Source organism: Colobus angolensis, unplaced genomic scaffold, assembly GCF_000951035.1.
Source record: "Colobus angolensis palliatus isolate OR3802 unplaced genomic scaffold, Cang.pa_1.0 Scaffold10, whole genome shotgun sequence".
NCBI lineage: Eukaryota > Metazoa > Chordata > Mammalia > Primates > Cercopithecidae > Colobus > Colobus angolensis.
In genome coordinates, this window is record NW_012110919.1 from 4,552,420 (window position 1) to 4,624,508 (window position 72,089).

General features: G+C 40.4%; 1 protein-coding gene across 5 annotated transcripts; it reads left to right on the forward strand.

The window, feature by feature from the left end:
* Positions 1 to 17,596: 17,596 nt before the first annotated feature.
* Positions 17,597 to 53,528, forward strand: MRPL42 (mitochondrial ribosomal protein L42). 5 transcript variants are annotated; one of them, XM_011933829.1, is made up of 7 exons: positions 17,597 to 17,661; positions 19,944 to 20,107; positions 21,116 to 21,136; positions 26,101 to 26,164; positions 28,794 to 28,878; positions 37,252 to 37,415; positions 52,033 to 53,528. In XM_011933829.1, the coding sequence occupies exons 2-7, from the start codon at positions 20,038 to 20,040 to the stop codon at positions 52,076 to 52,078; spliced, it is 450 nt and encodes a 149-aa protein (XP_011789219.1). In that variant the 5' UTR covers positions 17,597 to 17,661; positions 19,944 to 20,037; the 3' UTR covers positions 52,079 to 53,528. The 5 variants fall into 5 exon arrangements, with proteins under 5 accessions (XP_011789219.1, XP_011789226.1, XP_011789239.1 ...); XM_011933843.1 differs by lacking the exon at positions 21,116 to 21,136 and adding an exon at positions 18,049 to 18,052 and having other exon boundaries at positions 17,647 to 17,661; XM_011933836.1 differs by lacking the exon at positions 21,116 to 21,136.
* The last annotated feature ends 18,561 nt before the right edge of the window (positions 53,529 to 72,089 follow it).

Here is a 72,089-nt window from a genome sequence, read left to right on the forward strand (position 1 = left end):
TTCAATTCACTCCCATCACCTTTCTTCCTCCTTCACCATCACCTGTCTGTCTCAAGTCTGATTGATTTCTCCTATGTTTCTCTATTATGTCACTTGCTATCTGCAAAAAACTGCTCACCTGCTTCTAGTATGATTAGAAATGTTTTTGAAATTGTTGTTTTTCTTCTGAGTACAATGATTTGGGATCCGATATACCCTGGAACAGATGTTTCCACACTTTGGACTGCTTGCTCACCTCAGAGGCTAGTTGAACATACCGGTGAAGGGGCCCTGCCAAGGTCTTCTGAGTTCAAGTCATAGTCCCCATGTCTCTGTGTTTTTAACAAGCTCCCTAAGGACCATTGAAGGATCTAAAGCTTGAGAGTCAATGTCATATTATGTGATCTTTTCAAAAAAAGCAAAACAGTTGCAACAGAAACCTTGACTTATAATTTACTTACTCCTGTTTTTCTAAACTCTTCTGATCCAATACCTGTATCTTTCCTTCTGCCTATTCAAATTCTTTTGGTTCAAGTGTGAGATATTTCAGATTGTTGAAGTTTAAGTTGACCCCAGGTGTTCAGTATTCCAGATTTTTGGGTTTTGGATGTTCAGTATTGTTCACCTCTTTCCACTCCTGAATTATTATTATTTTTTGAGACAGAGTCTCGCTCTGTTGCCCAGGCTGGAGTGCAGTGGTGCAATCTCAGCTCGCTGCAGCCTCTGCCTCCCTGGTTCAAGCAATTCTCCTGCCTCAGCCTCCCGAGTAGCTGGGACTACAGGCACGCACCGCCATGCCCAGCTAATTTTTGTATTTTCAGTAGAGACAGGGTTTCACCATGTTGGCCAAGATGGTCTTGATCTCCTGACCTCGTGATCTGCCTGCCTCGGCCTCCCAAAGTTCTGTGATTACAGGCGTGAGCTACCACACCCGGCTTTCCACTCCTGAAATTATAACCAGTTGAAAAACACAACAGATGGAAATTAAAATATTGCTTTCATTATTAATAAATCTGATTGAAGAATATAGCTCTAAATCAGCAACCAGTTGGGCTTACTCATGTTCCCCCACTAGCCCCATAATTGCAATTATAGCTCCATAGTCACTTAGCACGGCTAGACAACTGCAAGCTCCTTAACCCAAGACAGCAAATGGGAATGCATGAGGCCAGAGGCAGGGACAAAAAAAAAAAAAAAAAAAGAGAGAAAAAACGGGAGGAGAGAAAGATAAAAGGCTGAGCAGACTGAGTTCATCAGTTTTAAATTCACCAATCAGAAAACTTATTCCTCTTGTAATCCCAAAACCACTTGACTTTTTCTTATGCTTCTGCTTACTTTTTGTTGTTGTTGTTGTTGATAGAGATGCTGTTGTAACATCCCTATTAACCACAACAACAAAAAGTAAGCAGAAGCATAAGAAAGATGTTATGTGTTCAAGACCAGGCTAGGCAACATGTTGTTAATAGAGAACAACATGTCAGTTTCTATGACAACTCCCTGAAAGCAACCCCAGATCACAACCTGGGCAATCTCATCATTGCTTTGAATGTCCTATAATGGATCATATGTGCACTCCCACTAACACCATAATTTTCTCATCTGGTTGCCTTTTCACAAGTGATTCTGCACCCCATCTGCTTGATGGTTTCTTGCCCTCCTCCATGAATGTTATATGTAAAATGCTTATTTAAAAACAGAATGCTTGTTCCTTGGTACTGCAAGGAAAAATTAGCATTCAGACAAAAAGTTCTCTCAACAAGGCAGTTTTACTTTCTGCAGAAAGGCTGCTCCTTGCAGACGGAACAATGGCAAGAGCACATCTGAACAAAGGAGGTAAGCAATTTTTATTCCTTACGCAGCTTGTCCTTGCTACTGTGTCCTGTCTCCATTGACTGGGGCCAGACCTCACAGTCTAAACTGCACCCGATTGGCTAACAGCTTAAAAACTTTAAATAGGTAAAAGCAATGGAGAACAGAGTAAAAGAGGAAGTTGCTTACCAAAGGACTTAGAAAAGTAATAATATTCCCAAATAAGGAAGGGGCATAGGCTGCGAGCTGGGATATGCCTGTGAGCATGTCCAGCACAAATATCTTGGTTAAAGTACAAGGACGTAGAATGTACTGTGTGCCTGTGAGCACATAGGATAGGGCTTAACAAACAGTTATCAGCACAAAGCAAGGAGGCTTGAAGGAAGTTAGTCTTTAAAATAAATTATTATTTCTAACACTTATGATTTATTCTTTAACAAGAAGGGAAACTTTGAAGAGGAAGCTTTTTACTTGCTACAATGAAGTTTTCTCCATGTTCTCCAAAACACCTTGTTCATCATGTTCTAACAATGGTCACTTGTAATAATCTGTTTTCCTGTCTCCCTCACCACATTGTGCACCCCTTTAGGGCGGGGAGCACCATATTCTTCTTTGTTATGTGTTCAGCAGTAACATAATGGCTGCACACATTCCCTCCTTCCTGCCTTTGCTCATTTTCTGCCTGTGATGTATTATACTAGATCATCTATAGGAACTTTTTTTTTTTTGAGATAGGGTCTCACCTTGCTGCCCAGACTGGAGCAAAGTGGTGCCATTGTGGTTCACTGCAACCCCGACCTCCTGGGTTCAAGCTATCTTCCCACCTCAGCCTCCTGAGTAGCTGAAACCATAGGCACATACCACCATAACTGGTTAATTTTTGTGTTTTTTTTTTTTTTTTTTTTTGAGCCACCAGCCACCACACCTGGTTTAGGAACTAAATTTAAAAAAAAATTTTTTTTTCAAGATAGGGAGGGGTCTTACTATGTTGCCCAGGCTGGTCTCAAACTCCCAAGCTCAAGCAATCCTCTGGCCTTGACCTCCCAAAGTGCTGGGTTCACAGGCATGAGTCACCACACCTGGCCTAGGAAGTAGTTTTTTTTAATGAACAAGGTAGGCTCTCTGATCTTGAATTTACTTACTTTTTTTTTTTTTGAGATGGAGTTTTGCCCTTGTTGCTCAGGCTGGAGTGTGATAGTGCGATCTTGGCTCACTGCAACCTCCGCCTCCCAGGCTCAAGCAATTCTCCTGCCTTAGCCTCCCAAGTAGCTGGGATTATAGGCATGTACCACCACACCTGGCTAATTTTGTATTTTTAGTAGAGACAGGGTTTCACCATGTTGGTCAGGCTGGTCTCAAACTCCTGACCTCAGGTGATCTACCTGCCTCAGCTTCCCAAAGTGCTGGGATTACAGGTGTGAGCCACTGCACCTGGCTTGAACTTACATTCTAATAGATGAAACAGACATTAAAAAACTAATATAATTTGATGTGACAAGTTGTCAAACTGAGATATAGAAGGTGCAATGAGGAGTATATAGAAGTCACAGAGAAGGCTTCTTCATCCATTCAGTTATTCAATAAACATTTATCCCAGCCTCGGTGGCTCACACCTGTAACCCCAGCACTTTGGGAGGCTGAGGCGGGTGGATCTCCAGAGGTCAGGAGTTCGAGACCAGTCTGACCAACATAGTGAAACCCTGTTTCTACTGAAAATACAAAAATTAGCCAGGCATGGTGGCAGGCGCCTGTAATCCCAGCTACTCAGGAGGCTGAGACAGGAGAATTGCTTGACTCCAGGAGTGGGAAGTTGCAGTAAGCCGAGATCACGCCATTGCACTCTGGCTTAGGTGACAGAGCGAGACTGTCTCAAAAAAACAAAAAATAACAAAAAAACAAACCAAAACATTTAATTGGTTAGTGCCCACTAAGAGCCAGACACCATACTAGACTCTGCAAGTAAAATTATTAGCACAATCAGATGAAGAACTACTCTTATGGGGCTAGGCATGGTGACTCACGCCTGTAATCCCAGCACTTTGGGAGGCCGAGACAGGTGAATTACTTTAAGTCAGGAGTTCAAGACCAGCCTGGCCAACACAGTGAAACCCCATCTCTACTTAAAATACAAAAACGAGTTGGCCATATGCCTGTAATCCCAGCTACTCAGGAGGCTGAAGCATGAGAATCGCTCAAACCCAGGAGGCAGAGGTTGCAGGAAAATAAACTACCCTTATGGGTTTATGGGGGGTGGAAACATAATGTTAATAGAATTGTCACCAAGTAAGTGCAAAATATTATGTTAGGGTTCGTGGTTACAGGCATGGAAACTGACTTAGGCTGACTTAAAACAGAAAAGGAATTCACTGGGAGGACATGGGGAGGTTCACATGATCACAGGAAAGGTTGCAGACTAGGCTCAAGAAACAGACCTGGCATTCCTCCTCCCAAGTTTTCTGTTTTCTTTTTTTTCCTTTTTTTAGAGACAGGGTCTTGCTGTGCCACCCAGGCTGGAGTACAGTGGTAAGATCATAACTCACTGAACCCGCAAACTCCTGGGCTCAAGCAATCCTGCAACCTCAGCTTCAGCCTCCTGAGTAGCTGGGACTACAGATGCACCACCACAGCCGGCTAATTTTTCTTTTTTGTGCCAATAGCACCTCACTATGTTACCCAGGCTAGTATCTAACTCCTGGCCTCAAGCAATCCTCCCACTTGGACCTCGAAAGTGCTGGTGTTACAGGTGTGAACCACCATCCCAGCCACCTCCCCAGTTTTCCACTGGACTCTTCTTCTCTGCCCTCTTCTAGGTATAACTTTCCTAAATCCAGAAGCTTTGGGATTTGCATTTCCATTTCCAACTGGGGTAGGCTATTAGATATGGGAGTCTGAGGTCTAATTGTGCTTTATGCTGATTTTCAAATACTCCATCACTTTTCAGCCCCCTCATCCCTCCTGCCTTCCTAAATATTTGATACCACCAATTCCTGAGCCTTGGTGCAACTTGCATGCTTGACTTTGCTCTACCAAGTCAGGTATTCCTGTTTCTGTTGGCTTCCATTTTTGTTCTCATTGTTGTTTGGGTGTGATTTTTGAGAGATGGGGGCAAAAACATCTTTAAGTTGATGTATTTTGTTGTCTTTGAGGCACAAGATTATTCACAGAATTTTTTTTTTTTTGAGTCGGGGTCTCACTCTGTCACCCAGTGCAGTGGCATAGTCTCAGCTCACTGCAATCTTCACCTCCCATGTTCCCAGATTGAAATGATTCTCCTGCCTCAGCCTCCTGAGTAGCTGGGATTACAGGAATCTGCCACCATGCCAGGCTAATTTTTGTATTTTTTAGTAGAGATGGGGTTTCACCATGTTGGCCAGGCTGGTCTGGAACTCCCAACCTCAAATGATCCACCAGCCTTGCCCTCCCAAAGTGCTGGGATTATAGGCACGAGCCACTGTGCCTGCCCTAATTTTTATATTTTTGGTAGAGATGGGGTTTCACCATGTGGGCCAGGCTGATCTTGAACTTTTGACCTCAGGTGATCTGCCTGCCTCGGCCTCTCAAAGTGCTGAGATTACAGGCGTGAGCCACCATGCCTGGTCATTCACAGATTTAAAAAATTAACATTAAATTGATTGAAGTAACAGTGAAGTATAGTTTTTCCTCAAACTTTCAAGTTTGATTTATAGTTCTTCTTCTTCTTATTTTTTTTAACTTTAAGTTCTGGTATACATATATAGAATGCGCAGGTTTGTTACATAGGAATACATGTGCCATTGTGGTTTGCGGCACCTATCAGCTGGTCCTCTAGGTTTTACACCCCACATGCATTAGGTATTTCCTAATGCTCTCCCTCCCCTTTCCCCCGACCCCCGATAAGCCCCTGTGTGTGATGTTCCCCTCCCTGTGTCCATGTGTTCTCAATGTCCAACTCCCACTTATGAGTGAGAACATGAGGTGTGTGGTTTTCTGTTTCTGTGTTAGTTTGCTGAGAATGATGGCTTCAAGCTTCATCCATGTACCTGCAAAGGACATGAACTCATTCTTTTTTATGGCTGTAATAGTTCTTACTATTCTATTTATAGACTAGCAGCTAAAATAATACTTGAGTAAGTTCAATACATTTAAATATTAATTTTTTTCTTTTTTTTAAGACAGGGTCTCACCATGTTGCCTAGGCTGGTCATGAACTCCTGGGCTCAAGCGATCTTCCTGTGTTAGCCTCCCAATGTGCTGGGATTATAGGCATGAGTCACCATGCCTGGTCATTTAAACATTTAAAATTGTATTCATAAATCTAGCATATATGATTTTCTTTTCCAGCCCTTCAATTTTCTGGCTGCTAAATATTCTCAAGTACTGAAATAATTCTCATAAATTAAAAAAAACTGAATATGGCAACTCACCTATTAAATACTCTAATAATGCTTCCAAACCCAATACAATTTTTTACACCCTCCTACATAGACTTACAAGTCTAAGTTAGCTACCTGAAGATAAATTTTTAAAATTTATTTAAAATTGAATTTAGTTTTAGATTCAAGGAGTACATGTGTATGTCTGCTACATGACTGTATTTCATATTGGTGGGGATGGATTGGGGTTCTAGTGTATCCTTATCCAGATAGTGAACATTGTACCTGATAGGTAATTTTTGAACCCTAGTACCCTGCAACCTTCCTCCCTTGGGTGTCTGTTATTTCCATCTTTATGTCCATGTATGCCATTGTCAAGCTACCACTTATAAGTGAGAACATGGGGTATTTGATTTCCTGTTTCTGAATTAGATCACTTAGAATAATAGTCTCCAGCCCTATCCATGTTGCTGCAAAGGACATGATTTCATTCTTTTTTATGGCTGCATAGTGTTCCACGAGGTATCTATCTATCTATCTATCTATCTATCTATCTATCTATCTATCTCACATTTTCTTTATCCAGCCAACTGTTGATACACACTTAGGTTGGTTTCATGACTTTGCTATTGTGACTAGTGCTGTGATAAACATATGAGTGCAACTGTCCTTTTTAATGTAATGATTTCTAAGGAAATCTTTTTTTTTTTTTAAATTGGGATCACAAATTACAGAAGATACAAAGGACCTGGGAACATGTTAAAGTTTGCCCCAAGGATGCACTCAGCAAAGTCCAGACTGTAAGAATCTCTTCAGGGCAAACAACCTGGTTTATCTGACAAATAAATGCAAGGAAAAAAAAAAAAGGAGAGAGGAATCGAGGAGCAACTTGTAAATTAAAGAAACTTAAAAGTGATATTAAAGAGTTAAAATGCATGGATCTAATTTGGATTCTGATTCAAACAAGCAAAGCAAATTTAAAATACGACATTTATGAACCATCTGGAAAGCTGTATATTCACTGGATATTTGAGAATGTTAAATAATCCATGTCAATTTTTAAAAATTGTATAATTACATATGGTTATGTTAGAAGAAAGGAGTTATTACCTACTAGTGTTTCTTACTGAGGTAGTTATAGATGAAATTACAGGCTATGTGTGATTTGCTTCAAAATAGTATAGGAGAAGGTACAAGGTGGGAGTACAGATGAAATAAAATTGGCCATGAGTTATCATTGTTGAAGCTGAATGAGGTATCTGGTGGTTTACTATACTACTCTTTCTAATTTTGAATATGTCTGAAATTTTCTGTAATAAGTCTTTAAAAATTAGAATCATAGGTCAGGCACAGTGGCTCATACCTGTACTCTCAGCATTTGGGGAGAATAAGGTGGGAGGATGTCTTGAACCCAGGAGTTTGAGACAAGCCTGAGCAACATGGTGAGACCCCCATATATACATTTAAAAAAATAGCTTTGCATGATGGTGCACCTGTGGTTCCAGCTACTTGGGAGGCTGAGATGGGGGGATCACTTGAGTCCAGAATGTCAAGGCTGCAGTGAGCCGTGATGGTACCACTGCCCTCCACCCTGGATGACAGAGTGAGACCCCATCTGAAAAAAAAATCAGAATTACAAAGATAAACTAATAGGCCACAAAGTGAATCTAATATGTTCTAAGGACTTACATATAGAATACATACACACAAATCATATATATAGTAATATATGATGTGTATATATGTGCATACCATATATTATATATGATGTGTACACATATATTCACACACAGACATATATACACACACACATATATATCTGTAGTGAAATAAACCAGATCCACCTAGAGTGCTATTTTCCAGTAGACACGCACAAGCACACACACACACGCATGTCTACATCACAGATTGGCATCTGCAGTGGCAGGGGACAGTCTTGTGTCTTATGAGACTGGGCCTTTAACCCATGGGAGATGGGAAAGATGGAGAGGTCAGGGTAATTATTACTCTGGGTTACTCCTTCAAGGTTACCTCAGGCTGGCTATGCCCTTCATTTAAAGGTTACTGCCCCTCTCAGGGTAGCTGCTGCAGGACTCTCTTTTTCTGGGCTCTGATAACTGCTCCCTCTCTTTGTACCTTCAGGCCTGGAGGGGCATGAAGGAACAGCCAGTTTTACTAAGCCTAAATTCTTCTTCTTCTGCTACCACTGCTGCTACTACTACTACTATTACTGCTACTACTACTACTACTATTACTGCTACTACCTGTGATCCTGTGATTCCCCTACATACCACTCACACTTCTGTGAAAACACCTTCTGTAAACAAACCCTCCTGAAACCATCCCGATTTGAGTAAGTCAACTGTTTCCTTCTGGGACCCTAACAGATATAGCAATCTTTTTGTTTTTATTTTTGTTTAGACAGTCTCCCTCTGTTGCCCAGACTGGAGTGCAATGGCGTGATCTTGGCTCATTGCAACCTCCACCTCCTGGATTCAAGCGATTCTCCTGCTTCAGCCTCCCAAGTAGCTGGGACTATAGGTGCGTGCCACCACACCCAGCTAATTTTTGTATTTGTAGTAGAGATGGGATTTTGCCATGTTGGTCAGGCTGGTCTCCAACTCCTGACCTCGGGTGATCCACCCGCCTCAGCCTCCTAAAGTGCTGAAATTACAGGAATGAGCCACTGTGCCTGGCCATTATTGTTCATTTTAGACCAGATTTATTTTTTCATTTTTAGTTACATTCATTAGATTATTCTTGGTAGTCGAAAGGGAAGGCTTTTATTTTAATGCCTAAAAAATAAGTCATCTCCTTGGTATAGATTTTCACAAAAGTTAATAGACAAGATTTTGTTAAGCATCTATAAGATATGATTATGGTTAGCTTTGATTGAGTGCTTACTACCTGCTAGGTACTTTGTTAAGTTTTTTGCTCACTTTCTGTTATTTATTCCACTCAACAATTCTATAAAGTAGATTACAGGTGTGAACCACCACACCCAGCCAGAAAACATAGTATCCTACTTTTACAAAGGATAAACTGTGACTCAAAAATATTAAGTAATTAAATTACCCCCAAATAACATAATTAAGAAGGAAGGGGAGATTCAAATTTAGGCAGCTAGATTCTCAGACTCCATTTCTTAACCTCTGTACTCTACTGCCTACCTAACATTATGTTGAGCCTCCAGGAGCTATAAAGAAAATGATTAAGATGGTCCTGGCTGGGCACAGTGGCTCATACCTGTAATCCAAGCACTCGGAGAGGCTGAGGTGGGTGGATCACTTGAGGCAAGGAGTTTGAGACCAGCCTGGGCAACATGACGAAACTCAGTCTTTACAAAAAGTACAAAAAATTAGCCAGGGGTGGTGGTTTGTTCCTGTAGTCCCAGCTACTAGGGAGGCTGAGGTGGGAGGATTGCTTAAGCTTAGGAAGCAGAGGTTGCAGTGAGCTGAAATCGCACCAATGCATTCCAGCCTGAGTGACAGCACAGGACCCTGTCTTGAAAATTTAAAAAACAATAATTAAAAAAAATCCTATTAAAAAAAGAAATAAGATGGTCCTACACATGGGGAACCCTTTAAGATCTTAAGGATAGAGAAGACGTTAAGTGTAAAACTCATTTAGAATGTTCATAAGAAAACTCTTGAAGGAAAAGTAGTTTATAACTTGTGATCTGTATTGTACTCAGTGGAATAGAGGACCTTACATTTTTATCATTACTAATCCTTTATAGATATTTTTCTTGAATTATTTCTGATTTGAATTATTTTGATTCTGTCATTTCAGTTAGGATTAGTTTCCACTGTTAGTAAAAGACAAAGTATTAGGTTGCTGCGCAGCAGGCTAATACTTTGTCTTTTACTAACAGAGCAGCAGTTTGTCTTCACAGATTATATGGCAAATTATATTCATTTCCTCAGGAAAGCCTTTCCTGTCCTGAGTACACTAGTCTGATGTTCCTGGTATGTGCTCCATGACATCCCTTTCCTCTGAGACACTCAACACAATTGTCATAAAATAATTAATTCCATCATTATATATTTAATATCTGTCACCCTCTGACTGTGTAATCTGTGAAGACTGCTGCTCTGGTGTCTGGCGAAAATTGGTGCAATTACTTTTGCACTAACTTTTGCCATTACTGTAAATGTCAAAAACCGCAATCACTGTAACAGCAGCTTAAACAAGATAAAAGTTTACTTCTCTCTTTTGTAAAAATCTCAGGAACCTTGTCTAGTCATCAAAAATCCAGACTCTTTCCAGCTGACTGCTCCATCATTCCAAGGTCAAGGCCATCTTGGGATTCTACAATAATGACCATTAAATCCACCCTCCAAGAGGAAGGATGAAGTAGGGAGCAAAGGGTGCATACCAGTTGGCTTTAAGGAAGTCACATGACCACATCTAGGATTGCAAGGGAAGCTGAAAAATGTAAATTTTTTTTTTTTTTTTGAGACAGGCTCTCGGTCTATCACCTGGGCTGGAGTGCAGTGGCACAATTTTGGCTCACTGCCAAACCTCTGCCTTGCAGGTTCAGGCAGTTCTTGTGCCTCAGCCTCCTGAGTAGCTGGAATTACAGGCACGTGCCACCATACCAGGCTAATTTAAAAAAAAAAAAAAAAAAGTCTGAATTTTATAATTTTGAGTAACCACACACCCCTGAATTAGGGGTTCTGTTAATATAGAGGAAGGGGAGAAACATCTGTTAGGGGATAGCTTGCAGTTTCTGCTACAGATTTCTCAGTTTGTAGTGGGAACATTAATCCCTATGATTTTAGGTATAACATTTATCGTAACAAGAAAAAGCAAGCACTTCTTAAAGAGAACACTTAGTGCTTACTAGAAAAACAGGGTCTTGATTTTTGGTTAAGTTTGAAATGATGTGCTCTCCTAGAAAGCTTTATTTGTTATTTATTTTTTTAGGCCAGTCAAGTGAAGCAGCGGAGTGGAGAAGGAATAAAGAAATCTGTAACTGGTTATGATCAATGAGTTGTAAACCCCGTTGCACTTGAACCAGCCAGTTTTTAAGTGTTGGCTGTCAGGAATAACATGAAAATAAATTTGCCGTCAGCCTCATTGCTTTTGCTAGCACCCTATATTCTAGTCACATAGGCCTTATTTATTTATTTATTTATTTATTTAGAGACAGGGTCTTGCTGTGCTTCCCAGGCTGGTCTCGAACTCCTGGTTTTAAGCAATCCTCCTGCCTTACCATGCCCCCACCCCTACCACCAGTTGCTGGGATTACAGGTTGAGCCACCACTCTGTTTCTTTTGTTTCTTAGAAGAATCATACTACTTCCTATTTCAGCGCCTTCACACAGGCTGCTCCCTCCGGCCCTCTTCCTCTACCTAACTTCTCCTCTTCCTTCACATTTCCGCTTAAATTCACTTCCTCAGGAAAGCCTTTCCTGTCCTGAGTACACTAGTCAAATGTTCCTGGTATATGCTCCCTGACATCCCTTTCCTCTGACACACTCAACAAAATTGTCATACAATAATTAATCCCATCAGTATATATTTAGTATCTGTCACCCTCTGACGATATAATCTGTGAAGACAAACTGCTGCTCTGGTGTCTGGTACATATAATAGGTCCTCAATAAATATTTATTAGATAAATAAATGAATTAGAATAAATTAAAAATCTAGGAGTTGCAGGAAAGCACCTAACAATGAATTAACTTTAAAATGAAAACTGTCATCTTGGGAGGCTGAGGAAAGAGAATCGCTTGAGCCCAGGAGTTTGAGTCCAGGCTGGGGAAAACAACAAGATCCCATCTCAGAAAAAAAGATGAGAGTTACATTGTAAGGATTTCTCTCTCTTTCTTTTCCTTTTTTTTGACAGGGTCTCGCTATGTTGCCCAAGCTAGAGTGCAGTGGTGCAATCATGACTCACTGCAGCCTCAACCTTCTGGGCTCAAGTGATCCTCCCACCTCAGCCTCCTGAGTAGGTGGGACTAGAGGCATATGCCACCACACCTGGCTAATTTTTTAAATTTTTTTTGTAGAAATAGGGGCCTCACTATGTCACCCAGGCTGGTCTCGAACTCCTGGGCTCAAGCAATTCTCCTGTCTTGGCCTCCCAAAGTGCTGGGATTACAGGTGTGAGCCACCATGCCCAGACTTCCGGATTTCTTTTTTTTTTTTTTTTTGAGATGGAGTCTCGCCCTGTCACCCAGACTGGAGTGCGATGGCACAATCTCAGCTCACTGCAACCTCCGCCTTCCAGCTTCAAATGATTCTCCTGCCTCAGCCTCCCGAGTATCTCTGATTACAGGCACCCGCCACCATGCCCAGCTAATTTTGTATTTTTAGTAGAGACGAGGTTTCACCACGTTGGCCAGGCTGGTCTTGAACTCCTGACCTCATGATCTGCCTGCTTTGGCCTCCCAAAGTGCTGGGATTACAGGCATAAGCCCCCGCACCTGGCCCCAGACTTCATTTTTAAAAAACAAAATTTTAAGTTTTAGGGTCTCACTATGTGGCCCACCCTGGTCTTAAACTCCTGGGCTCAAGAGATCTTCCTGCCTTGGCTTCTGATAGTGCTGGTATTACAGGCATGAGCCATCATAACCAATGCAAAGATCTTTAATAATCAAAATAACCCTTTAAGTCCTGATGATCTCTAGGAGACTTGTAGTTCTACACTGACAATATTTAGGGTGTTCATAGGAAAAAAATATGTGCATACATGTATATGTATACTTATTTATATATTCATATTAACAGTAATAGGAGAAAACCTAAAAATAATGTGTTCGTGTGAAAGAAAGGGAGACTGAAGGAGAATAAGGCTATCTAGTTCACATCTCAGCTCCACCATTTACTTGCCCTAGAACTTTAGAATAGTACACATAATGTGCTCGATAAATGTTGGCTCTTATCATAATATAGATATAAGAAGACAGCTAGGTTCTGTGGCTCAAGCCTGTAATCCCAATTACTCAGGAGGATGAGGCAGAAGGATTGCTTGAGGCCAGGAGTTTCAGACCAACCTGGGCACTACAGCAAGACCCTGTCTCAAAGAAAAAGAAGAAAAGAAATGTCAAGTGAAAAGTTATACATCAAAATGTTAGCAGTGATTATCTCTTGGGTTTTGTTTTTTAAATGTGCATTCATTTTTTAAAAATCTGTTTTATTTGTTGTTGAGATGGGATCTTGCTGTGTTGCTCAGGCTGGTTTTGAACTCACTGGCTCAGTCAATCCTCCCCGCTCAGTCTCTTGAGTACCTGGGATTGCAGGTGCACTCCACAGCACCTAGTCTCATCTATATTTTGTATTTTGAAATAAGCATGGCTCAGTCTAGCACAGAGGTTAGGTTCATGAGCACTGGTAATAGTAGTTCCTGGGTTCAAAGCACAGTAACTTGTGTGACTTTGAACAAGTTGTTAACCTCTCTGTGCCTCTGTCACTTCTGTTTGTAAAATGACAGTCATAATAATTAAGTGTTTAGAAAGATCTTTTTTTTTTCTTTTTTTTTTGAGACAGAGTTTTACTCTGCTGCCCAGGCTGGAGTGCAGTGGTGTGATCTCAGTTCACTGCAACCTCTACCTCCCAGGTACAAGCGATACTCCTGCCTCAGCCTCCTGAGTAGCTAGAATTACAGGCATGTGCCAACATGCCCAGCTAATTTTTGTATTTTTAGTAGAGACGGGGTTTCACCATGTTGGTCAGGCTGCTCTGAAACTCCTGACCTCGTGATCCGCCTGCCTGGGCCTCCCAAAGTGTTGGGATTACAGGCGTGAGCCACTGCACCTGGCCAGAAAGATCATTCTAATAGTTTGGTTTAAGATTGCTCTGGAATCTTTGCTCTCTGATTGATACAAAGACTGATTTTTTTTTTCTGGGAAGTTACAGAAGAAAAGGCAATCCCCTTTTAAACGGAAGTCATTTGATGCCAATTCCAAAGTCCTAGAATTTTGTCTGTTTTGTCATTTTACTAGCATGAATTCAAAGTATTTGTAGCTGAGCACAGTGGCTCACGCCTATAATTCCAGCACTTTGGAAGGTTGAGGTGGGCGGATCACTTGAGGTGGGCGGATCAGTTTAGGTCAGGAGTTCAAGACCAGTCTGGCCAACATGGTGAAACTCTGTCTCTACTAAAATTCAAAAATTAGCTGGGCATCGTGGCGGGCACCTGTAATCCCAGCTACTCAGGAGGCTGAGGCAGGAGAGTCACTTGTACCCAGGAGGTGGAGGTTGCAGTGAGCCAAGATAACATCACTGCACTCCAGCCTGGGTGACAGAGCGGGACACTGTCTTAAAAAAAATAAATAAATAAAATAAAATAAAGCACTTTTACGTAGGTCAGTATAAGTTATTTGCTGGTATTTCAAGTTTGTATTTTTGGAAATTATACTTTATAAGTTGCTAGCACTGAACTCTTAAGTTAGGAACACTTTGTGACGTGGCCTCTCTTAACTACTCTGACATCATTGTATTTGTTTTCCTTCTACCTTTTTGACTGCCACTCTTGGGAGACCCTTGCTCAAGGTTATCCTCCTCCATCTGATTTCTAAGTGTTGGAATTCCCTGGGGCCAGCTTCCAGGCCCTTTATCTTTTTTTCTATACCTAGTCCAACCTCTACTCTCCAAACACACCTCTTCAAGTACCTGCCTTTTGTTTTTTGTTTTTTGGGGGATGGGTGTCTCACTCTGTTACTCAGGCTGGAGTGCAGTGGCACGACCACAGCCCACTGCAGCCTCAACCTCCAGGGCTCAAATGATCCTCCTACCTCAGCCTCCTTAGTAGCTGGGATCACAGGTGCGCACCATCAGCCTGACTAATTTTGTGGATTTTTTGCAGAGACAAGGCCTCACTCACTATGTTGCCCAGGCTGCTGCCTCGTTTTGTATCTCCACTGGAGTGTCTCAGAGCCATCTCAAACTCAACAACTCCCAAACAGAAGTATGCATTTCCGCCCTCATCAGACTCCCCAAACCTGCTCCTCTCTCAGTCTTCCTTGTCTTATGCATGGCACCATTGTCAAGCTAGTCATCAAAGCATCACCTGAAGTGTCTTCCTCTCTCTCAATCAGTCCATCAGCAAGTTAAGTCATTACTTCCAATTTTAAAATACATCTGGACTCTTTCTCTCTCTCCATCTCCACTGCCACCACCCTCCATCACATGATTTATTGACTGCAGAACTGCACTAGCTTCCTTGCTAGACTTGCCTGCGGTCTTGCCACTCTCCAAACCACTCCTCCCAGGGCAGCCAGAGTAACCTTTTAAAAATAGAAATCAAATTATGTCACTTCTTTTGTGTAAAAATCTCAAGAGACAGGGGCTCACTCTGTCACCCAGGCGGGAGTGCACGGCACGATCATAGCTCACTGCCACCTTGACCTCTTGGGCCAAGCAATCCTCCCACTTCAGCCTCCTACTCCCAGGGTAGCTAGGACTACAGGCGCACAGCACCACCTACTCCATTTAATCTCTACATATGTCCTGTGTCCTAACTCCATGTTAACCCCTCCAAGGCTTATGAAGCCCAACATGACCTGGCTCCAACTCTCCTCATCTCCTGCCACTCTTCTCCACACTGCCCACCCTACTCCAGTATATGGTAAACTATTTCCACCACGTTAAAGTTTTTGTGTAAGTTGTTCCCTCACTTAGCCTAAACTTGTCTGTCCTCTTTCTTCCCCCAAAAATGTTGGTTTCTTTTCCGGTCTCAGCTTTGTGAGACCTTCCTTGGTCCCACTAAGTGAGTCTCCCTATTGGGAGACTCTGCTCACAGCCATCAAGACTTGACATCTGGAATCATCTTTGATCCATTCTTCTTACACTTTACGCAGGGAATGTTCAACCAGTCCAGTTGACTGCTCATTCAAATCTGTTTCTCCTCTCTCTCCCTTCCTATTGCATAGTCCAGAAAGACTTCATGGGTAGCTTTGGAGGATGGACACGATTGGAAAGGACACAGATGGGCCCTCTGTGGGCTTCTACAAGAGCAAAGATTAGCCTCCTGATGTTCCCTGGGAAATGAGGAAACATACTACACAGCCCATATTCAGTTTTCTTTACTATGTGATCTGTGTTCACTTACTTTCAATACTTGTCACTTCAGGAATATGGTTCTTAACTTGTTGAGAGGTTTATCAATTCCCTGGAATACATACTAAAAGCTATAGATTCTTTCTTAGAAAAATATACAAAAGCAAAATTTTGCAAATCATAGGAAAAGGGAATTTCTAGGCAACCACTTCTGCTTTACCAGCCAATCATCTGCTGTCTTGGATACTTGCAACACTATCTAGTCTTTTCATTTGTTCAGCAAACACTTACTGGAGACCTATAATGAGGCCAAGCATAGTCTGAGATGCTGGGTTTGCATATGGTGAAGAACAAGATAGACATATGTCCCTACCTTCACGGAGCTTACATTACCCAGCATAAGAGACATTAAATGAGGCTGGGTGCCCAGCCTGGGCGACAGAGTGAGACTCTGCCTCAAAAAAAAAAAAAAAGAGAGACATTAAACGAGCAAACAAATAATCAATATAAAGTCAGGTAATGGTAAATGTTCTGAAGGAAAATAAAGGGGGGGCGTGGAATAAGGGTGGGTGAGGCTATTTTAATGGTGTGGTCCTTTCTAAGTTGGTATTTGAGAAAGGCCTGTATACAGTAAGGTCAAGAGAAGAGGTGAGAGAAGCGCATTGTTGGCAATGGGAACAGAGAGTGCAAAGGCCCAGGGGACTTTCCTTCCTCCTAAGATGGAAGGCAAGGTCCAAGATTCTGCATATTTACTTCCTCCCATAATAGGTAGCCAGCACAGTTCTGAGGGCACAGTGCCAGGTTCTCCGAGTGAAGGACCTCTTCAGGTTCTGATTCCAAACGTCCAATTCCTAACCTCCACATTTCAGGGCTTCTCTGGAATGTCTCTTCCCCTGAGAAACTTTAACTCATTTACTAAAGGGCAATCTACGATTTCTTTGAATATTAACATAATTTTTTTTAAAAGTACTTGTAGGCTTGCATGGTGGCTCAGGCCTGTAATTTCAGCACTTTGGGAGGTCGAGGTGGGAAGATTGCTTGAGACCAGCGTGGGCAACATAGCAAGATCCCGTCTCTACAAAAATATTTAAAAATTAGCCAGGTGTGGTGGTGTGCGCCTGTAGTACCAGCTACTCAGGACGCTGAGGTGGGAGGATCTCTTGGGCCCAGGAGGTAGAGGCTGCAGTGAGCCGTAATGGAGCCATTGCACTCCAATCTGGGTGACAGAATGAGACTGCCTAACAAAAAAAAAAAAAATGCTTGTTACTTTCTAAGGGTATGTGTGTGGGGCAGTGATTTTGTTTTTCTGGGCACCTTGATAACGTTGCGGCCATGCTGCTACAAATAAAGGTAAGCGTGCATAGCAACGACTCCGCTTTCCCTCTGCGTCCGGCCGGTTTCTCAGGGAGACTACATTTCCCAGAATGCCCCGCGGCCGGGAGGGCGCGCGCGGCGCTGTGTCGTGGGACCCGGATTGAAACAAGATGGCGGGCTCGTGGTGAGAAGCTGTCAAGGTAACCGCTTCCCTCTAGTTCTCCTGTCGAGGACTCCCTCGAAGCTGGGCAGGCCCACAGTGTTTGTCTGCAGGTGTCGAGGTCTCCCGCCTGTCGTTCCCGCCAGGGCGAGGCTGCCTACATCCCCAGCCTTTGTCCTTCTTGCAGAAGGGCCGGCATGTGGCCGCGCGCTTCCTATAGCGCCCCCTTCGTTCCCTGGCGGACGCCCGGGGGTGGCTGATGCAGCTTGTGGCTTCTTTAGGTCGAAGAGTCCGTGAGCTCCTGGTAGCCTGCTCCTCAAACCTCTGACCCGCAGAGGCTATGTAGCTTTTGTTTGGGGGTTGAATTCCGGGCCAAGGGACTTGACCTCTGAAATGATCTTCCTGGGGTGAATAATCTGACTCCCAGCAGGGTGTGCTTGTCTCTGGGTTTCGGACAGAGGGGACCTAATTTCCCCCAAGATGTTTTGTTCGTGGTCAGAGGTCATGGGTTTACGTCCCACGCATGTCACCTATTAAGCAGCGATATACTGGTCAAGTAATCGATTGACCTCTCTGAGCCTTTTTGTTCTTAATCTGTGAAATGGAGATGCCTGCTTCACTGACTTGTGAAAGTCAGAGCACATATTGTATATGAAAGTGGATTGTAAACTAAAAAGCGCACTTATGAGCTCACGGTTAGCAGTGTTAATGTATTGGCAGTGCAAGGTATCAGTGTGAGTGATTTAGCCTAGCAAATAAGAGGGCCTGTGTCCTAATTCCCTTGTATCACTATTGGGGGAAGGGCACGGATAGTTGTTGAAGACTATTAAAAACAAGGTTTAACAATGGTTGTTTGTCATTTATTCACAACAGCCCATGAAGATTGTGGTTTTCCCCATTTTGTCATTACTTGTTTAAAGTTTGACTTGACTTGTTTAAAGTTTCCCAGTTTGGCAGTGACTGACTTTAAAGTCCTTGGAAGCAAGACTTTTAAATTTTATGCTTTAGTTTCTTCATGAATCAGAATAAAGATATCTCACATGATTAATACGAGAGCAAAATGAAATGGTGATGAAAGTACCTTGGAAAGTTAAAGACCTTATACACATATAAGATGGTGAAATTTCATCTGGCACTTGAGGGCATTTATATGAGTTCCTCCAATTGAGTATTTAATAGGCTAAGGATAGGCCTTCCTGTTTGGTATTTCTTTATTATTATATTAATGGCTCAGGGCAGACAGAAATATTTCTTTTTTTTTTTTTTTGAGACAGAGTCTCGCTGTCACCCAAGCTGGAGTGCAGTGGCCGGATCTCAGCTTACCGCAACCTCCGCCTCCTAGGTTCACGCCATTCTCCTGCCTCAGCCTCCCGAGTAGCTGGGACTATAGGCGCCCACCACGTCGCCCGGCTAGTTTTTTGTATTTTTCAGTAGAAACGGGGTTTCACCGTGTTAGCCAGGATGGTCTCGATCTCCTGACCTCGTGATCCGCCCGTCTCGGCCTCCCAAAGTGCTGGGATTACAGGCTTGAGCCACCGCGCCCGGCCCTAGAAATATTTCATTTAATCAGAAACAGGATAGTACTGTAAGTGATGTAGTATCTTGTGTATGGAACCTTAGAGGTTGTACACAGACACACTAGCATTATGAGAATGAATACTCTGTGTACCATTTGTGAATGACTGTTTCAAGAGTAATTACACATTTACTGAGTATTCAGTAAGTAGAAGGAGCTGCACTGGGTGTAGAGGACTACCTGCTCACAAAGGAGACGTTCCTGGTAAGTCCTGCTCTTGCAAAGGAAGCAGGGCATTCCCGATAAGTCCTGCTCTTGCAAACGAAGGGGAAGCCAGCTGCACACAGCAGACCCTGGGGGCTTGTTTATGTGTAAACATCTTGAAAATCCAGAAAGTCAGGGAAAGGTCAGAAAAACAACAATGTGTCTTGTGACTTGGTAACATTCCACAAACGACTGTATAAAATAAAGCGGAGTGTGTCGTTCGGCGCGGCAGCCATGTTTGTCTTGTCTTGTGTTGTCTTGTGTGTTCATTCCTTTGTTTAGGAAACACGCGGACCCCAACACTGGGTGCAGAGAAGTTTGCATCTAGGATAAATAGTAATGGACATAGTTCCAGTGGTTCTGATTTTGTATTTTGACCATGTTGCTCTTCGTCCTGTTGTTAAATCATGTGAATTGCCAAGTTGTTTAAAAGCATTGCTTCAGTTGACTTCCAGGCAGTGATTCTTACCTTGTTCTTGTGGTGTTTAATATAACTTAAGTTTACCATAGGTAGCACTGATTTTTCTTTATCTCTTCAACAGGAGTAGAAGTTGGTATGCCTAGAAGCAGATGTTAAAAGCAGTTTCTCTTCAGAACATCTTTTTTCATACCACTTGATAAGCATCTTGAAACACCATGGCTGTAGCTGCAGTAAAATGGGTGATGTCAAAGAGAACTATCTTGAAACATTTATTTCCAATTCAAAGTAAGTAAAATTTTTTTAATGTTTAAAAAGTTTTAAACTTTTAAGAATGTAGAAAATTTAAAGCATTTAGTTATTGTATACGCCTGTAATTTGCAGGAGTGTTTGCAGTAATGGAAAGTGGGAGAAAACCTAAATGTCAGTCAAAAGGGGAATGGATAGGTCAGATGTGGTGTCTCATGCCTGCAATCCCAGCACTTTGGGAGGCTGAGGTGGGAGGACTGCTTGAGGCCAGGAGTTTGAGACCAGCCTGGGCGACATAGCAAGACCCCCATCTCTAAAAAAAATGTAGATCGGGGAGGGGAATGGATAAATTATGGTACATCTTAACTGTGACTATCATGCAGCTGTTACTGACATGGAAAGATCTACAAATAGAAACAAAAAAAAGCGTGTCAGAACTATATCTATATATATCTATCATATGATCTTATTTGTATGTTTAAAAGATGATCCATCATATGCATATGTGTATATGCATAAATGCAGAGGTAAAAGGTCTGGACCAAACAGTGGCTATCTGTGTAGCCCACTCGGGATTTAGCTGAGGGCAGGAGTAAGGGACTGGTCAAGGGTAACTTTCTCTTGTTCAATTATATGTATTACTTTTTTAGTAGTTCTTAAAATGTATGTATAAAGGGTAAATTCACAGTCCCATATTCCAGAGATAATCATTGTTAATATTTTGGTGGATTCTCATTGTGTTTTTTCTATGAACCTAGCCATTTTAAAAATATGAAATGTAATTTCTGCCTTTTCTAAAGAACTGTATATAATTAATATTTTCTCGAAAGCTTGTTAATACATGTTTGACAGTCAAAGCATGGACCCAAATAAGTAAATAGAATATTAAAGTCTTTTTTCTCAGCCAACTGTGCTTTCTTTTTTCTTTTCCTGTTTGTAAACTCTGTTCTCCCATTTCTAAAGTAGACATGTATAGAGGCTACGGTAGGTTTGCCTTTTTATATTTAACTATGTCAGCCAACTTTTTATTTTTATTTTTTATTTTAGATTCAGGGGGTACATATGCAGGTTTGTTACATGTATATATTACATATACTGAGGTTTGGGCTTCAACTCAACCCATCACCCGAATAGTGAACATAGTACCCAATAGTTAGTTTTTCAACCCTTCCCTCCATCCCTCCCTTCTGTTTTGAGTCGCCAGTGTTTATTGTTCCCATTTTTGTGTCCATATGTACCCAATGTTTACCTCCTACATGTAAGTGAGAACGTGTAGTATTTGGCTGTTTTTGCATTAATTCACTTAGGATAATGGCCTCCAGCTGCATCTATGTTGCTGGAAAGGACGTGATTTTATTTGTTTTAATATCTGGGTAATAATCCATGGTGTACATATATACCACATATTATTTATCCAGTCTGCCATTGATGGGCTTGTTTCCATGTCTTTGCTATTATGAATAGTGCTCTGATAAACATGCAAGTGCAGCTGACTTTTTTTTTTTTTTTTTTGAGATGGAGTTTTGTTCTTGTTGCCCAGGCTGGAGTGCAATGGTGCGATCTCCGGCTCACTGCAACCTCTGCCTCTTGGGTTCAAGCAATTCTCCTGCCTCAACTTCCCAAGCAGCTGGGATTACAGGCCACCACACCCAGCTAATTTTGTATTTTCAGTAGAGACGGGGGTTTCTCCATGTTGGTCAGACTGGTCTCGAACTCCCAACCTCAGGTGATCCACCTGCCTCAGCCTCCCAAAGTGCTGGGATTACAGGCGTGTGAGCCATCGCGCCTGGGATGCAGCTGACTTTGTAAATACAACTCTGCTTGACCTTGACTGTTGTCTCTTCTTTCTTATTTCCTATTTACCACCATTTGTAATTGAAAGTTTGTTTATTGAATTAAGGAGAAGAGAGCTATTTGAAGAATAGAGTAAAAGTAAAGTAATAAATAGGCAATTTGTTATGGTTGAGGCAGGGAAAATACTTTACTCAGTAAACACCTTTGTTGAATAGAATGCTCAAAAGTTTGCCAGATCTTACTCTATTTTATTTTATTTTGTTTTTTGAGACTGAATCTTGCTCCATTGTTCAGGCTGGAGCGCAGAGGCATGATCTTGGCACATGGCAGCCTCTGTTTCCCGGGTTCAAGTGATTCTCCTGCCTCAGCCTCCCAAGTAGCTGGGATTATAGGCACCTACCACTATGCCTGGTTAATATTTGTATTTTTAGTAGGGGCAGAGTTTCACCATGTTGGCCAGGCTGGTCTCGAACTGCCAGCCTCAAATGATCTGCCTGCCTTGGCCTCCCAAAGTGCTGGGATTGCAGGTGTGAGCCATTGCGCCTGTCCTAGTTTTTGTATTTTTAGTAGGGAAGGGGTTTCACTGTGTAGGCCAGACTGGTCTCAAACTCCTGACCTCAAGTGGTCTGCCACCTCAGCCTCCCAGAGTGCTGGAATTATAGGCGTGAGCCATCGCACCTGGCCACCAAATCCTGCTCTTATAGGAAGCTTTCCATCCCTGCTTCCTTGCTTGCCCCACTCTCCCCTTTTGTAGGGCCCTAAACATAATAACATTTATTACATTATATTCAAAGTAAAATCAACTTAGAATTCAGTAAATGGAACAGGAGATTGCTTAAGAGACTTTGGATATAAACTAAAATAAGTCACAACAAAACTACAATCAGCATTTGATTATCTAGGAGCATTTTTGTTGTGAGAATTGGGAGAAAGACCCTTACTTCTTAGCCTACTCTTTGCCTTGTAGGAACCCAGCTCCTAGACTAATGAGAAGTCAGATCCAATCAGTTTTTACATAGTCTATGTTTTGAAACAATTAGTTCTCACACAGGCCCATCAGAAAACCAATTAATGTGTCCCTGGATAATTGAAAATTGTTTATATATCTTTTTCCCCACTGGATTTCCCACTAAGTTTGCACTGTATCTAATTCATTTTGGTGTCTCTGGTGCCTCTCATTCATGATAGGAGATATGTCAGTGTTTGTTGAAGTAATCTGAATGGATTAGAGTTACTCTCAAAATATCTAGTTAACTAAGAATTAGGTTACCCTAGAAAATCATTCCGTTATCAGTCATCCTAATACTCAGTGACCTAACTTCTTATGTCCTAAAAGTCCCTTATACCGCAAAGTTCCTATTACTACTATTATTGAAAGTAAAGGGCTGGGCATGGTGGCTCACACCTGCAATACCAGCACTTTGGGAGTGAGGCAGGCTCCGAAGTTTGAGACCAGGCTGGGCAATGTGACAAAATGCCATTTCTACAAAAGTTACAGAAATTAGCTGGGCTAATTTCTGAGGTGGTGCGCACCTGTGGTGTGGTCCAGGAGGGAGGCAGCCTACTCAGGAGGGTGAAGTAGGAAGACTGCTTGAGCCCAGGAGTTCGAGGCTGTGATTGTGCCATTGCACTCCAGCCTGGGAGACAGAGCGAGACCCTGTCTCAAAAATAAAAAATTAAAATTAAAGAAAGTTTCATTACTGTTATTATTGATGTTTAATAAAAAAGGGAAGGACATTAAGATTAGAGGCAAAGCGAAATCATGATTAAGGAAGAAAGTTCAATGAGCAAAAATAAAAAGGCTTCCCTATATTCTAGAAGGAATATTTTAAAATTTCCCAAATGGTCAGTCAGCCTGGGAATGTAGACCACTTTACAGTTTTCAAAGCATGTTAAGCCATTTGATCCTTATAACAGTTTTGATTTTGGTAACCCATGTAGTATTATCCTCTTTATGAAAGTAAAGAAACTTGAGTTCTGTGGCCCTCATAAATTTACCCAGGGTCGCATATTTGGTAACTGAGAACTGTGACCAAAATCTGGATCTCCCCACCTTACTTTGTCCAGTATACTTTCTACTGTACTTCCTTTTCTGTAGCAAGGTAAAATACTGAGCATTTGAAGATGGGACAACTTTTAGCTTTCATAGCTCTTTTCAAAATGTAATTAAACATATATATGTGACAAGAATAACTCATAAATTACAGAAATTATTGTTAATTGAAATTCTTTTGGCACATTGAGTTGCTTTGGCTTGATTGGTGTTAACTTCGGCATTAGTCCTAATTATGTATTTAGAGCTTCTGCTAATTCTATATCCAGAACTTCCATTGGTAAAATGTCAGGTAATGAATGTTTTTTTTTTTTCGAGGTAGGTCTCACTCTGTTGCCCAGGCTGGAGTGCAGTGGCGCAGTCTTGGCCCCCTGCAACCTTGACCTCCCTGGGCTCAGATGATCCTACTATCTCAGTCTTCCAAGTAAGCAAGACTACAGATGTGCACCACCATGTCTGGTTATTTATTTATTTATTTATTTTTGAGGTGGAGTTTCACTCTTGGGATTACAGGCATGCATTAACATGCCTGGCCAGTTTTTTGTATTTTTAGTAGAGAGGGGGTTTCACCATGTTGGCCAGGCTGGTCTCGAATTCCTGACCTCAAGTGATCTACCTGCCCTGGCCTCCCGAAGTGCTGGGATTACAGGAATGAGCCACTGTGCCTGGCAAGTGTTAGACTTTTAAGGATGAGAGGGGTATTTGAACAAAATGGGGATGGAATTCCATACTGAGGATATGGTGAAGGCATGGAGATAGGGAAGGCAGGATAGATTACAGTCCTATATCACAGGAACAAGAGGCTCTGACTTTGATTCTTGACATTAATCAAGATGCATTCAAAACTTGCTTTTAACTGTATTGAATTACTTTTAAATTTTTTTCTTTGTATTAAAAGAATATCCTTTTTTTGAACATAGGAGAACCTTTCAAAAGCTTTTAAAAAAGCAATTATGGCCAGGCACGGTGGCTCACGCCTGTAATCCCAGCACTTTGGGAGGCTGAGACAGGTGGATCACAAGGTCAGGAGATTAAGACCATCCTGGCTAACACGGTGAAACCCCATCTCTACTAAAAATACAAAAAATTAGCCTGGCATGGTGGCGGGTGCCTGTACTGCTAGCTACTCAGGAGGCTGAGGCAGGAGAATGGCGTGAACCCGGGAGGCAGAGCTTGCAGTGAGCCAAGATCGTGCCACTGCACTCCAGCCTGGGCAGCAGAGCGAGACTCCATCTCAAAAAAAAAAAAAAAGAAGCAATTATGGCTCTTGAATTTGCAGGTATTCTAAAAAAGGAAAATATGCTTTAAAATGTAAGCATTTTGATTAAGAAAAGTTAATTTTGAATAGATTATTTCATATTTCATCACTTCATCGCTGCCTTATAAACTCTGCACCTTGGAAAACCCAAATACTTTATTTTTATTTATTTATTTTTTTGAGACGGAGTTTCGCTCTTGTTGCTCAGGCTGGAGTGCAATGGCATGATCTCAGCTCACTGCAACCTCTGCCTCCTGGGTTCAAGCAATTCTCCTGCCTCAGCCTCCTGAGGAGCTGACCACGCCTGGCTAATTTTGTATTTTTAGTAGAGACAAGGTTTCACCATGTTGGTCAGGCTGATCTCAAACTCCTTGACCTTAGGTGATCTGCCCGCCTTGGTCTCCCAAAGTGTTGGGATTACAGGCGTGAGCCACTGCGCCTGGCCCCAAATACTTTAAGTTCTTTCTTGGAAAGGCTCGAGTACCCAAACACTTTTATTTTTTATTTTACCTGGAGTCCTTGCACCTGTTACTCCCTCTGCTAGAAACATTGTTTTTATCTCTTATGAAGTCTTATTTTCTCATTCTTTAGAGCACCTTGGACATAATCTCCACTGAAAAGGCTTTCTTGAACCTGCACAATTTGTTTGGTAGCCTTTCTGTGTGACCCATCTTTGCCAGTGTTTACCAGTCCTAACAGTGCTTATCGTCTATGTTGTAATTGTTTGTCTGTCTCTCTCACAAGCAGACTATACCCTTTTGAGGGTTGGGACTGAGTTTTGTTTGTTGTTGAATCCCTAGCCCCTAGCACAGGCCTGTTTCATAGTAAACAGTAAATGTTGGTTGAATGAGTAAAACTAGCTTTAAATTTATGGAGAAAATATGCTCAAATTAACTAAATCTATTTTACTGTTTGGGGTTTTTGCAGATGGAGCTTTATATTGTGTTTGTCATAAATCTACGTATTCTCCTCTACCAGATGACTATAATTGGTATGTATTAAAACTCAATTGAAAAAATAATAGTCTTAGCTATATCTGAAATAATTTAATTTTATTTCTTGTTTTGATGTCTTATGCTTTCGTTTCTCATTATTCTTTCCTTAATTTTGTTTTTAAAAATTATTTTAATGATTTTATTTACCCAGTGTCTAAGCTTATAAACATTTTAAATAAAAATTATTATCATTGTGTTTCATTGAATATTTGTTGTAAGACAGACATGCTGTTTAGAACTGCTGTCCTTTCTGAAGCATGCTTTAGCTTTTTGGAAAAGTTAATTAGTTTTTATAGGGTTCGTATCTGTTAGCTTAAGCTATTATTTATCTTTTGTTTGATATTGAATAATCCTAAATAACACATACTTAATTTAACCACCATTTATTTGGTACTTATTCAATTTAGTCACTATGATAAGAACTAGGAATAACATATGACATTGTCTTTTTCCTCTGCAGCAGAGTCTGATATGCAGAAACTGCTACCTATTTTCTTAATCTGTGTTGTTTTTATTACCAAATGATAATAAAAATATTTTTTCTAGGCCGGGCACGGTGGCTCAACCCTGTAATCCCAGCACTTTGGGAGGCCGAGATGGGCGGATCACAAGGTCAGGAGATCGAGACCATCCTGGCTAACATGGTGAAACCCCATCTCTACTAAAAAACTACAAAAAACTAGCCGGGCGAGGTGGCGGCGCCTGTAGTCCCAGCTACTCGGGAGGCTGAGGCAGGAGAATGGCGTGAACTCGGGAGGCGGAGCTTGCAGTGAGCTGAGATCTGGCCAAAAAAAAAAAAAAAAAAAAATATATTTTTTCTTCTCTCTTGACACTAGTTTTATTTTTATTTTGTTTTCGAGATGGGGTCTTGTTCTGTCGCCCAGGCTGGAGAGCAGTGGTGTGATCTTGGCTCACTGCAACCTGAGATGGGGTCTTGTTCTGTCGCCCAGGCTGGATAGCAGTGCTGTGATCTTGGCTCACTGCAACCTCTACCTCCCGTGTTCAGGCGATTTTCCAGCCTCAGCCTCCTGAGTAGCTGAGACTATAGGCGCATGCCACCATGCCTGGCTAATTTTTGTATTTTTAGTAGAGATGGGGTTTCACCATGTTAGCCAGGCTGGTCTCAAAGTCCTTACCTCAGGTAATCTGCCCACCTGGGCCTCCCAAAATGCTGGAATTACAGGCATGAGGCACTGCAACTGACCTTTTATTTTTTTGAGACAGGTTCTCACTTTGTCACCCAGGCTGGAATGCAGTGGCGCTATCTCAGCTCACTGCAGCCTCAACTTGCGAGGTTCAAGTAATCCTCTTGCTTCAGCCCCCCAAGCAGCTGGGACTACAGGTGTGTGCCACCATACCCAGCTAATTCTGTATTTTTTATAGAAACGGGGTTTCAGCATGTTGCCTAGGCTGATCTTAAACTCCTGAGCTCAAGCAATCTGCCTCCCTCGGCCTCCCAGCATGCAAGGATTACAGGTGTGAGCCATCATGGTTGGCCTTTTATTTTTATTTTTGAGACAGGGTCTCACTTTGTCACCCAGGCTGGAGTTCAGTGATGCTATGTCAGCTCACAGCCTCAACCTCCCAGGTTCAAGCTATCCTCCTGCCTCAGTGCCCCCAAGTAACTGGAACTATAGGTGTGTGCCACCACACCTGGCTAATTTTTTTTGTTTTTTGTAGAGATAGGATTTTGCCATGTAACCCAGGCTGGTCTCAAACTCCTGAGCTCAAGTGATCCTCCCGCCTTGGCCTCCCAAAGTGTAAGGATTACAGATGTGAGCTACCACACCCGGCCTTGACACTAACTGTACATCTAATGAGTACTACGATAGTGATGAAACTGGAGTAGGTGACATTTTTTGAACCTGGAAAGATTGAGTCATATATGTGTTTTGCATTATATAAAACTATCTTCTCATGAAGAAATCATTTGACAGATTAAATGTTCATTGTAGCCGTGTTATGGTATTCAATCTTGCAGCCATGGTGAAACAATCTAATGCCTATTCTCTGTTACCTACAAATTATTTTGTTGTGGTATTTAAGCTGACATATTCTGTGGGATGGTCTTCAGTTGTCTCCTGTGTTTTGGGTACTAGGTTTGCCAATCCAGTGATGTAGTATCTTCTCTTCAGCAATTTTTGATTAATTAATTTTAGCCTTTTTTTTTTGAGATGGAGTCTCATTCTGTTGCCCAGGCTGGAGTGCAGTGGCATGATCTTGACTCACTGCAGCCTCCGCCTCCTGGGTTCAAGTGATTCTCCTGTCTCAGCCTCCTGCGTAGCTGGGAGTACAAGTGTGTGCCACTACACCTGGCTAATATTTGTATTTTTAGTAGAGACGGGGTTTTGCTAGACTGGTCTTGAACTCCTTACCTCAAGCAATCTGCCCACCTCGGCCTTACAAAGTGCTGGGATTACAGGCATGAGCCACCACGCTGGGCCCAGAATGATTATTCTTAAAGCTAAAATTAGGCCAGGCACTAATTTTAGCTTTAACCTGGAGTGCCCATTGCACTCCAGCCTGGGTGACACAGTGAGATTCCATCTCAAAAAAAAAAAAAAAAAAGAATAGTCATTTGCTGTGAATACAGTATAACTTTATTTCTAAAACATTCTTTTTTAGCAACGTAGAGCTTGCTCTGACTTCTGATGGCAGGACAATAGTATGCTACCACCCTTCTGTGGACATTCCATATGAACACACAAAAGTATGTATGAGAAAATTTCTTGTAGTTTTTAATTTGCTGTTGGAAATGTTTGCACTACTTTATAGTATCCAAAAAGAAGGGAGTCGTCTGATTTTCCTTGTTTTAGATTTTCTTTTGGCTTTTTAATTTTACTATTTTGATTTTTCTCTTATTTATTTTTCATCTGCTTTCTTTATAGTCTTTTTTTTTTTTTCAGAATACAAAGTGAACCATTTAAACACAACTATGGCATCAGTTTTCTGGTCTAAAAATTTGGGTAGATTTCTGATTAAGGTTCAAATACATCTAATATAAAATTATAAAATGCATTGTCCCATACTGCCCCATATTATAATCTAGAAAATTATGAAAAAGTTGTATTTTAGAGTGCTGTTACAAATAAAAGTTGTATTTTAGAGTGCTGGGATTACAACTACTTTTTTACTGTTGGTTCTGACAGTTGTTTTTTTTTTTAACATTTGGTGAATTTGTTTTTTTATTTTTATTTTTTAATGGGACAACATAGGTATGTATTTTGAATGGCTCAGTTAGATTTCGTTCCCTATTTTTTTAAAAAATCAAGTACTAGACAGAAGAGTTTTGTATTGTTTTTAATATAATTTATTTTTAGTTTGACCCAAGTCTTTTTTTTTTTAGTTTTGTATTTGAAATGCTTTTTCCTATTTCTTTAAGCCTCCTTCTACTAGGTAATGTTTGATTTGCTTTTTTTTTTTTTTTTTTTTTGAGACAGGGTCTCACTCTGTCGCCCAGGCAGGAGTGCAGTGGCGTGATCCAGCTCACTGCAACCTCCACCTCCTGGGTTGAAGCTATTCTCCTGTCCCAGCCTCCCAAGTACCTGGGACTATAGGCACCTGCCACTACGCCCGGCTAATTTATTTATTTTTTTAAATTTTTGTATTTTTAGTAGAGATGGCATTTCACCATGTTGCCCAGGCTGATCTCAAACTCCCAAGCTCAGGTGATCTGCCTGCCTCGGCCTCCCAAAATGCTGGGATTACAGGCATCAGCCACTGTGCCCAGCCTTGACTTGCTTTTTGAGGAGAAAATAATGAGATGGTTTAGGTCATCACATGATATATTTAGTGGTACTTATTTTAAAAAATCATCATTAAGGTCAGGGTGCTGGTTGATTTGACAAATAATTTCTTTCTTTTTTTTTTTTTGGTGAGACCGAGTCTTGCTCTGTTGCCCAGGCTGGAGTGCAATGGCGCGATCTCGCCTCACAGCAGCCTCTGCCTCCTGGGTTCAGGCGATTCTCCTGTCTCAGCCTCCTGAGTAACTGGGACTACAGGCATGCCCCACCACACCCGGCTAATTTTTGTATTTTTAGTAGAGACAGGGTTTCACCATGTTGGGCAGGATGGTCTCAATCTCTTGACCTCATAATCTGCCTGCCTCAGCCTCCCAAAGCGCTGGGATTACAGGCATAAGCCACTGCGCCTGACCAACAAATAATTTCTATATTCCTTTTTAAACTCACCATTTTGTCTCCCTGCTTTGTTAGGAAACAAAAGCCAGGTATCATAGGTACTAATCCAGTGCCTCTTTTGTATCACTTATTTGGGCAACGTTTAGAAAAATAGGCCTACATCACTGAGTTTTGGCCTGTAAACCCTCCAGGTCACACTATGTTGTACCTTTGTCCATTGTTATTTTGTTGAATATCTTCGGTTTATTTGCCCTGTTTTAGCAATTATACTAAGAATGCCAGGTCATTTCACATCATCCAGACTCTTATCCCCAAATGGCTCTTTATATCTCTGAATCTGACCCTCCTCAACTGTCAAAACTTTCCCACTGTACTTGTAGAACTTACCACCCTTGGCAAAATCTCTTACAACCTTAACCTATTCCAGAATGTTGCCTTCACCTTCTGACTAATAGAAACCTGCCTGTACCCTGGAGACATTACTTCCCCAGCAGTTCTTTTAAGTAGTTGCTGTTTTCTCTCTCATACTCTTTTACCACTGAGTCTAAAGATGGGGAAGGTATCCCTGTAGCTCCTCATTGTCAAATCTAGATCATTTCTCTTCCTTCTAACAATTTCTGGCTTTGTAGCTTGTATCATCCAACTACATCATTTACTATCTTTTTTTGTTGCTGTTATCTACCAACTGCCAGGTTATTTCTCCTCCTCCACCACTCTGCACTTCCTTGAATTTTCTAAGCTTGCTGTCACACTTTTTCCAATACTGTTTTACCCTCATTCTTTGTTACTTCAATATCCATGTAGATGATCTAATACTGTGGTGTCTCACGTCTTGATCTCTCACTACGTCAGCCACCCATTTCCATGGGAGGATTCCCTAGAGATATTCTAATTACCAATAATTGCTACTCCTCTTTTCCAATCTAAATAAATCCAATATATAACTACCAGTCCCTCTTGGTCTCCCAGCTCCAAGAATTATTCATTCCCTCTTTGTAACCTACATCCATTGATCCAACCACTTTTTCACAGTCCCTCATGTATCTCACACATTCTCACTCCCTCCTTACCCAGCATAGATTCATATCATGGTTTATCATTATCATCATTCCTCTGTATACATGCCCAGCTTCCCTGCATCCTCTTTCTTTGTTGTGTTTCCTTTGTTTTGACAATTATCTTCTCTGCCACATCATCAATATTCATCTCTAGTTTCGGTAAGTAATCACTCCTACAAGCTTTCAAATAAATCACTCTACTGCCACCATACTTACCACAATTGCAACTGTTTTTCAACTGTATTAGGCGAGCTCCCCACTCAGAGCTTTTGTATTTCCTGCTTCCTTTGCCTGAAATGCTTTTACCTCATAGTTTACTCCCTTTCCTTAAGGTCTTTTTCCTTATCTGTTATCTTGTGTGGCCTTCCTTGGCTACTGCATTTCAAGTTGTACCTTTGCTCCTACACTCCTTGTTGTCCTTTGATTTACTTTTCTCAATAGCATTTATTATTTCTAGCATACTGGATGTTTTCTGGCTGTCTCCCATTACTAAAATGTAAGCTCAATGAGGACAGGGCCTTGTGTGTTTTTTTCCCATGCTTGGTCTTCAGCACCTGGAATAGCACTTTGAACTTTGTAAGTGCACGGTAAATATTTTTCTGTTAAGTGAATGAAGTTGTTCCTTCCTCTTCATGCTTAAGGGTTTTATGTTTTAGGGCTAAGAGACATTCACATGAGAAAGCAGGGAAAGTTTTTTGTTTGTCAAGCAGTAAATTGTAGATTGGGCTGCAAAATAAGAAACGTTCTTGAGAACATGTTACTATTAGAATAATAGTAACATGGGCTCAAGCAATCCTCCCACTTCAGCCTCCTGAGTAGCTGGGACTATAGGCACACACCACCATGCCCAGCTAATTTTTAAAATTTTTGTAGACAGGGTCTCACTGTGTTGTCCAAACCGATATGGAATTCCTGGACCCAAGCAGTCCTCTCACCTTGGCTTCCCAAAGTGCTGGGCTTACAGGCGTGAGCCACTGTACCTTGCCCAGTCTGTTTTTTTTTTTTTTTTTTTTTTGAGACACGGAGAGTCTCTGTCAACCAGGCTAGAATGCAGTGGTGTGATCTTGTCTCACTGCAACCTCCATGCCTCCCCAGGTTCAAGGGATTCTAATGCCTCAGCCACCCAAATAGCTGGGATTACAGGCACTCATGACCACACCCAGCTAATTCTTGTGTTTTTAGTGGAGAGGGGGTTTTGCCATGTTGGCCAGGCTGGTCTCTAACTCCTGGCCTCAAGTGATCTACCTGCCTTGGCCTCCCAAAGTGCTGGAATTACAGGCTTGAGCCACCATGCCTGGCCCCATTCTGGTCTTTTTGACAAAGCTCTAACTTGGCTCCCTTTCTACTTTTCACTAATATCTTTGTTACTTTGCATTTCTGTAGTACAGTCATGCATTGCTTACTGATGGGGATATGTTCTGAGAAATGCATCATTAGGCAATTTCATCGTTATGTGAACATCATAGAGTGTTACTTACGCAAACCTAGATGGTGTAGGCTACTACACACCCAGACTTTATGGTATAGCCTATTGCTCCCAGGCTACAAATGTATACAACATATTACTGTAGTGAATACTATAGGCAATTGTAACACAGTGGTAAATATTTATGTATCTAAACATATTTAAACATAGAAAAGGCACAGTGAAAATGTGATATAAAAGATAAAATGTAATATACCTGTACAGGGTACTTAGCCAAAAATGGAGCTTACAGGACTGGAAATTGCCCTGGGTGAGTCAGTGAGTGTGAAGGCCTGGTACATTATTGTACACTGCTGTATACTTTATAAACAAACACTATATGTTTAGGCTACACTAAATTTTTTAAAAAATATTTTTCTTTCTTTAATAATAAATTAACCTTAGGTTACTGTCACTTTTAAACTTGATAAACTTAAATTTTTTTTTTTTTTTTTTTTTTTTGAGACGGAGTCTTGCTCAGTCGCCCAGGCTGGAGTGTGGTGGCGCTATCTCAGCTCACTGCAAGCTCCGCCTCCCGGGTTCATGCCATTCTCCTGCTTCAGCCTCCCGTGTAGCTGGGACTACAGGCGCCCGCCACTACGGCCAGCTAATTTTTTTATACTTTTAGTAGAGACGGGGTTTCACCATGTTAGCCAGGATGGTCTCGATCTCCTGACCTCATGATCCGCCTGTCTCGGCCTCCCAAAGTGCTAGGATTACAGGCATGAGCCGCTGCTCCCGGCCAAAACATTTTTAATACTTTTTTACTTTTTTGTAATAACACTTAGCTTAAAATATCGTGTACAGCTATACATAAACATTTTCTTTATATCCTTATTTTATAAACTTTTTTGTGTTGCAATTTTTGTTTGCACTTTTTAAACTTTTTTTGTTAAAACTAAGACACACACACAGTCTAGGCCCACACAGGGTCAGGATGATCAATATTACTGTCTTCTACCTCCACATTTTGTCCCACTGGAAGGTCTTCAGGGACAATAACATGCCTGGAGCTGTCATCTCCTATGATAACAATGCCTTCTTCTGGAATACCTCCTGAAGGGCTTGCCTGAGGCTGTTTTACAATTGACTTTTTTAAAAAGTAGAAGGAGTACACTCTAATGATAAAAAGTATAGTATAGTAAATGCATAAACCAGTTGCCTAGTCATTTATTATTATTATTATTTTTAAATTATTTTGGTTGAGACAGGGTCTCACTACATGTTGCTTTGGCTGGTTTTGAACTCCTAAGCTCAAGCCTCACAAAGTGCTGGGATTACAGGTGTGAGCCACTGTACCCTGCCATTATTTATTATTATTATCAAGTATTATGTGCTATATATAATTGTATGTGCTATACTTTTATACAGCTGGCAATGCAGTCAGTTTGTTTACATTAGCACCACCACAGACATGTAAGCAATGCATTGCACTATGGTTTTCTGCACCATCACTAGGTGACAGGAATTTTTTTAGCTTCATGATAATCTTATGGGACCACTGTAGTATACACTGTCCTTCATCACTGGACATTGTTGACCAAAACATTGTTATTATTTCAGACAGAATCTCGCCCTGTCACCCAGGGTGGAATGCAGTGGCATGATCTCGGCTCACTGAAACCTTTGCCTCCTGGGTTCAAGCAATTCTCCTGTCTCAGCCTTCCAAGTAGTCGGGATTACAGGCATGCACCACCATACCTAGCTAATTTTTGTATTTTCAGTAGAGACAAAGAGTTTCATCATGTTGGCCAGGCTGGTCTTCAACTCCTGACCTCATGTGATCCGCCCACCGCAGCCTCCCAAAGTGCTGGGATTACAGGCGTGTGTCACTTCGCCCAGCCTCAAAACATTCTTATGCAGCCCATGGCTTTACTTAATTGTGCCACCTCCATTGCTTTTTAAAAAACATATATATAAAAATAGAGATGGCGGGGGATCTCACCACGGTGCCCAGGCTGGTCTCGAACTCCTAGGCGGAAACATTCCTTTGCCACTTTGACCTTCCTAAGTGCTGGGATTGCAGGTGTGAGCCACTGCACGTGGTCCACGTTGCCTTTTTTTTTTTTTTTTTTAATTGAGACACGGTCTATCTGTGTCGCCCAGACTGGAATGCAGTGGCGTGGTCTTGGCTCACTGCAGCCTCTGCTTCCCCGGCTTAAGTGATCCTCCCATTTCAGCCTCCTCAGTAGCTGGGACTACAGGCATGAGCTACCATGCTTGGCTAATTTTTTGTATTTTTGGTAGAGATGGAGTCTCCAACTCCTGAACTCAAGTGATCTGCCTGCCTCAGCCTCCCAAAGTGCTAGGGTTAACACATGTGAGCCACCGCACCTGACCACATTGCCTTTTAAAGAGGTCTTGTTTCATGTGCGTAAACTAGATATAAATGTATGCTATAATATTTAATACAGTGGTAGAATGTAGTTGTCACTAATAGTGTATGAATGTAAAGAAAATATCTGTTTGAATTGTTTCTTTCTGGTTGTAAATTCAGATTTTCATTGTATTATAATACATATATATTGTTATTTTAAAGCAAGGCGGTATTACAGTCTTGTTACATATATATTATTATTGAATACTTTCATTATGATAGCTTTATATAGTATTGAATGTTACAATCTTTGCTACATACCTTAATATCACTTAATATTTAAAATATAGGTAACTTGACCCCCCAAGATAGTGATTCCTTTTGTTTCCCGTTTTGTTTTGTTTTGTTTTGAGACAGGGTCTCTTTCTTGCTCAGGCAGGAGGGTACTGTGCAGTCATGGCTCACTGCAGCCTTGAACTCCTGGGCTCAAAGGATCATCCTGCCTCAGACCCCAAGAAGCTGGGAATGCAACTGTACACCACCACGCCTGGCTAATTTATTTTTTGTTTTTAAATTTTTTGTAGAGATGAGGTCTCACTATATTGGCCAGGCTGGTTTCAAACTTCTGGGCTCAAATGGTCCTCTCACCTTGGCCTCTGAAAGTGCTGGGATTACAGATGTGAGCCGCATGGCTGGCCAAGACAGTGATTCTTAAAGTCTTTAGCGAGCCACTATTACTGGTGGAATATATTGTATATCATTCATGTGTGCTGAGGAGATGAGATTTTTAGTAATCATTAACTTTGGGGGAAAGGTATTTAAATAACAATAAAGCACTGTTTGGTGGCGTTTTAGTGACCTGAAATGAAAATGTTGAACATTTTTCTGCTTCCATTGGATATAAGAAATGTCATTTTCTTTCTTTTTTTTGTTTTTGAGACGGAGTCTTGTTGTGTCACCCAGGCTGGAGTGCAAAGGTGCAATCTTGGCTCACTGCAACCTCTGCCTCCCAGGCTAAAGCGATTCTCCTTCCTCAGCCTCCCAAGTAGCTGGGATTACAGGCATGCGCTACCGCACCAAGCTAATTTTTGTATTTTTAGTAGAGACAGGGTTTCACCCTGTTGGCCAGGCTGGTCTTGAACTCCTGACCTCAGGTGATCCACCCGCCTCGGCCTCCCAAAGTGCTGGGATTACAGGCGTGAGCCACCGCGGCCAGCCAAAAAATGTCATTTTCAATGAAAAGTTTTTCAATGAAAAGTTTTTCATTGTTTCTCACCTTAATGGTATATAAAGTAAATGGTAAACTTTTAAGTTAAAAAATAATAATAGGCATAATTTATACCTTTGAGAAACAGAAACTAAAGTAATAAGTACTTTATTACTGCGGAAAATAAGAATGTTAAATGAGGATTTTCTTTCTTTCTTTTTTTCTTTTTTTTCCTCTTTGTAGTAGAGACAAGGTCTCGCTGTGTTGCCCAGGCTGGTCTTGAACTCTTGAACTGAAGTGATCCTCCCACCTTGGCCTCCCAAAGTGCTGGAATTACAGGCATGAGCCACCACACCCGGCCTTTCTATTTTTCTTTCTCTTTTTTTTGAGACAGGGTTTCACTCTGTCACCCAGGCTGGAACGAAGTAGTGTGATCACAGGTAGCTTCGACCTCCTGGTCTCAAGTGATCCTCCCACTTCAGCCTCTCGAGTAGCTGGGACTACAGGTGCATGCCATCACGCCTAGATAGTTTTTAAATTTTTTTGTCTGACCATGTTGTCCAAGCTGGTCCCATGCTTTGGAACTCCTGGGCTCAAGCGATTCTCCTGTCTTGGTTTCCCAAAGTGCTGGGATTACAGGCATGAGCCACTCACTGCACCTGGCCTAAATAAGAACTTTTTTTATTAGAAAAGAAACCTAAAATTTGGTGTGAGAAGAAAAATATTTCTGACTAATGAATAATGCAACTAAGTGAAACTTTGTTTTGATAACTTATTTGCCCACCCTAAAGTACTATAGTGAATTACTGAGTATTGTAATTGTTTTATTGTAATCTCGAACAAATGCTGGCTAACATTCTCACATCTTCATGATGTTTGTTACTGATTATTTTGTAGCCTATCCCTCGGCCAGATCCTGTGCATAACAATGAAGAAACACATGAGCAAGTGCTGAAAACCAGACTGGAAGAAAAAGTTGAACACCTTGAGGAAGGACCTATGATAGAACAACTTAGCAAAATGTTCTTCACTACTAAGCACCGTTGGTATCCTCATGGACAGTAAGTTTTCTTTTGTTTTCTTCAATCCCTACTAGATACAGTAAAGGAACACATTGATTTTCTTGCAGAAACCAACTTCTGAAGTGGTATTTTGCATGAAGAAATTAACCCCAAGTATATTCACCTACTATTTTGTACTTTTTTTTTTCTTTTCTGAGACAGGATCTCACTTTGTCACCCAGACTGGAGTGCAGTGCCACAGTCTCAGCTCACTGCAGCCTCAACCTCCAGTGCCCAAGTGATCTTTCCACTTTAGCCTTCTGAGTAGCTAGGACTACAGGCATGTGCCACCACACTTGGCTAGTTGTGTTCTTTTTTTTTGAGTCTTGCTCTGTCAACCAGGCTGGAGTGCGGTGACGCAATCTCGTTTCGCTGCAACCTCTACCTCCCAGGTTCAAACGATTCTCCTGCTTCAGCCTCCTGAGTACCTGGGACTACAGGCACGTGCCACCACACCCGACTAATTTTTTGTATTTTCAATAGAGACAGGGTTTTACCATGTTAGGATGGTCTCGAACTCCTGACCTTGTGATCCACCTGCCTTGGCCTCCCAAAGTGCTGAGATTATGGGCATGAGCCACCGAGCCTGGCTCATTTTTTTTCTTTTGTAGAGGCAAGGGCTCACTTACTGTGTTACCCAGGCTGATTTTAAACTCCTGGACTCAAGTGATCCTCCTCCCTCAGCTGGAATTATAAGCATGAGCCACTGCCACTGTACTTTTAAGTTTACATATAATTTAGCTAAAATGAAATAGTACTTCTTTTTTTCTTTATTTTAATGGGGGAATTTAACCAGAGCTTTCAGTGAATTTTGTAAGAGTTCTTGAAAATTTTTACATTCTATGATGTATTCATTTAATATGTTGTTTTTGTTCATTTTCCTGGTAAGTAATTGATTATATCTTCAGCCCTTTATTAATTTCTTTATCAGATTTTGAGTTACTGCAAAAAAAAATTGGGTTACAGCAAATGATTGGGCAGCATATGTTGTTCTCAGTTCCCTTAGAAACTATAATTGCCCTGATGTTCACAAACACTCACATTTTCCATCGATTCTTACCTGCCATTTGACTCTGGCATTAATTAGTTTTCCTTTTTTTGATTTTTTTCTTTTGTATCTGTCTTCTTCCATACCAAACTATAAGATGTTTTTGTTGTTTATATTTGAACAAACTTTTTTTTTTTGAAAAGGAAGTCTCACTATGTTACCCAGGCTGAATTCCTGGGCTCAAGCAATCCTCCTTCCTCAGCCTCCTAAGTAGCTGGGATTACAGGCACACTCTGCCACGCCCAGGTAGTTTGAACAAAACTTTGTTCTTACTTGTTTAACTCAGTAACTAGCACTGGGCTGGGTACATTTAGAGAATTAATGAGTATACATTCATCGAGCTGCTCTAAGTGCTGGTTAATGCAAAACATAATCACCACTTACAAATTGTTTATAGTCAAGGAGGGAAGATAGTGGAGTAAATAAACGGTTACATCAAATGTAATTGAGCCTTGAAGGAGGGTTAGGAGTTAACCCATTGAGAATGAGGGGTAAACTTCACAGGCAGAGGAAACAGCATTTCTGATAAAGTGTGTGGGGGAAATTTCTAGTAAGTCAGATTATGGCACCCAGAATATTAATTTATTATAACAAAACATAGCCCATTGTTTTCTGTCTTAAGAAGCCCCTTTCTTAATAATCTCTATAATAAAGGGGATTTTTTATATCATTTTCCCAAGGAAAAATATTGATTTTTTTTTGTGGGGGTGGGGCCAACATGGTCTTTCAATTCCTGCTTCTCTTTTGTATCTCCTTCCTTGATTTTTCCTTCTTATTTATTTTATTTAATTAATTAATTTATTTTTTGAGACATAGTCTCACTCTGTCGCCTAGGCTAGAGTGCAGTGGTGTGATCTCAGCTCACTGCAACCTCCGCTTCCCAGGTTCAAGTGATTCTCCTGCCTCAGCTTCCCAAATAGCTGGGACTATAGGCATGTGCCACCATACCTGGCGAATGTTTTGTATTTTTAGTAGAGACGAGGTTTCACCATGTTGGCCAAGCTGGTCTCGAACTCCTGACCTCAGGTGATTTGCCCACCTTGGCCTCCCAAAGTGCTGGGATTACAGGCGTGAGCCACTCCTCCGGTCTTCCTTCTTATTTAATACCCACTTTGCATGGTGGGTATTATGCATGCTATCTGGATTTTTCCTTATATTTTTAATTGTAAAGTTAGGATATGTGCAAACAAATTAGGGAACCATCTGATAGCCCTGTATCTTAAATCGTTAAATCTCATTATATTCTGAGATTTCTTTTTATAATTCTTAACATCTCTCATGTTTATTTTTGACTTGTATCACATTATCCAGGTATTTGAGTTCAAACCTTGTTTCAACGTCTTCTGTAATGGCTTTCCGTACCTGTTTCTTTCCTGCATGTTCCATATTGCTACAATCTGTTTCAAGCATTCAGAACCAAATCATTCTAAAGGTGTGTAACCTGACAGAGACAAGACTGAAGACAGGGAGAATAATTAGGAGTCTTAAAACCAAGCATGTTATCTTTAGACATTTGTGTCTAGTACCTTAACTATGTTTAATCTTATTTGCTTAATCTTACTGCTAATCAGCTTTTGACTGCTAGTTAGTTTAATCTCCTGATTTTTTTTCCCATCAAAATTACTAGGCATTTTTTATTGTAAATTAACTTTAATTAGAGAGACTTGATTGTCCCAATATCTATCCTAATAAAGAGCTTGACAGGAAAACCCCAGAGACTAGATTATGTGTATAAAGAGAAATTTTATCTATAGGCCTTGTCATTGTAGAGGTATCATCTTGCTGAATTTTAAATAAGCCTATGTGTAATCACTTATCGTTCAACACATATTTATTTGGTATCTACATATATATTTTGGGTTAATGTGAGTCATTTTCAGGTGTTAGTTTCTGGATGTCAGTGACCATTTCTTTCTTTTTTTCTATCCCTCTATCTATCTGTCTGTCCGTCTGTTCATCTGTCCATCCATCCATTCATCCATTGATTCATTCATTCATTCATTCTCAGCTTGTTTTCCCTAGTCAGACTATTTCTTTTTAAACCTCATTTAATATATAGAAGGATGATTTACTAAATATTTCACAGTTCTTAAGTTACAGCAGTCAAAAGAATGGGACTCATTATGAATTTATTAACTGGGGATATATAACTTCTTAAATACGTTTTTATTAAAAGGTTTAAAACACATTTTATTTTTATTTTTATTTTTATTTTTCTGAGACAGAGTCTTGTTTGTTGCCCAGTCTGGTGTGCAGCGGTGCCATCTCAGCTCACTGCAACCTCTGCCTCCTGGGTTCAAGCAATTCTAGTGCCTCAACTTCCCAAGTAGCTGGGACTACAGGTGCACACCACCATGCCTGGCTTTTTTTTGTGTTTTTAGTAGAGACGGGCTTTCACCATGTTGGCCAGGCTGGTCTCAAACTCCTGACCTCAAGTGATCCCCCTGCATTGGCCTCCCACAGTGCTGGGATTACAGGTGTGAGCCACCATGCCTGGCCAAAACACACATTTTTAAAAAGTATTTTCAAACTATGCAGAAGTATTTAAAATATAAAATGGAAGTGTTCTCTATATGTTCCCCATAGGGAATTGGGTATAATATGAGGTAGGGCTATTCTTAGCGGTAGAGGTTAACCTACCTAGATGTTGAACATCTTTTCATGTGCTTATTGGCCATTCATATGTTTGGGTTTTGGTTTTTGTTTGTTTTCAGTTAAGTATCTGTAGAAATATTTTGTCTATTTTTTAAAAAGCAAATTGGGTGTCTTATTAAGGTATAAAACTTAACAGACCAAAGTGGTATATGAGCTATATGCTTTGTAAATTTTGTTATCTAAGCTTGCTTTTCACTATGTATGTTTAATGTATGTATGTATGTATTTTAATAGATACTGTCTTAGATGTGGTTTCCTAGGAGACCCTAAGATAAGGATTTTTTTATTGTTGTTGTTTCAATTTTTAGCTTCAGGGGGGTACACAAGGATATATTGTGTGATGCTGAGGTTTGGAGTATGATTGAACCCATCACCCAGGCAGTGAGATAGTGCCCAATAGGTAGTTCTTCAGCCTTCTCTCACCTCTTTCCCTCCTGCCTGTTGTCCCCAGTGTTTTTTGTTTCCATCTTTATGTCAATGTGTACCCAATGTTTGGCTCCCACTTATAAGTGAGAACATGTAGTATTTGGTTTTCCGTTTCTGTGTTAATTCGCTTAGAATAATGGCTTCCAGCTGCATCTGTGCTGCTGCAAAGGACATGATTTTATTCTTTTTTATGTCTGTATAGTATTCCATGGTATATATGTACTACATTTTCTTTATCCAGTTAACCATTGACAGGCACCTAGATTGATTCCCTGTCTTTGCTGTTGTGAGTAGTGCTACAGTGAACATACAATTACATGTGTCTTTTTGGTGGAACAATTTATATTCCTTTGAGTATTTACCTAGTAACAGGATTGATGGGTCAAATGGCAATTCTGTTTTTAGTTCTTTGAGAAATCTCCAGTTGCTTTCCACAGTGGCTGAACTAATTTACATTCCCACCAACAGTATGTAAGCATTCGCTTTTCTTTGCAGCCTTGCCAACATTTGTTATTTTTTTCTGTTTTTAATAATAGCCATTCTAACTAATGTCAGCTGGTATCACACTGTGATTTTTATTTGCATTTCTCTGATGATTAGTGATGTTGAGCATTTTTTTCATATGTTTATTGGCTGCTTGTATGTCTTCTTTTGAGAAGTATCTGTTCATGTTCCCTTGCCCACTTTTTAGTGGAGTTATTTGTTTTTTGCTTAAGTTCCTTATAGATTCCGGATAGTAGACCTTTGTTGGATGCATACTTTGTAAATATCTTATATTCTGTAGGTTGTCTGTTTACTCTGTTGATAGTTTTTTTTTTTTTTTTTTTGCTGGGCAGAGGCTCTTTGCTTTATTTATTTATTTATTTATTTATTTATTTTTGAGACGGAGTTTTGCTCTTGTTGCCCAGACTGGGGTGCAATGTCACGATCTTGGCTCACCACAACCTCCGCCTCCTGGGTTGAAGTGATTCTCCTGCCTCAGCCTCCCGAGTAGCTGGGATTACAAGCATGCACCATCATGCCCAACTAATTTTGTATTTTTAGTAGAGACGGGGTTTCTCCATGTTAGTCAGGCTGCTCTCGAACTCCTGACCTCAGGTGATCCACCCGCCTTGGCCTCCCAAAGTGTTGGGAATACAGGTGTGAGCCACTGTGCTTGGCCAACTCTTTGTTTTAATTAAGTCCCACTTGTCAGTTTTTGTGTTTTTTTGCAATCACTTTTGAGTACTTAGTCATAAATTATTTACCAAGACCAGTGTCCAGCATGGTGTTTCTTTGAATGTAGCTTTTGTTTCTTTCTTTGAAAGAAAAGAAAAATGTAAGCAGAAAAATATTTCCTAGGTTTTCTTCTAGGATTTTTGTAGCCTGAGGTCTTATATTTAAGTCTTTAATCTGTCTTCAGTTGTTTTATATATATGGTGGTAGGTAAGGGTCCAGTTTTATTCTTTTGCATATGGTTAGCCAGTTATCCTGGCACCATTTGTCAAAGATCACTTGGTTGTAGGTGTATGGCTTTATTTTTGGGTTTATTATTTTGTTCCATTTATCTCTGTGTCTCTTTTTTATCACTACCATGCTGTTTTGATTACTGTAGCCTTTTAGTATAGTTTGAAGTCAAGTAATGTGATGTCTCTGGCTTCTTTCTTTTTGCTTAGAATTGCTTTGGCTATTTGGACTCTTTTTTGGTTCCATATGAATTTTAGAATAATTTTTTCCTTTTTTTTGGAGACAGAATTTCGCTCTTGTTGCCCAGACTGGAACACAATGGCATGATCTTGGCTCACTGCAGCCTTTGCCTCCTGGGTTCAAGCAATTCTCCCGCCTCAACCTTCTGGGTAGCTGGGATTACAGGCATGTGCCACCACACCTGGCTAAGTTTTGTATTATTAATAGATACAGGGTTTCACCACATGGCCAGGCTGCTCTCAAACTCCTGACCTCAGGTGATCCACCTGTCTCAGCCTCCCAAAGTGCTGGGATTACAGATGTGAGCCACAGTGCCCGGCCTAGAATAGTTTTTTTCTAATTCTGTGAAATGATGTTGGTAGTCTGATAGGAATAGCATTGAACTGTAGGTTGCTTTGGGCAGTATAGACATTTTAACAATACTGGTTTTTCCAACCCATGAGCATGGAATGTTTGTCCATTTGTGTCATCTGTGATTGATTGATTGATTGATTGATTTTTGAGATGGAGTCTTACTCTGTCACCCAGGCTGGAGTGCAATGTCATGGTCTTGGCTCACTACAACCTATGCCGCCCGAGTTCAAGCGATTCTCCTGCCTCAGCCTCCGGAGTAGCTAGGACTACAGGCACATGCCACCACACCTAGCTAATTTTTGTATTTTTAGTAAAGATGGGGTTTCACCATGTTGGCCAGGCTGGTCTTGAAATCCTGACCTCATGATCTGCCTGCCTCGGCCTCCCAAAGTTCTGGGATTACAGGCGTGAGCCACAGCGTCCGGCCGTCTCCTGTGATTTCTTTCAGCAGTGCTTTGTAGTTGTTGTAGAGCCCTTTCAACTCCTTGGTTAGATGTATTCCTAGGCATTTTACATTTTCTTGTGGCTGTTGTAAATGGGATTGTGTTGATAGTGTTGTTTGTTTTCTTTATCCTTACTCATTTTTTATTTAATCAATTATTGTGAGAGGAATGTTGAAATCTGCAACTGTAATTGTAGACTTCAGGCTCTCAGCTTGAACATTATTGGTATATAGGAATACTACTGATTTTTGTACATTGATTTTGTATCCTGAAACTTGACTGAAGTTGTTTATCAGGTCTAAGAGCCTTTTGGCTGAATCTTTAGGGTTTTCTAGGCATTGAATCGTATTATCAGTGAAGAGAGATTATTTGACTTTTTCTTTTCCTGAATGGATGCCTTTTATTTTTTTTTTCTTGCCTGATTGCTCTGGCTAGGACTTCCCTAGTACTATGTTGAATAGGAGTAGTGTCTTGTTTGTGTTCTTAAAGGAAATGCTCTCAGCTTTTGCTTGTTACAGTATGTTGGTGTGGGTTTGTCATAAATGGCTCTTATTGTTCTGAAGTATGTTCCCTCAATGCCTAGTTTATTGAGGATTTTCATCATGAAGGGATGTTGGATTTTACTGAAAGTTTTTTTCTGTGTTTATTGAAATGATCTTTTTTTGTTTTTAATTCTGTTTATATGATGAATCACATTTATTTATTTGCATATGTTGAATCAGCCTTGCATCCCAGGCAGAAAGCTTGCTTGATCGTGGTGAATTAATTTTTTGATGTGCTGCTAGATTTGGTTTGCTCGTATTTTGTTGAGGATTTTAGCGTCCATGTTTATCAGGATATTGGCCTATAGTTTTATTTTTTTGTTATATCTCTGTCAGATTTGGGTATCAGGATGATGCCATTTTTGTAGAATTAGTTGGGGAGGAGTCCTTCCTCCTCGATTTTTTGTTGTTGTTGTTGGGGGGAATAGTTTCAGTAGGATTTGTACTGGCTTTTTGCACATCTGGTAGGATTCAGCTGTGAATCTATCTGATCCAGAGCTTTTTTTGGTTGTTGGTTTTTTATTACTGATTCAGTTTCGGAACTCATTATTCATCTGTTCAGGGTTTCAGTTTTTCCTGATTCAATCGTGGGAGGTTGTACGTTTTCAGGAATTTATCCATTGCCTCTAGATTTTCTAGTTTGTGTGCTTGGAAGTGTTCGTAATAATAGTCTCTGAGGAATCTCTTGAACCTGGGAGACGGAGGTTACAGTGAGCCTAGATTGTGCACCATTGCACTCCAGCCTGGGAGACAAGAGCAAAACTCTGTCCCTGCCCCCTCCCCCCCCCCAAAAAAAATAGTCTGTGAGAATCTGTTGTATTTCTCTGAGATTGGTTGTAATGTCACCTTTGTCATTTCTGTATTACTTTTAACCTGGCTGTCTTTATTTTTAAAGTGGATTTCTTATTGGCAGCATATAGTTGGGGCTTGTCTTTTTTTTTTTGTTCTCACCTAATCTGACCTCAGTGCCCCATCTCATTTCTTTTTTTTTTTTTTTTTTTTTTTTTTTTTCCCCCAATTAGACCTCAGTGCCCCATCTCATTTCTTTTTTTTTTTTTTTTTTTTTTTTTCTGAGACGGAGTCTGGCTCTGTCTCCCAGGCTGGAGTGCAGTGGCCGGATCTCAACTCACTGCAAGCTCCGCCTCCCGGGTTTACACCATTCTCCTGCCTCAGCCTCCGGAGTAGCTGGGACTACAGGCGCCCGCCACCTCGCCCGGCTAGTTTTTTGTATTTTTAGTAGAGACGGGGTTTCACCGTGTTAGCCAGGATGGTCTCGATCTCCTGACCTCGTGATCCGCCCGTCTCGGCCTCCCAAAGTGCTGGGATTACAGGCTTGAGCCACCGCGCCCGGCCATGCCCCATCTCATTTCAACATCAAGCTATTTAAAATGCTTTATCCCTCAGTTTTCAGCACTTTTACTCTTCCTCTGCTATTTGCTCTTAGCTTACTTTCTTCATGACATTTTACTTCTTTATATTCACTTTGAATGTCTACTGTCCCTCTTAGCACAACTATATATAGTTACAGATTATTAGGTATCTGTTAATGTTATATTTTTATTTTTAGGTGACTTTTTTTGGTTAAATCTTCTTCCCAGGATTATTTTCTCTTTGTCAAGGATGTGGTTGGGCGTGGTGGCTCATCCCTGTAATCCCAGCACTTTGGGAGGCCGAGGTGGGTGGATCACTTGAGATCAGGAGTTTGAGACCAGCCTGGCCAACATGGCAAAACCCTGTCTCTACTAAAAATACAAAAATTAGCTGAGTGTGTTGGTGAATGCCTGTAATCCCCGCTACTCAGGAGGCTGAGGCAGGAGAATTGCTTGAACTCAGGAGGTGGTGGCTGCAGTTAGCTGAGATTGTGCAACCAGCCTGGGTGACAGAGTAAGACTCTGTGTCAAAAAAAAAAAAACAACCTGAACATTTGTTTTGTAATTTGCCACAAGAATTCTAACATAGTATCCTTAATACAATGTATGGGTACTAAATTGTTATCTGATGGAATACTATCTCACCTAATTGTCTTCACAGCTTCTTTAAGGTGTTTAGTTCCTCTTTGAAATGGTACTTTATGGTAGTTTTGAGGATACACTGGTAAATTTCCCAGTGATGCTTGAAAGTTTTATTTCCAGAGTTCAGCTACCAGGTTATATGGGTTTATCCAGTTCCATTTTATCCAGGTAGGTCACAGGTGGGTTAAGATGTTCCTCATTATCAGATTCTTAATCAAGGTCAGCAGATCCTTAATGATCCGAAGGTGTTGCCCCACTTCATTCAGTCTTGAAACTACCTGCGTCTAATTACTGGCCTCACCCAAGGTGGGTGAACTGGGAGTGTAAGTTGTATGACTGAAGAATCAATGCTGAATAGGCCAGTGGCTAATAAGTATCCTTGATTAGATTATCTCATGTCTGAAAATCTGAAGTGTTTACTATTAAATCTGTGGGCCAGGATTACACGCTTGTAATCCCAGCACTTTGGGAGGCTGAGGTGGACAGATTGCTTGAGCCCAGCAGTTGGAGACCAGCATGGGCAACATGGCAAACCCCATCTCTCCAGAAAATGCAAACAACAACAAAAAAAATCAGCCAGGTATGGTAGTATGCTTCTGTAGTCCCAGCTACTTAGGAGGTTAAGTCTTTAGTCTTCCTAAATTGGCATGAAAAAAAATCAAGTCATGAAGTATTCCTTCTAATATAATCTTCCTAGAACACATCATTTGAGCAATATTATTGTTATAGGACTTTTTTCTTAGGTCAGCTAAAGACACACAACCACAAAAAATTATGCTTGCAGACAATTTGAAGGGTGAGGAAGGACAGGGTTTATCGGGTGAAAAGGAAAAAACTCAGCAAAGCGAGAGAGGTTCCTATTAACAGGCCCACATCTCACAGATTGAATCCCCAGGTTACCACACCAGATCATGAGAGGCCAGGCTCCTTTTCCCTGCAAACAGCACGAACTTCCTGAGGCTCTACCCCATTTTCCCAGTGCACAGGCTGGTCGGAGTTTCTCTGGGGAACCCTGTATCTCTATAGGGTTCCTGATGATGTGTCTGTTACTTTTCTCATTAATTTGACCTTAGTAACTGTTGAAATTCTTTTTACATATCTAAAGTTAATACACTATCTTGATTTATCTTGGTGCTTCCTTTTCATCTCCCTTGTCTCTACATTTTGGAGTGCCCCAAGAATCAGTCCTTGGACCTCTCCACTTTTCTCTTCCATTCTCTAGGACAGGAATCTCATCCAGTCTCATGGCATTAAATACCATCTGTGTGATGATGGCTTCCAAATCCATCTGTGGTCAAGACCTGTCCCTTGACCTCTAGGCTTATATATCCAATTGCTTATTTGACATGTGTAGTAGGTATCCTTAACTTGGTATGTGTCTAACTGCGCTTCTGATGGTCCTCCACAAACCAGCTTCTCCTGCAGCCTGCTCTCTCAGTTAATGCTAGTTCTGTTCTTCTAGCTGCTTGGGCCAAAACCTTGGTACCACTCTTGACTCCTCTCTCTATCTCATACCCAACATCTGGTCTGTTAGCAAATCTTGTTAGCTCTATCTCTAAAATGTATCCAGATGTGACTACTTATCACCATTCCCTCTGCCACTATCCTAGTCCAAATCACCATTCTTTCCTGTTTTGTTGAAATAACTTCCTAACTGGTCTCCCAGCTGCTTCCTTTGCTGCAGTCTGTTTGTAGCATAGCAGCCAGAGTAACCATGTTAATACTTCCCTTGGTTCTTGTAATTTTTCTGTTGAAAATCCTCAAACAGGCCGGGCACGGTGGCTCACGCCTGTAATCCCAGCACTTTGGGAGGCAGAGGCGGGTGGATCACGAAGTCAGGAGATCAAGACCATCCTGGCTAACACGGTGAAACCCCGTCTCTACTAAAAATACAAAAAAAATTAGCCAGGCATGGTGGCGGGCGCCGGTAGTCCCAGCCACTCGGGAGGCTGAGGCAGGAGAATGGCATGAACTCGGGAGGCAGAGCTTGCAGTGAGCTGAGATTGCGCCACTGCACGGCAGTCTGGGTGACAGAGCAAGACTCCGTCTCCAAAAAAAAAAAAAAGGAAATGCTCAGCTTCCTATCTCACTCAGAAATACTCTTGGCCTACAACTACCTACATGCTTTGGTCCTGCATTACCTTTCTACTCTCATGCACTACTGTCTTTTCCTTGTTCATGTATTCTGGCTAGATGGCCTCTTTTTTGCTTTTGAACATGCCCTTCGTTCCACCTCAGGGCCTTTATACTTGCTGTTTGTCTGCATAGAACACACTGTCTCGCAGTATCAGTAAAGCTAGCTCTCTTACTTCCTTCAGGGTTTTACTCAATGAAACCTTCCCTGACCAGTTTATTTATCTTATTTTGCTATCTCCTGTATTGGAATGTAAGATCCATGAAAGTCGGATTTTTATCTTGTTTTGTGTACTACAGAATGATTAGGATCTACACATAGTAGGTGCTCACACATTTTAAAATGGATAAATGGTTCTGATTCTCATAATACCTGTTTTTTGTTTTTTGTTTTTTTTTTTTTTTTGAGACAGGGTCTTGCCCTGTCACCCAGACTGGAATGCAGTGTGGCCTGATCTCAGTGTACTACGACCTCCACTTCCCGGGTTCAAGAGATTCTCCTGCCTCAGCCTCCTGAGTAGCTGGGACTACAGATGCATACCACCATGCCTGGCTACTTTTTAAATTTTTTGTAGAGATGGGGTTTCGCTGTGTTGCCCAGGCTGGTCTCGAACTCCTGGACTCAACTGATCTGCCCACCTTGACCTACCAGAGTGCTGGAATTACAGGGATGAGCCACTGTGCCCGGTCCCCACAATTTTTAAAAATTAGTTGGGCATGGTGGTGTATGCCTGTAGTCCTACCTACTGAGAAGACTGAGGTGGGAGGATCACTTGAGCCCAGGAATTTGAGGGTGCAATGAGCTATGATTGTTTCATTACACTCCATCCTGGGTGTCAGAGCAAGACCCTGACTCTAAGAAAGAAAGGAGGAGAGAAAAAGAGAGGGGGTGTGGGGGAGGGAGGGAGGCAGACGGGCATGAAGGAAGGAGAAAATAATTCTAAATTTCTGAAATATAGGGCAATCTTACAAACGCATGAATAATGGTACTACTTCATTTAAGAAACGACTTTAATATTTTCCCATGGAGACAACAAAAATTAGCTACTTCCATCAGTAGGAAACAGATTTGATTACCTAGCTTAGTATGAACCAGGAGGTAAAGTTTTCTGGGTTAAGAGCTGTGGACCAGTGTTCCAGATTGTCACCGAGTCATTGTGTAATTTAAGAAGTGTAACAATATAACTTGGTTTGCCAGGAGCAATCTCAATTTAACTTGTGTATTAATTATTAATAGTGCCTGCAAAGTTTCCAGTGTGGATGATAGAATAAGGTCATCCTAAAATTAAGGTGCTTGCTTTTGGCTAGTGATTATAGTGTACACTAAAATTCATGCATGATAAGAAATCTGTAAATGCCATTTGACGTTTGTTGAGCGTATTTTAGAACTTGACTTTGTTCAGTTTAGGGCTATCAGAGTCTCAAACATTTTCAGTTTGAGTAGTAAATACAGTTGAACAGTGTATGCTGAATGACATTTTTAATGGATGATTCTTAGCATTTTGAAGGTCTCAGACTTCATGGAGAGCTGATAAAAGTTTTCAGTCCACTGCCCAGAAAAACATATATTCACAATTTTTACAAATAATTTCAAGAGGTTATTGACTTCCCAAACCCCTTGTAGACCCGCTCGCTATTCCCGATGACCATTCTCCTTGCTTTCAGAGAATGCCTTTCAGAGACGCTATTGCACTAGTACAACCTTGATTATCTGGTATGTTAATGGAACCTTTTAGAAAAAAAGCAGAATTTTCTCTATGCCAACATAAGTACATGTAGAAATGTTTATGCAAATGGTATTTTACTGTGTGTGTTTTTTGACAACTTACTGTTCCATGTTGATATATACAGATGTAATTCATTCTTTTCAATTTAGTTCCTGTATTTTGCAAATTTTCCAAAAAAAAAAATAAGTGTGTCAGGAAGTTGCCTTTATGAAACCTGAAGCAAAAAAATGCTTTAGCTATCTTAATCACAACAACTAAAGATCATAGGGTACATGTCTTACCATTTATAGTGTAAAACTGAATTTCCACATTAGCAAAAAATTGAAAACAAAAATTAACTTGTGGCCAACTTGCCAGAATCTGACCAGAAGGACATTTTTGAAGATAACTCATCACAAAAGCACATGTACTCTATGCAGAAATTTTTCTTAAATCAGTGAAGAAAATAAGGAAATACAGAGGAGCAAAACAAAAAATTCTCCATGGTGAAATCACTCAAAAACTATCACTGCTAACAATGCATTTCATTTCTTTATATCTATATGTAAGTTTCGTTAGTTTGCTTATTTTTATATGGTTATAATCATACTGTATATGTAAATTTGCTCCTGTGTTCTTCCTGAATATTTTAACTACTTTTTCTATATTCCTTTGGGACAGAGTGCTAGAAGAGAAATTACTAGGTCAAAAGTTATGAATATTTTTTGATACATCTTATATTGCTTTTCAAAAGTATTTTGAAGTAAAAGTTTATACTTTTAACCAGTCGGGTCTGATAGTGCTAATTTCACCACACCTGGGCTTGGATTGGGCATTATGATTTTTAACATGTTTGTGATCTCAAAAACAAGTAAAAGGTTCCTCACTGTTCTGATTTGCAATTCCTCCATTTTTCATGACATCATACACTTTTCCACAAACATATTACTAGTTATATCTTATTTTATATTAAAACATGATTTTGCATTTTAAAGACCTCCATGTAGAGGAAAATAGCCCCTTGTAAATAAAACTTTAACAGAACACATTCGTGTTCACAATGTGATGTTTCTTTTATGTTTCAGAAGCCTAAATCTCACCAGATGTGATATTGCTTTACTACTAAGACAAAAAACCATTAGTTTTTAATTCAAAATCAGTCATCTAGGTTACCATGTTGTAATTATCCTCAAGATATGAAAGAAAACTATTTCAAATGCTTAATATAATTAATAGTCAACAACTCAGCCACATGTGGTGGTGTGCCTGTAGTCCCAGCTGCTAGGCAGGGTAAGGTAGGAGGATCCCTTGTACCAGGAGTTTGAGGCTGTAGTACCCTATTGTTGAACTTATGAATAACCTCTGCACTTCAGCCTGGGCAATAAAGCAAGACTCAGTCTCTAGAAAAGAAAAAAAAAAATGATTACGTATAAAAAGGAAAACAAATTTTCACAATGGGAGAATGTGGCTTATTATTAAGAAATGCCTGATACATAGTTTCATTGATTTTTAAAAAATAGTTCTAATAGCAAAATAATCATAGAAGTTAGATTTATATCAGGAATGATTTTTATTAAAATCATCTTATTCCAAGTATTTTCTTCTTTTCAAGGTATCACAGACGTCGTAAGAATCTGAATCCTCCAAAAGACAGATGATGCTGAGGTTCCTGGGGGAATCAAAGAGAAATGTGCCTCATTTGCCATTTGAGAAAATGTAGTCTGGTGTATTCACTAATATACAGTCAAGTAATAATGATAAAATATCTTTTCATATATTAGAATGTGTACTTATATATAAAGTAATTCTGGATTTGACATTCTTATTTAGAGAAACCTATTTTCTTTTTTTCTTTTTCAATTTTAGTCTTTTATTTATGTACAGTCTCCAATTTAGGACTTTTCCGTAGTGCCAAAGCCATACATATTCAGTAGAATATCAATAAATTACATCAGAAATTCAACACTTTACTATAAAACGGGCTTTGTGTTAGATAGTTTTGCTCAACTGTAGGCTACTGTAAGTGTTCTGAGCATATTTAAGACAGGCTAGCATTTTCAGTTTACAATATTTTCAACTGATAGTAGGTATATTGGGATGTAACCCTACCATAAGTTGAGAAACATCTCTTTTTGGGTGTCTACTGTGATTTAAGTATTTTTAATCATCAGCAAAACATTGTTAGTAGTGTAAATATGATTAATAAAAAGGTGCATAGCTTTCATGAAGGAGATTTTTAAATTGCTTTTGAGAATAAACTCATACGGTCTACCAAGAAAATAAATGTTGTAATGTTTCAGTCGTCTTCTAGGAAATAATTAAATTAGTGATATTTTAATCAGGTTTTACTATCTGCTAGGCCCCTTGCATCCATTCTTATTAAATTCTCAAAATAATCCTTTGAAGGAGTATAATTACATTTTACAGTAACTTGAACCCTACCAAAAAAGTGGGAGAGCCAGGAGCCAAACTATCAGGCTCCAAAGCTTTTTTTCAGTTCATCACAATGACAAAGGGGTGGTTTTCTTTCACCCAAGAATGTGCTTTCCTAGAAATTTTTCTAGATAGAATATTATGTAATTTGTTTTGAGGGTTTTTTTTCCTGGCTGTCTTAAAGATTATGCTAGCTTTAGAACACATGCAAACAGCTGCAGCTCTGTGACTAAAACGTTAAGGTCACTAGACTGGTGTTATGAGAATGTTAATAGGTAATTCTGCTGCCTCTATTAGCTTATATGTGATCCTTAATAGCATTGCTTCCCCTTCAGTTTCTATTTAGGAAGTGAAGAATCTTTTAATAAGGATTTAAATTTGTACTGTAGAATGTTTGTGATACAGTATTTGTAAAATTGATGTGAAAAATAATTTCTCATTCAAAGTCTATTGTTTGATCTAGTTCTTTTAATAAAGGAACTCTAGTTTAAGTTTCAAGTGCCCAGTGAAGTGTGAGGAATAGTGACTAGGAGAGAGTAAAGGAAATAATAATGTTGACCCTCTGTTACCCAAAGGAAATATTTTTAAGTGGTTTACTTTTTCCATTAATGTAAATTTGATTTGGAAAGATTAAAAGAAAAAGTTTGATTGAACTTGATAAATCAGAAATATTTACCAGCTTTGTCAATGGTGTATTCTTGAAAAATGTTTGGTTTTCTTTCAGGTTGACTTATATCCAGAATCCTACAAATTTTTAGCTATGTTATAAATGTAGAAAGAAGTGAAAAACAAATCAAAATATAATGACGAAGATTTTCTTCTCTTCCAAGTAGAAAGCTCTACTAAATTAGGGATTTACCCAAGACGTCTAAATCCACATACTTATGTGTCAATGCTTTGGAGAATTAACTTTGACTTTATTGTACTGGAAGTATAGATTAACACTGTGCTTTCTGGGATTTTGCTTTTCATGGTTTGCTGATTTTTAATTTTGCTAAATAAGCACATATTCCATCACCAGCATTACTTGCCCTCTGTTCCTCCCCCACCCCCCAGGGATAAGAACCTGTTATCCACCATCACTAACATTTTATGAAAGATCTACTTATTTCTGTTTTGCAGACATTTTAAAATTTTTAAAATGGGATGCTTCTTTAAATTAAATACATTTAGCTTCATGAAAAACGCACTGCACAGTTATTGTTCAAGCATTATTGGAAACCACCAGAGGGCACTCTCACCCAGGGCTTCATTTGAACATCTCACCCAAAAGTGACTTTTAAAAGCACTTAATTAGCAGAGAATTTGGATGTTCATTAGTTGAGAATGACTAGTAGAATAAATGGTAATAGTGAAATTAAGTGCTGGAATATTCTGAGTAGGCCAATAGCAAAAACTGATTTTTTTTTTTTAAGAGAAGATCTTGCTGTGTCGTCCAGGATGGAGTGCAGTGGCACAATCACATTGCAGTGCAACCTCAATATCCTAGGCTCCAGCAATCCTCCCACCGCAGCCTCCCGAGCTGCTGGCACTACACATGTGTGCTGCCATGCCTGGCTAATTGTTTTGATTTTTTTATAGTGATGGGGTTTTGCCATGTTGCCCAGGCTGGTCTTGAACTCCTGGGCTCAAAGCAATCCACCTGCCTTGGCCTCCAGAAGTGTGGGATTACAGGTGTGAGCCACTGTGCCCAGCCTTATTATTTTTTTTAAGATAATATTAACATTTTGTATACCTTCTTTCTTTGTATTTCTCTGCATAAATATATTTCAAAAATAAAAATAGAGCTCATAATGTATGCCGTTTTGGAATGCTTTTTTCACTTAATAGGAATTTTTTCTGTAAGTACTCTGATTTAATGGGTGCATATTCTTCTATAATCTAGCTTGTCATAATTTAATTAACTTCCTGCTGTTAGACGTAATCATTGTTTCTGTTTGTTCCATCTTGTAAATGATGCTGTTACTAACATCCTGGTGGATTATTACCGTTTTTTTTATTATTATTTTTTAAATTTCTTTTTTTTTCTTATAATCTCATCAGAAGCTGGTAAGATCATTACTATTTTCTTAGATTTGTTTCTGTAAGTGCAATCATTGAATCAGAAGGCATCCATGTTTACGTACATTTTTAAAGTCAGTGGTTTAAACTGTATCTTTTTTGGATTTTGGAGATGGAGGTTTGCTCTGCCCAGGCTGGAATGCAATGACGCGATCTTGGCTCACTGCAACCTCCGCCTCCCGGGTTCAAGCGATTCTCCTGCCTCAGCCTCTTAAGTAGTTGGAATTACAGGTGTGCACCACCATACTCAGGTAATTTTGTATTTTTAGTAGAGACAGGGTTTCACCATGTTGGTCAGGCTGGTCTCGAACTCCTGACCTCAAATGATCCACCCACCTCGGCCTCCCAAAGTGCTGGGTGGGATTTAGGCTCCCTGCCCAGCCTAAACTGCATACTCCTAACAGCAGTAGATGGAAATATTTTCTCTTTACTTCTATTAAAATTTTAAACAATCTTTATCAATTTAGTAGGCAAGGAATGAAAAATGTTTTAATTCGATCAGCCACTTTAAATTTAGTATATGTCTCATTTCAAAGTATATAAAGTATACAAGTTTCAAGTCCTAACTTAAACCTATAAGAAGCCTTATTATAGGTTTATTTCCTTTGCAGCACTTTACCATAATGTGTTTCCTCTACCTTCCCTGCACAACATTCTTTATATGCCCCCTAAAATGTAACTTCTTTAGATTCCATTGTTACATGCAAGACTGTATATCTCTCCATAGCACTAACAGAGTTTGTAATTAGGCATCTTTTTGTGTGATTATTTGATAAATGTCCATCTCCCCTACTAGACTATAAGCTCCATAACTTCTAGGGACCCTGTCCGATTAGGTGTATCACTGTTCCTACCGCCTAACATTGCCTAGCACATTCATTGCTTCACAGGCATCCGAATATGGTTTTGTAAAATACATTGCTCTAGTGCACAGGATTTTAAGCTAAGGATTTCATGAATGGGATTTGGGGTGGAGGTATCTATGAAATTCCTGAAATTATATAGACTTTTGAGAATACGTGTTTTCCTGGGGATAGAGTATGTAGTTTCTCAGCAACTGATTAAAGTCTATCACATCATGCCGTAATTCTACTTGCCTGTAGCTAAACACCTAATAACATTAGAACTGAAATGACAGTGATATGCAAGATAGCACATGTGGTTTCCACATATTCTAAGAGGCATCTTCAATTAGATTCCAAAAATTTTTAAGAAAAAAAAAGATATTATGTGCCATCATTTTGAGTGGTTCTGGGCACTTCAGGTAAACCCTTACTCAAATAATACTTTTTCAGGTTCAGTGTGTATTTTTAAAATTTCCAGAAGATAAGTTGAATATCAGCCCAGAAACACTGGTAGTAAGTAAACTTTTATTTGCTAAAGGCGTAAATAAATGTCTCCGTTGCTTTTAGGCAGATTTTTTTTTCCCAGAAGTTCAAAATAACTTGCTCGTAGTCTTCCCAAAACAATTTTCAAACATTCTAACACCAAAGAAAGATCTTCCCAATTGAGCTCAGCCATCAGCCTCCTACTATTTTTTAATGTGCTATTTAACCTTCTGAATGTGAGAATACTTTGAATGCACTGGGAAGGAATACTCAGGAACAATATGTAATGTGCTTTCTCGTTTTGCACAAAGGCATTCATTTTGATTTAGTAACAACCTCATACTTATAAAGCATATCCTCCTGCAGAAATGCTTCACAGTCATGACTGCTTGAATTCTTGTCATGTTGCTTGTAAATGAGCTCCTGTTTTTAGATGGAGAAATGGAGGCAGAGTCTCACAATTATATAAATTACTTCTGAGTCTTTTTTTTTTTTTTCAAGCTGGAATTTCACTTTTGTCACCCTGGCTGGAGTGCAGTGCAGTGGCACGATCTCGGCCTACTGCAACCTCCACCTCGTGGGCTCAAGCGATTCTCCTGCCTCAGCCTCCTGAGTAGCTGGGATTATGAGCATGCACCAGCATGCCTGGCTAATTTTTTGTATTTTTAGTAGAGATGGGGTTTCACCATGTTGGCCAGCCTGGTCTCGAACTCCTGACCTCAGGTGATCTGCCCACCTTGGCCCGCCAAAATGCCAGGATTACAAGGGTGAGCGACCACGCCCAGCCTCTTCTGAGTCTTCAATTCAGCAAGAATGTCTCTTTTTTTTTTTTTTTTTTTGAGAGAGAGTCTTGCTGTTGTTGCCCTGGCTGGAGTGCAACGGCACAATCTCAGCTCACTGCAACCTCCGCCTCCCGGGTTCAAACGATTCTCCTGCCTCAGCCTCCCAAGTAGCTGGGACTACAGGCATGCAACACCACGTCCGGCTAATTTTTTGTATTTAGTAGAGAGGGGGTTTCTCCATGTTGGTCACGCTGGTCTTGTCTTGAACTCCTGACCTCAGGTGATCCACCTGCTTTGGCCTCCTGAAGTGCTGGGATTACAAGCATGAGCCACCGCGTCTGGCCAAGAATGTCTCTTCTTTATAATATTGTCTCCAAGCATGTAATATTTTCGGCAAATTTTATTAAGCGCCTATAGAGTTCAAGCCACTGTAGGTTCAAAGATGAGCCCTCCTCATTCCTGATTGACAAAATACCTTGCCCAGACCATCCCTTTTTTCCCCTCTAGTGAAAATTAATCCCTTCCTCACTTGTAATGCAAAGTACATTGAATTACTATTATACCACTTACTTGAATAATAGTCCTGATGAGTAACATATGTAGTCAGTAACATGGTAAGTGTGGCAATTTGGATTGATCCCATTGGACTTTTCAATTGCTGCATCCAGGTGTAATTACCATAAGAGCATAAAAGGTGAATGGTAAAGCTGAAAGACATCTTAAAGATGATTTTTGGGCACTGATATGGAAACAGATCCAAAGAGACTAATTGACTTGCCCAAGATCACAGATTGTGGCAGAACCAACCAATGTCTTTTTTAAACATTAAGAATATTTTGTATACATATTTATGCATATACATACTGATGAAATGTGCCTTTAGCAATAGATGTCTCCAGTGATGTACTAATAAAGGTTTAACAACTGGTTCTAACTTGTAATGTTTGCCAGTTTCCATGACTGGATCTTACAAGTTGGTGTGCACTGACACCACCATTTCGCTGGATGTGCCCCTGAAATCATATATTTACTACTAAAACCATTAGATCGTTTCCTTACTTGTTCTAGTTATGCATTCAGAGGCACTTTACCTTATTTTCTGATTACATTTTCAGGGAGAAATAACTCCTTACTTGTCAGTCTCAACCTTCACTTTTAGTTTCTTTTTCTGTTCCTTTTTCCAACCCACTATACCTTAGAAACTTTCAGTTTCTTTTAAGGATTTAATAACTTGCTAATAAGTGTTAAAAATGACTTAATGGGTTCTATCTTTTAAGGGAACTTTGGATGAATCCTTGAATATCAGTTATCTGTTGCTAATTAATAAATCACCCCAAAGTTCATTGCTTAAAGCAACAATCTTTCATTAGTTTGTGTTCTTCCAGGTAATTCTTGTCTGGATCCAGCTCAGCTTATCTTGGTTGAACTTGCCCATGCAGCTGAGATCATTAGTTGGGTTTTTGAGGCTGGCTGGTCCTAGGTGGCATCACTTGTATGTCTGGTATTGAGTGACTGTCAGCCAGGGCATTAGGGGGACTGTGTGTCATCATCCAGCAAACTAGGCCTGGATTATTCACATGGCTTTAGGGTTTCGAGAGTATAAGATTAGGGCTGGGCATGATGACTCACACTGGTAATCCTAGCACTTTGGGAAGCCAAGGTTGGGGGATTGCTTGAGCCCAGGAGTTCAAGACCAGCCTGGGCAACATAGTGAGAGTCCATTTGTAAAAAAAAAAAAATTTTTTTTTTTTTTTCGAGATGGAGTTTCGCTCTTGTTACCCAGGCTGGAGTGCAATGGCATGATCTCAGCTCACCAGAACCTTCGCCTCTTGGGTTCGAGCGATTCTCCTGCTTTAGTCTCCTGAGTAGCTGGGATTACAGGCACGTGCCACCATGCCGGGCTAATTTGTATTTTTAGTAGAGACAGGATTTCTCCATGTTGGTCAGGCTGGTCTCGAATTCCTCACCTCTGGTGATCCACCTGCCCCAGCTTCCCAAAGTGCTGGGATTACAGGTGTGAGCCACCACGCCTGGTCTTCTACAAAAAAATTTAAAAATATTAGCTGGGGGTGGGGAGGGTGGGGCAATGGTGCTGCATGCCTGTAGTCCTGGCTATTTGGGAGGCTGAGATGGGAAGATTGCTTGACCCCAGGAGATTGAGGCTGTAGTGAGCCATGATTGTGCCACTCACTCTAGGCTGGGCAACAGAACAAGCACCTGTATCAAAACAAAAAAGTGTAAGATTGGAGCTTCAAGGCTTCTTGAGGCCTTGTCTCAGAACTGGCACAACATCACTTCATGAGGCTATCTCAGGTTCAAGGGAGTGAGAGGAGAGATGCTACCTATTGGAGAAGCAGCAAATACTATGACCATTCTCTTCATAATAGGAGTCAGCAAAATGTAATTGATTTGTTTATGGGTTTAGATTGTCATGTCTCCATAGGACAATGCACGTGGTATGTTTGTCAGAACCCAGTTGGAGTTTTGTTTCCCAGCATCCAAAGGAAATCCCTAACTTTTATTTTTTCTTCCTGTAAGCAGCCCCAAACACTTTTACTTATAAGCCATCTCTACCCGAATGAGCACTCATTGATAAGCTCAATCACTGATCATTTCCTCATCAGTTTAAACCATATATATTTTAACACTGTCTCTTTTTCACACACATAGCTAAGAATGAGCTGGGGGGCTGGGCGTGGTAGCTCACACCTGTAATCCCAGAACTAGGAGGCAGAGGTGGGCGGATCACTTGAGGTCAGGAGTTTAAGACCAGCCTAGCCAACATGGTGAAATCCCGTCTCTACTAAAAATACAAAAATTAGCTGGGTGTAGTGGTGGGCATCTGTAATCCTAGCTACTCAGGAGGCTGAGGCAGGAGAATCCCTTGAACCCGGGAGGCAGAGGTTGCAGTGGGCCAAGATCACACCACTGCACTCCAGCCTGGGTGACAAAATGAGATTCCATCTCAAAAAAAAAAAAAAAAAACTGCCAAACTGCTTTTTGCAAAGTAGTTGTACCATTTTATATTCTCACCACCATGAATGAAAGTTCCAATTGCTATATTCTTGCCCTCATTTGATAATATTTTTAGTTTTAGCCATTCTAATGGATACATAGTAATAATTTGATGGTTTTAATTTGCATTTCTCTGTTGATCAATAACATTATGTTTTGATTCATGTACTTGTTGGGCACTCATATCTTTGGTGAAATATCTGTTCAAATCATTTGCTCTTTTTTTTTTTTTCTTAGCACTTAAAAAAGACTTTTTGCCAGGCATAGTGGCACATGCCTGTAGACCTAGCTACTCAGGAGGCTAAGACAGGAGGATCACTTGAGTCCAGTTCTGGGTTGTAGTGAGCTATGCCAATCAGGTGTTTGCACTAAGTTCAGCATAAATATAGTGACCTCCTGGGTCACTGGGACCCAGGGTTGCCTAAGGAGGGGGGAACTGGCCTAAGTCAGAAATGGAGGTCAAAACTCCTGTGCTGATCAGTAGTGAGATCACACCTGTGAATAGCCACTGCACTGTGGCCTGGGCAACATAGTGAGACCCTCATCTCTTAAAAAAAAAAAAAAAACTACTTTAGTTTTTAAAAGCAGTTTTAGGTTCTGAGCAAAATTGAGAGGAAGGTACAGAAATAACATATATCCTCAATGCTCCCTTCCCCCATACGTAACCTCCCTAATCACCATCCCCCAGCAGAGTGGCACATTGGTTACAATTGATAAACCTACAGTGACACATCATTATCACCCAAAGCTTATTGTTTCCATTAGGGTTCACTCTTAGTGTTGTACAATCTATGGGTTTGAACAAAGGTATAACGACGTATCCATCTTTATAGTGTCATGCAGAGTCTACACTGTCCTAAAAACCCTTGGCTCTGCCTGTTTGTCGTGTCCTCCCCACTAAACCCTGGCTACCACTGGTCTTTTCACTCTCTCCATAAGTTTTTCCTTTTTCAGAACGCCATATAGTTGGAATCATAGAGTATATCGCCTTTTCACATAAGTTTCTTTCACTTGGTAATATGCATTTGTTTCCTCTATGTCTTTTCACAGTTTGATAGCTCATTTCTTTTTAGCATCGAGTACTCCATTGTCTGGGTGTACGACAGTTTATCCATTCACCTGCTGAAGGACATCTTGGTTGATTGCTTCCAAGTTTTGGCAATTATGAATAAAATTGCTATAGACATCCATGTGTAGGTTTTTGTGTGCATTTAAGCTGTCAGCTCCTTTGGGTAAATACCAAAGAGCACAATTGTTGGATTGAATGGTAAGAGAATGTTTAGTTTTGTAAAAGACCACCAAACTGTCCTACAGAGAGGCTATACCATTTTGCATTCCCACCAGCAGTGAATAAGGGTTCCTATTGCTCAACATCCCTGTCAGCACTTGGTGTTAGTGTTCTGAATTTTGGCCATTCTAATAGGTGTGCAGTGGTGTCTCACTTGTTTTGTGTTGTTTTTCTCTACTCAGACAGCTCATCCACATCATGGTTATTTTAATTTGCATTTCCCTGATAATATGTGATATGGAACATCTGTTTACTCTTATTATTTTTTCTTATGATTGAAATTATAATATTTCTTTAAATATTTTGGATAAATCTTTTGTCAGATATATGCACTGGAAATATTTTTATGGGGGACCAGTGTTGATTGGATCTGTTTAAAGAGAAAGGAGAGAACGTTTCAGGCAGGGAATGCAATCGATGTGAAGGTTTGGGATAATTTGTTTCATTTATCTTTAACACCATGTTATGGATGGCAAAATAACTTCATTGGCATTTTTTTTTTTTTTATCAAGAAAAGACCTTTTCTGAATGAAGCAGTATTATAAACCTAGTGGTGACAATAAAAGTGATTCTGAATAAATGAAAACCAAAAGAGATTGTTCTGGTTTTACTCATAAATATAATTCTTCATATACTGAGTTCCATTTTTTAGCCATAAATGAAGATATGGGAAAACCATAACATGTTATTTGCTGAGACGTTCTGGCAAATGAAGCAATAAAATCATGAAAACTAAATCAACATTTAAATACAGAACGTAAAGAGATAAGTCCAAAAGCAGAAGATCGCTTTGAAAGAAAAACCTAATTAAAAAACTGAAAGCACAGATATTCAGTATTTCACAAATAAACGTTAATGCTTTTTAGACATCTTACAAAGTAAGCAACTTTAGATTGCTAAAACTAAAAAAAAAAAAATGCAATTATTAAGACAATGGTGAAAAACTGCATCAAAGATTCTTAGAAAATGTTGGGAGACTGTGTGGCAAAGAAAGTACCTCAATTACCAGTTACCAACACACAACAATTTGAAATATCCAGGAAAATCAACCCATAGAACAAAGAAAGCTAATAAATTACCTTTTCTTGCAATTGGTTTGATGTGCCATTAATATATAGATATTACTAATATGGCAATTAGTTTATATGCTATTTGAATGATAGTAATATGAAGGAAGAATTCTCTTTTTTCTGCTTCATTGCCAACGAACAACTAAGTCTAAACAATAAAAAAGTGTGGAATAAATTACTTTGCCAATAAATGTGATTTGAAGCTTTGTGTAGCAGTACGATTGGATGGATAGCTGCAGTGGTAAGAAGACATTCTGGAATAATTACCTAAGTTAAGGAGCTTGCCCTAGAATGTAAATCAACATACTATGTCTTTATTTGAAAAATTCTTGGTAGAAAAAGCATATCAACTGAACTGTATAGTGTGCTCAGTGACTTAGTAAAGACTATAACTTGTGTAAAGGCTAATGCAGTAAGTTTGAGATTGTTCTCTTTATTATGTAATACTTTGGAAAACTTAAACAACTGTGATAGAGATATGATGGTTATCTAGAGGGAAAGTTCTGTTGAGCATATTTGAACATTTATTATTGCTGCAAGAAGCCAGTTTGGTCCCAGCTTTATAAAGATATACATTGGGCCAGACACGGTGGCTCATGCCTGTAATCCCAGCACTTTGGGAGGCCAACGCAGGCGGATCACCTGAGGTCAGAGGTTCAAGACCAGCCTGGCCAACATGGTGAAACCCCATCTCTACTGAAAATACAAAAATTAGCTGGGTGTGGTGGTGCACACCTTTATTCCTAGCTACTCGGGAGGCTGAGGCAGGAGAATAGCTTTAACCCAGAAAGTGGAGGTTACAGTGAGCCAAGGTTGTGCCACTGCACTCCAGCCTGGATGAAAAGAGTGAAACTCTGCCTCAGAATAAAATAATAAAATAAAATAAAGATACAAATTGGCCAGCTAGAGTTACCATCAATTATCTGAAGATAGTTCTGATAGCTTCAGAATTCTTTCATACAAGGCAGGAATGTAACTTGTTTTTCAATGGCAGATAAAATCAAAGAGCAAAAGCAAAAGGTAGAAGCTTGAAAGACCAGAGTTTCTACAGATTGTTATTACGTGTTCCATAATTTAACAATTGTCATTGAAGTTGGTGATTATCTTGATATTGCACATCTGTGAGAAGTAATCAAACTATTATGAATTTCATAGAATGTTTTAAGTTTTATTTTCCAACAAAAGAATGCCTACATATGGCAAATTCATAGATCTGGAATCCATTTATTTCATCAAAAGAGGATTAAAATTTAATTGTAAGCTTATATGATACATTGTTCTAACTGGCAACTAATGAAGAATTAAAAATGAATTTTGAAAATAGCACACCACTTGCTTCATTTTCGATAAAAGTTAAAAGTGAATATTCTGAATATGCTGAAATTATTTTAAAAACTTTTTTTCCCGTTCCCACTATTATCCCTTTGTAAATCTGGTTTCATCTTATGAATAATATTTAAGAAGAACATGGAAATAGTTTAGATATATATCAATCCATGAGAGTAGCATTATTGTCAATCTACCCTGGATTACATATTTTAACGAAAAAGAAACCAGCTCATTTGTGACATTTAGGACTTTTTTTTTTTTTGAGAGAGGATCTCATTCATTTTATTGCCCAGGCTGGAGTACGGTAGTGCAATTGTAGCTCACTGTAACCTTGAACTTCTGGGCTCAAGCAGTCCTCCCACCTCAGCCTGCAGCTGGAGCTTCAGGTGTCTGCCATCATGCCTGGCTAATTAATTTTTTATAGAGACCAAGTCTCCCTGTGTTACCCAGGTTGGTATCAAACTCCTGGCCTCAGGTGATCCTCCCGTGTTGGCCCCCACAATTGTTGGGATTACAGGTGTGAGCCACCCCGCTTGACCTGAAAACTTTTAAATATTAATATGCACTGTGTTTATTCAAAGTATATCTAATGGTCTAATAAACAAATTAATCACTATTTCAATTATAATCTTCAGTTATAATTGAAGAATGACAAAAAATTGAGTTATAGAAATTCTCTATATTAATCTTAAATTCACATTTTCAGTGAAAAAGTTTTTTAATACTTTTTTCTCTTTCCCTTTTATGTATGTTCCAATTCTATTTATTGAAATTTAGTTTTATATCCATTAAGGTAATTAAAAAGTGGGGCATTTAAAAAAAAGTTTTCTCTTTTCATTCTACTTGTTTCATTTTATAATTTATAAAAGTACTGGACCACAATGGATTAAAGAACTATCCTTTCATCACAGATAGTTCAACATCTCCTATTTTTTTTTTTTTGTTTTAGATCGAGGCTTGCTCTGTCACCCCAGCTGGAGTGCAGTGGTGCGACCTTGGCTCTCTGCAACCTCTGCCTCCCAGGTTCAAGGGATTCTCCTGCTTCAGCCTCCCAAGTAGCTGGGACTACAAGTGCACCCCACCACACCCAGCTAATTTTTGTATTTTTAGTAGAGACGGGGTTTCACCATGTTGGTCAGGCTGGTCTCGAACTCCTGACCTCGTGATCCACCTGCCTTGGCCTCCCAAAGTGCTGGGATTACAGGTGTGAGCCACCGTGCCCAGCCAGCTCCTGTTTTATAGTGTACTTTCTGGAATGCTATTCAGCTTTCTCTTGAATTCTTTTAGTAACTAGGAGTTCACTACGTTTCCATGGACCTAACTCCATTATTGGACAGTTTTCTCTCTCTTTTTTTTTGAGATGGCATCTCCTCTGTTGATCTCGGCTCATTGCAACTTCTGCCTCCCGAGCTCAAGCGATTCTTGTGCCTCAGACTCCTGAGTAGCTGGGATTACAGGCACACACCACCACATCTGGCTAATTTTTTTTTTTTTTGGTAGAGACAGGGTTTCACCATGTTGAACAGGCTGGTCTTGAACTCTCGACCTCAGGTGATCCAACTGCCTTGGCCTCCCAAGTGCTGGGATTACAGGCGTGAGCCACTGCATCTGGCCATTATTGGGCAGTTTTAATGGAAAATATTTCCTTATATTGAGTGGAAATCAGTCTGCTTATGGTTTATAATCCTCAGACTTGATTCTGCCCCTGAATCTGTATGAAATAAATTTACTCCTATTTGAAAATATTTGTCATATTCCTTATTTTTCTTTAAGCTTTATTTTTTCTTATTATCCATACGACATGCTTCCAGAACCCTCCCTATCTTGGTTGTCCTCCTCTAGGCACATGCTTTTAATAATATATTTCTTAAAATGTATTACCCGGAACAACATTTTTTTTTTTTTTTTTTTTTACTGTGGACAGTATACTTTTACGAATGGTGCCAATAATGCATTACATTTTTTTTAGCAGTCATGCCACCCTGTTGATTTGCATTGAGTCATCATTTCTTAAGAGGGAATCAGGATATCAAAATAGTCTCCAAACTCAGCTGATTCCTTCTGCAAATGCACTCTCCACCCTTCTTGATTCCTTTTCGGGAGAAAAGAAAAAAGTTTATTTTCATTGCTAACCTGACTGATTTTTAATTTTACTATTTAAATGTTAGAAACACAGCTGGTAATGTAACCAAAGAAGATTTTTGGCAGGGGATGATGCATTCAGAGCCTTCATTCTGGCTACAGGGAGATCATGGAGGATGGGCTGGAACGGGAGCGTGATGGCATGCTGGGCACACTGTTAAGTGACTGATGGAGTCATTCAGCTGAGAAATGATAATGGCCTGGATTAAGGAAGGAGAAGAGGGGACCAAGAGATGCCAGAGATACATAGAGAGTAAAAATTAATAGGCCTTGGCAACTAATTTTTTTTTTTTTTTTGAGACAGAGTCTTGCTGTGTCGCCCAGGCTGGAGTGCAGTAGTGTGATCTCGGCTCACTGCAACCTCTGCCTCCTGGGTTCAAGCAATTCTTGTGCCTCAACCTCCTGAGTAGCTGGGACTACAGGTGTGCGTCACCACTCCAAGGTAATTTGTGTATTTTTAGTAGAGATGGAGTTTCGCCAGGCTGGTCTCGAACTCCTGACCTCAAGTGATTCGCCCGCCTCGGCCTCCCAAAGTGCTGGGATTACAGCCATGAGCCACTGCACCTGGGTGGGCAACTAATTTATATGGAATGACAGAGAGTGATTAATGAAAAATCGGGGGAGAAAAACTGCTCTTGACATCTGAAAGCTGACTTGGCATTCACAGCTAGGCTATGTTATTTTCCTGTTGGGCATAAGTCTCACAGAATACCAACATTAAACAAGATTACTCTGAGACCTTAATAAAGTGAGAAAAAACAAGTCCACTTCGTAGTTTTGTCTAAGCACAGGCAAAAAGAGGGTCACGGTGCCATCCAGAAAATACCAAAAATCACCCTCTCTCAGCTAAAATGAGCAACTGCTACTTTACTAGTGATAGCTTTGTCCCAGCTCTAGTCTGCCTTCCCTGTAGAGAAGATGTATTGAGATAATCATGAAATTCTTCTTTCTGACAGTATCCAATCTGGAGCAAACCCCTGTTTCCTTAGACCCTCTCCCAATCCCAAATTCTATACTAGGTTCTTCTAAACACTTCTACTGAGACACCCCATGGTTCCCTATGTTGTGTGTTCTTTGCTGCAATGAGTAATAAACTCAACTTGTTTAACTAGAGGTGTGTTCCTAGTGGTCTCTGGTTAAAGGGCATTGACATTAAGAAGAATTTCAGAGTTTTCTTGCTTGGACAATCAGGTGTGAGTACTGCCAGTAATAGAGATAAAGAGTACTGGAGAAGAAGAAGAAAATATCTTCACTTTTTAACAAGGTACCTTTGAGATATTAGTGGGTTACTCCAAGTGGAGATATCCAAGAAGTAATTGGATGGATTTATGGCTCTGGGGGCTCAAGAGAGATGTCTGTGCTGTATCTATCTATCTATCTGTCTGTCTATCAATCAATCATCCATCTACCTACCTACCTACCTACCTTGTAGCTACACATAATGTACTCAGAAATATATATATTTGAGAGCTTTTTTTTTTTTTCTTTTGAGGCAGGATCTCACACTTGCTGAGGCTGGAGTGCAGTGGCTCAATCTTGCCTCACTGCAGCCTTGACCTCCTGGGCCCAAGCAATCCTCCTGCCTCAACTTCCCAAGTAGCTGGGACTGCAGGCACATACCATCACACCTAGCTAATTTTTGTATTTTTAGTAGAGATGGAGTTTCACCATGTTGCCCAGGCTGGTCTTGAACACCTGGGCTCAAGCAACCTGCCTGCCGCGGCCTCCCGAAGTGTTGGGATTACAGGTGTGAGCCGCTGCGCCTGGCCCATTGTGTATATAATAGCTGAAGCTGTAGGACTGGCAAAGAGCACCCAGAGAAGGAAAACAATGAGAAAAGGGCTGAGGACAGAGCAGCAAGGAATATCCCATATACTTACGGGATGAGCAGAAAATGAGATACCCAGAAAAGACTCTTAGAAGGAGCCATCATTGGCCGGGCACGGTGGCTCACACCTGTAATCCCAACACTTTGGGAGGCCGAGGTGGGCGGATCACGAGGTCAGGAGATCGAGACCATCCTGGCTAACACGGCGAAACCCCGTCTCTACTAAAAGTACAAAAAATTAGCCAGGCGTGGTGGCGGGCGCCTGTAGTCCTGCTACTCCAGAGGCTGAGGCAGGAGAATGGCGTGAACCTGGGAGGCGGAGCTTGCAGTGAGCCGAGATCGCACCACTGCACTCCAGCCTGGGCAACAGTGCATAACTCCGTCTCAAAAAAAAAAGAAAAAGAAGAAGAAGAAGGAGCCGTCATTGAGGAAACATAATCAGAAGCAGAAGATCAGAAGCAGAAGACCAGATGTTAGAGGAGAGAGTTTCAAGAAGGAGGATGAGATTAGTAGTTTCATAGGCTACTAAAAAGTCAAGATAAAGTGCCCTTCAAGCAATTTGATATATATCCCCATCATTTTTCGAGCACCTCTATTTTTTGGCACAGTAAGATGTTCAGTCTCCTCTTACACTTTCCTGTCCTAGCCCTGGAACCAGCCATTTCTCTAAGGAGTCCCGTAACCTTTGGGGACTCCAAAGGAGTGGAAAGTGGTGTCTAGAAAACAAGATCTGGTATAGTATTCCTTTTAAGAAGCTTGTCCGTGAAGGATTATGGCTGTATGATCACATGTGGGAGTGGAAGGACAGAGGGGATACCTGACTCAGGTAAAGATGAGCAAAACATTGCTGGGCATGGTGGCTCATCCCTGTACTCCCAGCACTTTGGGAGGCCAAGGTGGGAGGATTGCTTCAGCCCAGGTGTTTGAGACCAGCCTGGGCAACATAGACAGACCTTGTCTCTACAAAAAAATAAAAAAGTAGCCAGGCATGGTAGCAGGCACCTGTAGTCCCAGCTACTCAGGAGGCTGAGGTGGGAGGATCCCCTCAGCCTGGGAGGTTGAGGTTTCTGTGACCCATGGGTGTGCTACTGCACTCAGCCGGGGCAACAGAGTGAAACCCTGCCTCAAACAAACAAACAAAACTTGAAGCAGAGATAGTATGATCAGAACTGAAGCTTAAGGCCAGGCATGGTGGCTCACGTCTGTAATCTCAGCACTTTGGGAGGCCGAATTGGGCGGATCACCTGAGGTCAGGAGTTGGAGACCAGTCTGGCCAACATGGTGAAACCCGTCTCTACTAAAAATATAAAAATTAGCCTGGCATGGTGGTGCATGCCCCTAATCCCAGCTACCTGGGAGGCCGAGGCACGAGAATCGCTTGAGCTTGGGAGGCGGAGATTGCAGTGACCCAACATTGTGCTGCTGTACTCTAGCCTGGGCAACAGGCTGTCTCAAAAACAACAACAGACTGAAGCTTAAGGTCAGAAGCAGGTTTGAAGATTATTTGACCTTGAGTCCCAGAGTAGCGAATAGAGCTCCTAAGGTTAGGATTCGTTTTTTAAGAAATGTGGGTGAAGCTCTGCTTCTCAATACACATGAAGTGATCTCAGCAGAGGAAAGAGGCCATGTGCCTAGGCTAGGCACCAAGCAAAACCTGAAACCACCTCTGAAATGTTTGCGAAAGCTACCTGTGCCAAGAATGTTATCCTGGGGTATAAGCTTTGTATAAACAAAGCAATTATAACTTTGTTTATTAAAGTGAGAATTATTTTTATTGACTTTATCTCTCATTATTTAGGAAATTATATTTAATTTCCTCTTAATATTTCTCATTATTAAGGAAATAATGGAATGTTTAATTCCAGTATTTGAACTAAAATCTTCCAAAGAAGGTTGAAACACCCCAACCTTTTTTGCTCTGGAAAATGCCCATTTTCCTACTGTAAATGCATCTCATTCCCTCCTCCTGGCCATAGTAGACTGGACCGAGGTCAGTAACTACATTAAGTAGGGCTGAGCCATTTATGGTGTTTTGTTTCTTGGTAAGCACATGACTCACACCCCAGGCCAGTGAGGGTCCTTTCTCAGGATTTGAAAAACCAGAGCTGGCCCAAAAGGCTTATTCCTTTTCTAGGACCAAGAGAGATGGGGGACATTAGGTTTGTTTGTGGCATAGTTCCTAGAAGAAGCCAGTGCAAGAGAAACAGAGATGGAGAGAGAAGATTCCAGGCAGTATTCGAATCTCTGATTCCTGGTCTGTGAGGCCCAGGTGTGCTCTTGCCATCTCAGAATCATGTGAAACTCTGTTCCAACATAGATTCCTTTCGGCCTCCACTAGTTTATTTCACCAAAAAAGAGAGACCTTGCTCATAAAGTGACTTCAAATAAGCTTGGTTTTAATTTACACTGTCAAAAGCTAACTTCCTTTTGATAAGTATCTCAAATATCCCACCCCAAATGCCAAGAAATAAAGTGACCACAAGTGGCTGATGCATTTTTCCTAATAAAAGCAGCAATTGTTGGCCGGGCGCGGTGGCTCAAGCCTGTAATCCCAGCACTTTGGGAGGCCGAGACGGCCAGATCACGAGGTCAGGAGATCGAGACCATCCTGGCTAACACGGTGAAACCCCGTCTCTACTAAAAATGCAAAATCTAGCCGGGCGAGGTGGCGGGCGCCTGTAGTCCCAGTTACTCGGGAGGCTGAGGCAGGAGAATGGCGTAAATCCGGGAGGCGGAGGTTGCAGTGAGCTGAGATCTGGCCACTGCACTCCAGTCCGGGCGACAGAGCGAGACTCCGCCTCAAAAAAAAAAAAAAAAAAAAAGCAGCAATTGTTCAAAATAATTTTTTTGATCTATACCTAATATATTAGAACATTTATCCAGGCAACCCCCAAGGATCTCTTTCCTGTGGATCACCTTAGTCTAAATTGTATTTCCACTTCTCTCCTTCCTATCACAGGATTGCACTGAATGTATTTTATTACTTTATTCAAATACTTTCTTCTCTGAAGCAACAAGAAGTAAATCATTTGTCAGAAAAAGTATATATACTTTCTTATTTTCTTCTCTTAAGTTACATATAATTTCCCAGGCCTACTCAAGCTTATAGTATCTCTAACCACAACTTATTTTAATAGGTTGGACTGTCCCTATTTGCTCTTTCAGATTTCCAAGTCCTTAAGGTTAAGCAGAAACCCTAATCCTTGTGTTTATCCAGACAAGTGCTAATTTCAAAGACAGCTATCTAAGCTGGTTAGTGGTTTTGTTCTTTGAAAAGAATCCTGGGTTTGCTTATAATAGCAGGGTTAATCATTGCACCAGTAGGTTTTGGTTTGTTTTTTTGTTTTTCTATACCTTCATAGAGAATCAGTCTCCTATTTCCTCCTGGGATTCCCCCTTTCCCCATTTCCTGTCAGATCTCAGTGGTACTCTAACCCCCTGCATTAGGAATAGAGTCATGGCCCAGGGCCAAGACAACCTGCACATGTATTCCTTAAGTGGGCACATGACCTAAACCAGCACAATTAGAGGACATTTCAAGACTTTTATGAATGCCACCAACAGATACATTTTTTCTCTCTGCTGGACATGACCTTGAGGGACTGTGAGGCTGGCATTTCTGCAGCCATCTTATGATCATGAAAAGATTATCTGAGAATGAAGTCAGCCCAAAAGTCTTCTGAGAGGTATAGAAAGGGAAACCAGGTCCTAATTACTTGCTAATTACCTAAGCCAAAAAAATGACTATTTTGCTAAATGGATCTTTGTTACTTACAACCAAAAGATTCTTAACTGATGTTATACTTATCATGTGAAATTCAATTGAGTAAGAAGAAAAAGTGGATAAATACATGTGTATCTGATTTTTTTTAAAAGAATAAGATCTGAGAAAGGAATGAAAACTCAGAATCTATTGGCCATATCAGCTTGTACCTATGTGTTTGCCACAATTATTTATCTGGAAAGAGAAACAAGGCTCTGAGCATTTTCTTCTAAGACATTCAGTCAGTGTCTTGGGACATCCAGAGTTGGAGAGATTTAACCCAGTCCCTTACAATCTCTATGGCAACAATCTACTACAATAAAACAGTTGTTCTGAATAGTGACCTTGAGATGCGCTAAAGCCAGTCATCAGAAAAAGATGCATAGTCTTACAGAATATTAGATCTGGAGGCGTTACATCACCCACTGTTTAGTAATGCCATTTCCAACAGTATAATAGAAATACATATGTAGGGTTGAATCTTTAAATAACTAAAAGATTAAATATATGAAAACAATGGTTTTTCCAGTGCCTTCCCTTCTTGATCAAAATCCCTTCTTGACAAAAACTACTGCACAAGAGAGTTTTTACCATGGCTGGGCCTTCTTAGGTCTTGGAGAACATAATAAA

What these genes read in the sequence shown, in the direction of transcription:
- MRPL42 (XM_011933829.1), top strand. Translation starts at nt 20,038, where the DNA reads ATGGCTGTAGCTGCAGTAAAATGGGTGATGTCAAAGAGAACTATCTTG. An exon ending in ACATTTATTTCCAATTCAAA is followed by an intron (nt 20,108 to 21,115) that starts GTAAGTAAAATT and finishes TTTTTATTTTAG; the next exon opens with ATTCAGGGGGTACATATGCA. An exon ending in TTCAGGGGGTACATATGCAG is followed by an intron (nt 21,137 to 26,100) that starts GTTTGTTACATG and finishes GGGTTTTTGCAG; the next exon opens with ATGGAGCTTTATATTGTGTT.